The sequence below is a fragment of the Triturus cristatus genome, chromosome 3_1 (genome assembly GCF_964204655.1).
Source record: "Triturus cristatus chromosome 3_1, aTriCri1.1, whole genome shotgun sequence".
NCBI lineage: Eukaryota > Metazoa > Chordata > Amphibia > Caudata > Salamandridae > Triturus > Triturus cristatus.
The window spans coordinates 1,175,306,166-1,175,378,254 of record NC_140583.1 but is presented as its reverse complement, the minus strand read 5'-3'; positions in this window follow the sequence as shown (position 1 = coordinate 1,175,378,254).

Genomic DNA, 72,089 nt, shown 5'->3' with positions numbered 1-72,089 from the left:
CTCCGGACTCAATGATGATATCCCTTGGAGTGCTCTTTAATAAACTAGCCACTCGGGGTCATGGCCCTTGACCAGTGAAGATTTTCCTGTAAGCGAATTACTGAGAATGATGTTGACACTAACGATGGAACACTGACCACCCCGTATCCAAGGGTACCCACTCCATAACGTCCCGTTTGACGTGAGGCATGTAATCCTCTAGATAAAGATCTAATTACTATCTGGACGCCCACTTATGGGTTTGGAACAAGAAAAAAGAAAGAAAGACTTATGTATCATCCCAGATTGTCACCAAGCGCCCCCTCTACACCACTGTCGCTATGACAACCACGGGACAGTAACTATTAGACACTGTAGCAACACACTTCAGTATCGATATTGGGCTTCTGTTAACCAGTGAGACATTTATATAGGTTAATAAACCCCTTGAAACAACGACCTATATAATATCTGGACTCTCACCAATGGGGTCTAATTATACCTTCCTGATATGACACCCCGCCCTCCCCCTACTACTGTCGTTACTACAGACACGGGACATTAGTGAGCACTGACCCTACAACCAATAAGAATCGACTAGCAGACGCTGTGGCAACACGCATCAGCGTCGATACTGGGCTCCTAGCAACCAATGGAGTCACCACGCGACGTTCACCGTGATGACGTCATGTCCACGCCCACTTGTTGCCGGATATCTTTCCGATGGCGGCTTCAGTCCATTACCACCCCGGACTCTGGCGGCTTGGGTAGGTCTGTATGCGAAGCGCTCGTAAGCGCTGGTAAGTACAGCTCATGCTTTAATCAGTTACTAAAATACTGTTTTTATGTGGTCGCGCTACTTTTGGTGTGCGAAAAGAGTTGATTGGCTACGGACTCGTTCAGAATTGATCTGGCCAGCCATTAGACTAGACTACTCCGGTCAACTGACAACTATGATATATTTTGACCCCCCCTTTTTTATCATTTTAACGGTACTATCATTACTACTACATAGAGGTGACGACCACGTTTTCCTTGACCTGGTTACCTTGATTGTCAGTAGTTGTCCTTTCTTTCCCTTCCCCCCTCCTCCTTTACCACAGGACCCTATTGGTGTCCTTCAAAGCCGCCAGATCCGTTGCGAGCGCATTTAGTTAAAAAATTAGGTGAGTGACCCCTTGACTATTATTTTTACTTGTCACAGTTTTAGCGTGTGAATAAATCGAGCACAACAAACACCCTTCTCACTCACAGTGCACTGTTCTTCCTTATAGTGCACCTTGAAGCAGATTGCTATCACCACGTTCTACACGGTGCGTTGTGCACACCAGTGCTGACATTATGTGTTCAAGATAGAGATGCAATTGTTTATACCATTGATGTTGTCACTTCATATTTACAGGTCGCAGCATCGGACATGGTGTGTAGAGTACACATCACCATTTTTAAATGTAGACAGCTATTTATCCTGAAGAATTGCCTTAGATCCTCCTGACTAACATGGCGAGAAACATGTCGATCAATTTAGAGTAGAGCTTCACGCCTAGACACCTTATTTCTAGCATCTAGCCTCTCTACACATTTTAATAGGGTAGTCTACCTTATGAATAAAGTACTATTAGGACTGACCAACCCTTTTTATTACACACCTCTGCTACATTTTCCTTATTAGGCCCCTCACACCCATGCAAACATCGGCAGGAACAAAAGATCCCCGACAAAGAGCCCCGGTTTCGGGTGCCCGTCAAGGATTGCAGCGCCGCCTTGACGAGGGGCAATGCTCATATGATGAAGCATGACACCTAGCTTGCTGGGTGTGTGAGAGCATTAGTTCCACCTTAAGGAATTGCCCTGATTCTCTACCTTCTATCAACTATTTTGGTAAATGAGCTTGCCATTTACTGTTCGCATCTCTTTCTTCTAACAATTGAGGAACTCTGTACGCTTTTTGGATATAGTCTGTTGGGGCTCGTACATTGGACCTCCCTAAATATAGCCCCCCTGTCCCCCCTTTTGAATTACTACTTTATGATCCGCATGTCATATATTAGTTTTCAGGCCAACTGGTCTAGACTCACTCTGGCCTAATGGTTAAGGTTTTAGACTCTTTCTATGAAGATTAGGTGTTCAATCCCTGCTCTTTCAATGTCATAGTTTTCTCAGTCTAAAGTGTAGGCAATGGTATTTCATTCAGTATGGTTGGGAAGTATTTTTTCTTTTCATCTTGTTTGAATATATCTCTTTTGAAGAACTTTTTACCCCAGAGGAAAAAAACGAATCTCTATCGTTCCCTCTCTTAGTCCTTCTATTCCACACTATAAAGAATAGTAATGTTGGTGGACACTAACATAGTTCTTTACCTAGCCATGGGTTTCTGATCCGCGTGTCATATATTAGTTTTCAGGCCACCTGGTTAAGATTCACTCTGGCCTAATGGTTAAGGTCTTAGACGCTTGCTCTGAAGACTAGGTGTTTAATACCTGGTCTTTCAATGTCACAGTTTGTTCAGTCTAAAGTGTAGGCAATGGTATTTCCTTCAGTAAGGTTACGATGTATTTTTTCTTTTTATCTTGTTTGAATTTATCTTTTTTGAAGAACTTCTTACCCCAGAGAAAAAAAAAGAGTCTCTATCGTTCCCTCTCTCAGTCCTTCCATTCCACACTATAAAGACTAGTACTGTTGGTGGACACTAACATAGTTCTCTATGTATCCATGGGTTTCTGATCAGCATGTCATATATTAGTTTTCAGGGCAACTGGCAAAGAGTGACTCTTGTCTAATTGTTAAGGTCTTAGCCTCCTACTTGGAAGGTTAGGTGTTCAATCACTGGTCTTACAATCTCACTGTTTGCTCAGTCTATAGTGTGGGCAAAGGTATTTCCTTCAGTAAGGTTGAGATGTATTTTTTCTTTTCATCTTGTTTGAATATATCTCTTTTGAAGAACTTCTTACCCCAGAGAAAAAAAACGACTCTCCGTCATTCCCTCTCTGTTCTTCCATTCCACACTATAAATAAGAGTACTGTTGGTGGACACTAACATACTTCTCTACCTAGCCATAGGTTTCTGATCCGCATGTCATATATTAGTTTTCAGGCTACTGTGTAAAGAGTCACTCTGGCCTAATGGTTAAAGTCTTAGACTCTTACTCTGAAGATTAGGTGTTCAATCCATTGTCTTTCAATGTCACTGTTTGCTCAGTCTAAAGTGTAGGCAACGGTATTTCCTTCAGTAAGGTTGGGAAGTTTTTTTTCTTTTCATCTTGTTTGAATATATCTCTTTTGAAGAACTTCTTACCCCAGAGAAAAAAAATGACTCTCTATCGTTCCCTCTCTAAGTCCTTCCATTCCACACAATAAAGAATAGTTCTGTTGGTGGACACAAACATACTTCTCAACCTAGCCATGGGTTTCTGATCCTCATGTCATATATTAGTTTTCAGGCCAGCAGGTAAATAGTCCCTCTGGCCTAACGGTTAAGATCTTAGACTCTTACTCTGAAGATTAGGTGTTCAATCACTACAATTTCAATGTCACTGTTTGCTCAGTCTAAAGTGTAGGCAATGGTGTTTCCTTCAATAAAGTTGGGAAGTATTTTTTCTTTTCATCTTGTTTGAATATATCTCTTTTGAAGAACTTCTTACCCCAGATAAAAAAAACGACTCTCCATCATTCCCTCTCTGTCCTTCCATTCCACACTATAAAGAAGAGTACTGTTGGTGGACGCTAACATTCGTCGCTACCTAGCCATGGGTTTCTGATCCGCATGTCATATATTAGTTTTCAGGCTAATTGTTAAAGAGCCACTCTGGCCTAAAGGTTAAGGTCTTAGACTCTTACCCTGGAGATTAGGTGTTCACTCCCTGGTCTTTCAATATCAATGTTTGCTCAGCCTAAAGTGCAGGCAAAGTTATATCCTATAGTAAGGTTGGGAAGTATTTTTTCTTTTCATCTTGTTTGAATATATCTCTTTTGAAGAACTTCTTACCCCAGATAAAAAACAACAACTCTCCATCATTCCCTCTCTCAGTCCTTCCATTCCACACTATAAAGAATAGTATTGTTGGTGGACACTAACTTACTTCTCTACCTAGCCATGGGTTTATGATCCGCATGTCATATGTTAGTTTTCAGGCCTTCTGGTAAAGAGTCACTCTGGCCTAATGGGTAAGGTCTTAGACACTTCCTCTGAATGTTAGGTGTTCAATCCCTGGTCTTTCAATGTCTCAGTTTGCTCTGCCTAAAGTGTAGGCAATGGTGTTTCCTTCAGTAAGGTTGGAAAGTATTTTTTCTTTTCATCTTGTTTCAATACATCTCTTTTGAAGAACTTCTTACCCCACAGAAAAAAAAAGATTCTCTATCGTTCCCTCTCTCAGTCCTTCCATTTCACACTGTAAATAGTACTGTTGGTGGACACTAACATACTTCTCTACCTAGCCATTGGTTTCTGATCCGCATGTCATATATTAGTTTTCAGGCCAACTGTGAAAGAGTCATTCTGGCCTAATGGCTAATGTCTTAGACTCTTACTTATAAGCTTGGACGTTCAATTCCTAGTCTTCCAATGTCACTGTTTGCTTAGTCTCAAATGTAGGCAATAGTATTTCATATAGTAAGGTTGGGAAGTATTTTTTCTTTTCATCTTGTTTGAATATATCTCTTTTGAAGAACTTCTTACCCCAGATAAAAAAAACGACTCTCTATCGTTCCCTCTCTCAGTCCTTTTATTCCACACTATAAAGAATAGTACTGTTGGTGGACACTAACATACTTCTCTTCCTAGCCATGGGTTTCTGATCCGCATGTCATATATTACTTTTATGTTTAAAGTATTTTATTCATTCAGCGTGTCGCATCCAAACTCATATACAGCAATACAAGATCGGCAAATGAAGAGGAGCAAAAGTTCGGCATGACACTAAATTTCAATACAAACGTCCCCCGCCCCCCCAACTTCCCAATGCCCCACCCAACTCCCCCCCCCGCCCACCCCACCCACCGTCCAGCGCGCTACTAAGCATGCAGCCCCTCTCCCAAAGCTATAGGTAATTGGGGGAGAAGGGTCCCGCCCACTCACCGATCTGGCGCTAGCGGGCTTGAAAGCCGCAGGAGGCGAAGGTACTTCGGGCATGTGAGCTCCCTAAACTCTGTGAGCAGCAGAGCGTGGAAAGGTTGCCACAGTTCATTAAATTGCGTGACATCCCCTGCCACCACTAAAGACAATTTCTCCATCCCCAGCACGTGCCAAAGTCTGTGGAGCCAGCCCGTTATCGTGGGCACTGTGTCTGTACGCCAGTATCTCAAGATATTCTGAACTGCAGAGCCGAGTGCAATGGCGATCTGTCTGCCTCGTCTGGACTTGAGGGGATACATTAGCTCATTTGGGGGTCCTAGCAGGGTATATGCCGGGAAACGTGGGAGCTCTATGCCGAAATGCAAATCAATTTCATCCAGCACTTCCTTCCAGTAGGCAGTTAAGAGAGGACAGTCCCAGAGAATGTGCGTGAGTGTACCCCGTTGTCCGCACCCCCGCCAGCATGTGTCTGTCTTACTATGATCGAACTCATGGATCCGCTCGGGCATGTAATACCAGTAAGTGGACACTTTGGTAAAAGTGTCAGTGAGGCCCATATGGTATGCTGAGTGGCGCGCCCTATAGGCTATTTGGTCCCAGTCCTTGGGGCTCAGTGTCCTCCCAAGCTCCCGCTCCCATCGATCCCTCCCTGGATTATGGAAGTGTGTTGAAGGTAATTGCAAGAACTTGTACAGGTCCGAGATCAGTTTCGAGTCCGATGTACGAGACAGCAGCCATCTCTCACACGGCAAGAGCCTCCTATCCGCCACATCCCTCACCTGTGGCTGAAGGGCCCAATGCCGAACCTGCATATAACGGTGTCTCTCCATTTCGGGGAGTGAGAAGTCCAGCCGAAATTGTGTAAACGGGATGACACCCTCGGGGCCATACAGGTGACATAATGCTCTGCAGCCTGCCTGCCGCCAATGCGTGAAGGCTCCCTTCTCCATCCCAGGGGTGAAGGCAAGATTATCCACCAGCGGCGAAAGCGGCGATGGAAATGTGGTGAGGCCATATCTAAGGTAGGTCGCATCCCAGACCCGCAGAGGTACCCTGGTAATAAAGGAGGCGTAGAGGTTCTTAGGCCGGTGGGACCGGTGCAGGACCGGTATCTCCTGCAGAGGCCGCCCCGCCACTGCTTGGTCCTGGAAAAGCCAATGCTTATCCGACTCCCACCTGCACCATTCGACCAAGTACCGCAATTGCGTCGCCTGAAAGTATTTACGGAAGTCGGGAATACCTAGGCCTCCAGCGTCAGGAGACAAAAGGGAGAGGGTCCTACGAAGCCTAGGCTTTTTCCCCTGCCAAATGAACCGGGCCACGTCCGACTGCACCTGCTGTATCCACCCTGTAGGCGGCGGCAGCGGCAGGGCCCGGAATAAGTAAAGTACTTGCGGCATAATCGTCATCTTGACGGCAGCAATCCTACCCAACCAGGCAAGAATGCCGCTATTCCAGCGGCCTAGCTCGCTCCTGATCTTGGCACCCAAGGCCGAGTAGTTGGCTGTAACCATAGCTGGCAACGTAGGGGCTATCTGGATCCCTAAATATGGTACCGCCTCCGAGGACCAAAGTAACGGAAACCTGTTCTGCAAATATGCCTTGGTGTCAGACGCCAGGGAGATATCCAAAGCCACCGACTTCCCCATATTTACTTTAAAGCCCGAGACCGCGCCGAACGCCGCCAGTTCTTCCATACAGGCTGGAAACGATACCCGGGGTGTAGCCAATATGAAGATGACATCATCAGCGTAGAGACTGATTGCATGGGTGAAGCCTCCCATCCGTATCCCCTCCACCGCCGGCCGCGTCCGCACCCTTTGAGCGAACGGCTCCATGTAGAGAGCAAAGGGCAAGGGCGAAAGCGGACAGCCCTGCCTGGTGCCTCTCTCGATGGGGAAGGCTGCAGAGGTGTGGCCGTTAACCCGGACCACTGCCGAGGGCTCCTTATAGCAGTTCAGGATCATGGTGCGAAACCGTTCTCCTATACCCGCCTTCACCAGCACTTGTTCCAAGAAGGGCCATGCACACGATCAAACACCTTTTCTGCGTCAACCGCTAGCATCATCCTCTCCCCCGGAATCCGGGAAGCCTTTTCCAGCAGGTGGACCACCCGCTTCATATTATCCACTGTCTGCCGCCCCGGAACGAAACCCGCCTGATCCGGGTCGACAAGGCCGGGCAGATGAAGCGCCAGGCGGCTTGCCAAAATTCCAGTATAGAGTTTCAGGTCGACATTCAGGAGCGATATCGGCCGATAAGATCCACAGTGTTTAGGATCTTTCCCCGGTTTGGGGATGACCGTGATGGAGGCCCTCAAGAGGTCAGGCGAGATGGCTCCAGGTTCCGTGAAGGAGTTGAAGAGGCGGGTGAGGATGGGGGCTAACGACCCGCAGAATGTCTTATAGAAGAGGGCCGAGTAGCCATTTGGGCCTGGTGCTTTGCCGTGCTTGAGTCTGGCAATGGCCGTCACTACTTCCTCTATGCTAATGGCCCTGTCCAGGTGGTCCACCTGTACGGGGTCCAGGGAGGGCAGAGTGACCGATTCCAGATAGGAGGTCATAGCCGGTACATCCGTCGGGTCACTCGCGTAGAGGTTCCCGTAGAACCCTTGAAACGCGGCCGAGATGCCGGTATCGTCTGTGACTGCCCCACCCGTGGGGTCAGAGAGTTCCTTCACCAGCTGGCTCTGCCGGGTGGCCCTGAGTCTGTTGGCCAGAAGTTTGCCACAGCGATCCCCCCCCCGTATAAAAAGCGTGTCGCAATCGGAGGGCCGCATATTCCGCCCGGTCCATATCCAAGGCGGCAAGAAGTTTCCTCGCCTCTTTGAGCTGCCGCCAAATCCTCGGCGCCCCAGTTCTGCGGTGGATCAACTCCAGCTCCCGGACTCTGCCAGTAAGCTCATCCCTCTTTAGCTTGCGCTCCCTCTTCTCGGCCGCGGAGATTGACAAGAACTCCCCCCGGAGGACCGCCTTCAAAGCAGCCCACTGGGTGACTCTGGTGGTATCTGTGTTATCATTGTGTGCCAAATATTCCCTAAGTACCCGCTCAATACGATCCGTTACCGTTTTCCTGTGTAGTAGAGTATCCCGGAGGCGCCAGACCCTCGCCGGGGCGGCAGAAGGCGGCAAACAAAAGGAGGCCTCGACAGGGGCATGATCCGACAAGGAAATAACCCCCATGTCCACGGCGGACGCCAGGGCCTGCGCCGGTGAGGTGACCAGGAAATGATCAAGCCTCGCATAGGTCTTGTGCGCGTGGGATTAGTAGGAGTAATCCCTGGCCACGGGGTGCTTCTGGCGCCAGAGGTCCCAGAGGTCTACCTCCGCAAGTCTAGCCTTACAACCAGCTGAAAATTCCCCAACTTGCGGGGAACGCTGCACCGATCGGTCGACCGCCGAATCAAAGACCATGTTAAGGTCGCCCCCGAGGATAACATGCCTATCCGGCGAGGCCGAGATCTCTTCCACCGCCGACTGCAAGAACCGCTCCTGTTTATCATTGGGGCTATACAGGGAGCCTATCGTGAATGTAATGCCCCCCACCCGAAACCTATGTGCCAGCAGCCTCCCTTTTAGTTCTGCGAATTTGTGGATGTGTTCCCCCCTGAAATGTCGAGCCACTAGAATCGCCACCCCGGCCGTTTTGGCAGTACCGGAAGAAAAGAACTGCGTCGGGAATTTACAAGAGCGTAGCCTATGTGTATCCTGTGGTAACAGGTGGGTTTCCTGAAGGAAGCATATGTCCGCCCGGGTATTTTCTAACAAGGAAAGTACTGCTCGCCGCTTAACCGGATTGTTCAGACCCCTGACATTCAAGGTCACGATCTTAAAGGTATGAGGAGGCATAGTAAGAAATGTGTAGAAAGGCGCAAGCGTCCTGCGTGGAGATCATAGTGGGCCGGCATACCCCCCCAGCTCAAACCGCAAATCAGTCTCCCAAAGACAGTATGCAAAGCCGCTCCCCCCTGCGCCGCGCGGCCTAGTACCACTCGCCAGCCCCAATGTGATCAGGTCTCCCCCAACACACCCGCCCTCCCCACAATTGGCAGTGGCAAGCATGACAGCTGGGCCCCCACAAGGACCCCCGGGCCTGAGTGTACGCGCCGCTACTGCAGTCGTGTTTCCGGGCACGCGCTGGACTCCCCCCCCCGCAAACCCCCCTTCCCCCTCCCCTCTCTCGTAGCCCCCCTCCCCCTCCCCCCCCATTTCCTGCAACCAACACCCCAACCACCCCACCACTCATCCTGCGGCAACGTGCCAACATTTCCCTAACCCCCTCGGACAGTGCCCCCCTCCCCCTCCCCTCAACCTGAGTCAGCATTGTCCAAGTCCAGTCTTTGGTAAAGTACTCTAGTGGACGTCCAGCCACCGAACCCCCTTCCCCCGCCCCCACCCCCAACTGGCCCCCAAACCTGCTGAGTGTCCAAGGCTGTGATGAGCTCCCCCCGGAGTGGACCTACGCCGTCGGCGCCGTATCACTTAAGCCAGTATTCTCCGCCACCTCGGACACCGCCTCCGCCATGCCAGCTCTGATGGTGGGTGAGTCTGGTCTCGCCTGCCGTGCCGGGTTGTCCCGCCTCGACACCCGCTGCCAGCCATCGCTGCCGGCGCGCCCCCGCCTCCGCGGAGCCGCGTCCTCCTCCGGTGCCGGTATGCCCAAAACCCCACATGTCTCCTGCAATGACCGTAAATGATGCATAGTGCCATTCCATCGGAATATGAGTCTGAACGGGTGTCCCCATGTATATGGTGTATCGTGCGACCTCAGGAAGTCGGTGGCAGTCTTGAACGCTTTCCGTTTCTGAAGCGTGATGGCGGACAGATCCTGATACAGGGCGACCGGGCGACCCCGGAAGGTGAGGTGCTGCTTCCTCCGCGCCTCCGCAAGGATGCGCTCTTTGAGCGGGTAGTCCGGGAGAAAGGCTAAGATGTCCGGGGGCGGCAACGATGCCCGGCACCGCGGCCCAACTCGATGCGCCCTGTCGATCCGTATGTTGAACCCGTCCGGCTCTCCCAGGACCTCCCGGAACAGATCTTGCAGGTAGCCCGCCATGTCCGTCCCTTCTTCTGTGAGCGGAATGCCTCGGACTCTGATGTTGTTGCATCACGATCTGTTTTCCAGATCCTCGGCGTGCGCCTGAAGGTCGATCTGCTGATCCCGGAGACGAAGCACCTCCTGTTGCAGCCGTTCTAGTTCCTCATCTCTGTTCCGTCCGGCATCCTCTATCGTGGCCACACGTTCTCCCAGGCTGTCCACCTCCCGCCGGACCTCCCGCACCTCGCCGGCTACCTCCTTCTTCAGGGCTTGGAAATCCTCCCGTAAGGAGCCGAAAAGAGATTCCATGAAGGATCTGGTTATCGGAGGCTCCCCGCCGTCGCTGCCCAACGTGCCTCCGGAGGGGCTGGGCGACTGCTGCCCCCGGTCAGCTCTCTGCTGGTTCCTGCCCAATAGTTCGGGGAGGGTGCGTTCCCCCTTGCGTCCTCCCTTGCTGCCCGCCATGGGCTCCGGGACTCAATGCTGGTCGCCCCGTCAATGTCACAGACTCCCCACGTGGGCCCCTGTCCCGCTTCTGCGTCTCCGGGCGTCTCCCACCGCGCCCCTCTCTGTGGCGCTCCTGCGGCTGCTCACACGCACCGGTGCTCTTCCGGTATGCCCCTCCGGGTCTCCTCCGCTCCTGTCTGTGGTCAAGGCGCCTTCGTCGCCGCCTCCGGTACCTCTGGGGTGGGGGGCCTGCACCTCACTCTCGGGCCACCGTCCACACAGCGCTACTACCAACACCACCGCTGTAGGCACTCCACCGGGCCAGCAACTGTTCCACCGCGCTCTGCTGGGGCCGCAGGGTGCCCCGGGTCCCGCACTCCAGGCGCCGTTTCCACTTTTCTAACCGCCGGGGGCGGGGTCACACCCCCCCGGCCCGATCACCTCCTGCGCCACGCTGTGCCGCCGCTTGCCTCGATCCGGGCCGCTGCTGGGCCCCTGTTCGTCACGTGGGCCGTCTCTGCGTGCTGCGGCCGGCTGCTCCTGCAAAGCCGGGCGTCCTCGTAGTTAGGCGTCCGAGCCTGCAGCCACTCGCGTCGGCCCAATGCTCCGCCCCCTCCCGGTCGCGGTCACTGGAGCGCTCCGACGGGTGCTGCGGGCGGTCCTGAAGCACTCCGGGCAGCCAGGTCACTTCTACTGGCCCACCAGAGTATCCGCTGCTCAGTCCCCGTTCCTCCGGGGGGAGATGCGGCAGTAGGCCCGGTCTAGGGGCTCAGGGAAGCGGGAGCCAGAGGAAAGTCCGTCCGCTCACCCTGCCATCTTGGCCACGCCCCTGTCATATATTACTTTTCAGGCAAACTGGTAACGAGTCACTCTGGCCTAATGGTTAAGGTCTTAGACTTTTACTCTGAAGATTAGGTGTTCAATCCATTGTCTTTCAATGTCACTGTTTGCTCAGTCTAAAGTGTAGGCAATGGTATTTCCTTCAGTAAGGTTCGGAAGTTTTTTTTCTTTTCATCTTGTTTGAATATATCTCTTTTGAAGAACTTCTTAACCCAGAGAAAAAAAATGACTCTCTATCGTTCCCTCTCTAAGTCCTTCCATTCCACACAATAAAGAATAGTACTGTTGGTGGACACAAACATACTTCTCAACCTAGCCATGGGTTTCTGATCCTCATGTCATATATTAGTTTTCAGACCAGCAGGTAAAAAGTATCTCTGGCCTAATGGTTAAGATCTTAGACTCTTACTCTGAAGATTAGGTGTTCAACCACTACAATTTAAATGTCACTGTTTGCTCAGTCTAAAGTGTAGGCAATGGTGTTTCCTTCAATAAAGTTGGTAAGTATTTTTCTTTTCATCTTGTTTGAATATATCTCTTTTGAAGAACTTCTTACTCCAGAGAAAAAAAACGACTCTCTATCGTTCCATCTCTCAGTCCTTCCATTCCACACTATAAAGAATAGTATCGTTGGTGGACACTGACATACTTCTCTACCTAGCCATAGGTTTCTGATCCGCATGTCATATATTAGTTTTCAGGCCACCGTGTACAGAGTCACTCTGGCCTAATGGTTAAGGTGTTAGACTCTTACTCTGAAGATTAGGTGTTCAATCCATTGTCTTTCAATGTCACTGTTTGCTCAGTCTAAAGAATAGGCAATGGTATTTCCTTCAGTAAGGTTGGGAAGTTTTTTTTCTTTTCATCTTGTTTGAATATATCTCTTTTGAAGAATTTCTTACCCCAGAGAAAAAAATTACTCTCTATCGTTCCCTCTCTAAGTCCTTCCATTCCACACAATAAAGAATAGTACTGTTGGTGAACACAAACATACTTCTCAACCTAGCCATGGGTTTCTGATCCTCATGTTATATATTAGTTTTCAGGCCAGCAGGTAAATAGTCCCTCTGGCCTAATGGTTAAGATCTTAGACTTTTACTTTGACGATTAGGTGTTCAATCACTACAATTTCAATGTCACTGTTTGCTCAGTCTAAAGTGTAGGCAATGGTGTTTCCTTCAATAAAGTTGGTAAGTATTTTTTCTTTTCATCTTGTTTAAATATATCTCTTTTGAAGAACTTCTTACCCCAGAGAAAAAAACGACTCTATCGTTCCATCTCTCAGTCCTTCCATTCCACACTATAAAGAATAGTACCGTTGGTGGACACTAACATACTTCTCTACCTAGCCATAGGTTTCTGATCCGCATGTCATATATTAGTTTTCAGGCCAACTGGTAAAGAGTCACTCTGGCCTAATGGTTAAGGTCTTAGACTCTTACTCTGAAGATTAGGTGTTAAATCCATTGTCTTTCAATGTCACAGTTTGCTCAGTCTAAAGTGAAGGCAACGGAATTTCCTTCAGTAAGGTTGGGAATTTTTTTTTCTTTTCATCTTGTTTGAATATATCTCTTTTGAAGAACTTCTTAGCTCAGAGAAAAAAAAATGACTCTCTATCGTTCCCTCTCTCAGTCCTTCCATTCCACACAATAAAGAATAGTACTGTTGGTGGACACAAACATACTTCTCAACCTAGCCATGGGTTTCTGATCCTCATGTCATATATTAGTTTTCAGGCCACGCAGGTAAATAGTCCCTCTGGCCTAATGATTAAGATCTTAGACTCTTACTCTGAAGATGAGGTGTTTAATCACTACAATTTTGATGTCACTGTTTGCTCAGTCTAAAGTGTAGGCAATTGTGTTTCCTTCAATAAAGTTGGTAAGTATTTTTTCTTTTCATCTTGTTTAAATATATCTTGTGAGAAGTTGGCCTGGCATATACTGTTCCTAGTTATAGGGACACCTTGCACCAGTCCAATTCGACTCTTATTGATGATAGGTTTAAGACAACCTTTAAAGAAAGCTATCCTAGTGGTAGCTGTGGAGAGCAGCCTTCAGGCTAAGTCTTGAAGGAGTGTTAAGCTTATTGTTTATCGATTACAAATTGGGCGAAGTGTATAACTGGGCAGAAGTGTACGCACGGAGACGTCAATTTAAACCACCATTTAAAGCATCCGACACTGACACTTCACCAGTTAGCAGTGATTCTGACACTACTTGCAACAAACCTAGAAACTTCCCCCGCAGGGAACAACCTCAAACAGAAATCACAAGAGACACTGAGATTCCATCCACTTCAGCTTCCACCTCCTTACCTTCTGCGGTTCCTTTTTTAGGGACAAGCCGTTCAGATCACGGAGATCCAGGAGGGGCAAGAAAAGACACAGCTGCGGCTCCACCGTTGGACAAGAGAATGACAAGGAGTCAACGTTAAGAGATCAAGACAACCTCGTCATTAACATCTCTTCAACTTCTCTTGACCAATTTTAGTTGCAATTACTACAAAAAGGGTCATCTTTTGTTCCTACCTACGCTTCAAATCTCATGGAAGCAGAAGTAAGCTTTCACAAATTTATGCGTAAGCTAAGACTCAGACATTTTTTTTGAGAATGTTCTCACAGAACCATCGATCCAACCATCCAGCACCTTAAAAGGACTAACGTCGAAAAGTACTTTCTCAGCTCCTGTGAGCCACAAAATTCTGGATACTTTTGAGACTTTAGTTAAACAAGATCTACAATCAGTATTTAAACACAACAAACCTAGACAGCCCAATTTAACATCCAAAGATAAATCTTTGCTAAAACAACTAGCCAACAATTCCAATATCATCTTTCTCAACGCTGACAAAGGGGGTGCACTTGTTGTGATGGACACAGCGCATTCTGAACACAAATTAGACGAACATGTTTTGGACATCAACACCTACTCTATGCTAGATCACAATCCAACAATGGACATTCTCACAGCTTTGCAGACCATCATTGACAAAGCGGTCCTACTAGGTACCATCGGAGAAACAGAACGCAAATTTCTAATTTCCAAATTTCCAAGGAGTCCAACATTACGAATGTTACCCAAAATACACAAAAATTTTACTGATCCACCAATGAGACCGATTGTTTCAACCAGGGGCTCTCTTCATGAACCTGTCGGCAAGTATTTGGACAAACATCTTCAACCACTGGTTCAATCTATGTCCACATACGTAAGAGACACCACTGATTTTTTGAACATTTTGCTCAACTTCACTACCCCATGGGAAACTGACATGTACTTCTGCACCATAGATGTTACTTCCTTGTATACATCGATTCCTCACAACCTGGGGATAGAAGCCACGGAACATTTTTTGTTACAGTCACAGACACCACAGGACTTACAAGTTTTTTTAATTGAATTGTTACACTTCACATTATATCACAGTTATTTTTGTCACAACAACCAATTTTTTCTTCAACTCAATGGTACATCAATGGGGAATTGTGCAGCTCCTTGTTATGCAAATGTATTCATGCACAAATTTGAGTTAGATCACATTCTTCACACTGAACCTTGGGAAACACATTTACTTTTGTTTGTATGCTACATTGACGATATTTTTTTGATCTGGCGGGGTTCAAAAATCACTTTAACAGAAGCCATAGTCAATCTTAACACCATCAACGACAGGTTGAAGTTCACTTTTCATATCGGCGAGTCTCATATAAATTTCCTTGATGTCTTCATCTACATCAAGAATCAACATATTCAAACTACTCTATACAGGAAGGACACCGACAGAAATAATCTGTTACATTTTCTCAGTTTCCATCAGCCTTCACTTAAACGCCACCTTCCATATTCTCAAATCCTCAGGATCAAACGCATCATTTCTGAACCTGAACAATTCACGCAACAAATGTCCACCATGGAACGTCGCTTCTCTGACAGAGGTTATCCTCCACAGATCCTCATCAAAGCGATCGACAAATCTTCTAAAACACAGAGAAAAGACTTACTGGATAAACAACGGATAGTCACTAAGTCTTCCTCAAGAGCTGTCATTGTTACCAAATACTCCACTGAAAGTCATAACATCAAAAGAGCTGTTCTCAAACATTGGCCTTTGTTACGACTTGAGCCTGACTTCAATCAGATTTTTTCAGACAAACCACTATTTGCTTATGAAAGGAGCAAAAATCTTATGGAGTTATTGAAACCTATTCATTCACCACAGTCTATCTTGATACCCAAGGGCACAATACCTTGTCATAACTGTGGAAACAGTAATAGTATCATCAAGGGTAACGTCGATCAACATCCTACAAAGGGCCACAATATTAAATTGTTCGTTTCAGCTACTTGTGATTCAAAGAACCTAGTTTACATGTTGAAATGTCCGTGCGGCCTACCATACATTGGCAAAACTGAAAGAAAAAGAAAAACACGCTTGAATGAACACAAGAGCAACATTCGGAACAACAATTTAAAATCTACTGTTGCAACACACTTCATTAAACATAAACACAATGTCAGTCAGCTACGGTTCCTGGTGTGTGAAATTGTTCCACTCAAAGAAGGCCGCGACAACCGCAAGTTTTTTATCCAACGCGAGACAGCATGGATTTACAGAATGAACTCCCTGGTACCTCATGGACTCAATGATCGCATTGAACTCAGTTGCTTTATTTAAAATTGCTATGTACGTTGTTGCCTGTTCCTCTGTATAAGCGTTCTTTTATACGTTTTGTATATGTGTTATATACTTTTGCACACTTAATATTCATTACATGTGTCACATTTTTCTATATCTTCCTTATTCATTTTTGTTCCTGTCTCTTTACCTTTTCATATCTGTTTTCTCCTATATTCTTTTAGACACGTCTCTCTTAACTGTTTATTTTGTCAAGTCCTGGCATTTTCATCTCATCTCATTTTTTCTTACACGTTGACAACAAAAGTATATTGTTTTGATTATCTTCCGTTTAGGCAACGTTTTTCTTAACTTTTTTAACTTTATTTAGCGCGTACTACATTTACATCACCCTTGTTTTTGATCATTTTCCTTATTTTCATAACACATAGCACGTTATTTTTTACAGCGGTGTTATTATCATCAACATTTCCCATTATTTTCTCATTATTATCTTCGTTTTTGACGTCTTTCCGTCTCTTTCACCTGTTACTATTTGAATAGCCTTTACCGCATTTCACAGCGGCTTTATACATGGCCAATCCCGTATTTACCCTCTTCAAGATGGCCGCCATTCAGGTGTCCGCTCTCACTGTTTATAACCCACTAACGCGGCAGTAGCTTTCTACCGCGTCTACGCGAGCACTCGTTTGATGTTCGTTCACGTTTCAACCAAGGTAACTTTCCTACTATGTTTTCACAGTCAATTTCTGTCGATGCACCCTCGGGGCTGGGACTTTGTTCATTTATTATTTTTTGACCGTTCGTTTGTTCGTACTCCACACGTTTAATTTGTACATTTTTCACCATTATTTTTCGGTTTTTGTTCACTATACAACTTCGGTAACTTCAGTTTTTCCATTATTCTCTCTCGTTGCATGCATTAAATTACTTTATATCTCTCACCATTGGTTGCGCTTGGTGGTTGTAAATCGGAGCATTTTCCTTCTTTTTTCGTCACTCGTTCATTTTTTTATCACTATGTCACACACGCAAGTCTTTCACACATTTAGATATTACTTATACAGAGTCAGTTTATTAGGGGGCTGTGATATTTACTCCTACCCTTTATTGTTTAGGATTCCTCCTGACGAAGGGTCATACCCGAAATGCATTGGGGACTTTCCTTTGGTTTCTTCTAAGAACAATTTGGGATTTGTTCAACATTTGAGTTATAAACGAAGAATGGATATTCTTGCTTAACCCCTTCCATGCTGCGCGAATTCCGCCGCTGTGCTGACGGTTTCTTGCGCGGGCGTGGTCATGACGGAACGGTTCCGTCATGAGCACAGCTCAACCGACGCTCATGACGGAACCGTTCCGTCATGAGCACCGAAGGGGTTAAATAAAACATTTTTTGAACCTTTTGGTGAAACATTTTTTGGATCCTTGCTGACTTTGTCACCCACTCACCGCTGTGCTAAAAGAGGGACACTGCCCAGCCTTGGGCAGTGCAACTATATAATTATTTCTCCACTTTGGTTTAGAGGTCGCTCCTCTTCAGCACGCCATTATCTTCCTTGAAATTGAGTACATCCTGGTACAACAGGTGTGCGTGGTACTTCAACTCAAGCTTATTGTTTTACCATAATAACCTCTTGAATAAACAAATGAAAGAGTAGCCCACACAGGTATATATATAAAATATATGTATTTATTCTAGACAGAATCCCACAGTCGCTTTATGTGACTAGTGGCAAAGTTACACTTCAAACAAGCATTTATAAACACAATAAATAGCACAGAAATCAATGGGCCCCAGGGGGGGACCAAACCATATATCAAAAAAGTGGTATAAGAACCACGACAATTCTACAGGCAATGCCTAGGGCATTCAGGATCGCTTGCCCCTTCAGAATCCTACCACAGTTATGAGGAAGGGGACCCACGGGAGACGCGTGCAGTGCAAAGAGCTGCTATCGGGATCTCAATGTTAGCCTATGGAGAATGTCGCGGTTTAAATTACACAGATTAAAGTCACTTCTAGCAGGAGTACAAAGTTAAAACTTTAGACTTAAGCTTTTGAGGAGCCCACTACCACGAGAGTACCGAGGTACCACTGTTACCTGCCCCAGGGAAGCCGGGTGCATAGGTCGATTCTGGTGTCGGGTCGCGGGCTGATTTTCTGAAGGAAAATGTTCAAAAGTGCTGCTAGCCAAAAGCGTCGATGATGCCGTGAAGATCAAAGATGTGAAGATTGTCGAGAAGAACCTGAAAGCAGAGGGGACAGAGTCTGGGTCACGGCACAGTGACCAGGAGGCTCAAAGCAAGGAGCCCTTCGATGTCGGGTGCTTCAGGTGAGAGGTGCTGTTATTTGGATCTGCAGCCACGGGCTCCGGGAGGCTTCAAGGAAGGCCAGCTTCTGGAGGGCAACTGTCCCACATCAGATGAGGGTCGCTGCGGTGTTAGTGTCCGGATTGGATCCACTAAGCCTTGGCAACCGCAACCCACGAAGAATAAACAAATCAGCTACAGTGCAGACCCACGAGGTCTGGGAGAGGTCTCCTTTGGAGAGACTGTAGAGCAGGCCTGGAGCAACCAGGGGAACTCTTGTTTGTAGAAATAGACTTCCGCTAGGGCTCACAAGTCGAGAGACAAGGGACCACGGGAGGCAGCAATTTGGCGTGCGTAAAAGGGCACCCACGGGCCACCGGAGGGGGCTAGGGTGCTGGTCTTTGGCACAATTGCTGTAGATTAGATGGCTCGAAAACGGGCAAAAGCACAACTTCCCCACTGGTCAGGGTCGTGTGCTATGCAAGAGGTGGCTGGTGTCCTGGGGTATTGGGGATCTCTGCACCCACGCAGTCCACGGTGCCCAAACTCGTTGAGCACACCCACTGGCCTCTGAAATGCGCTGGAAACCCACCTCAAGGGTGCTGGAAGTCGTCGAAGTCCATCGGAGCAGCGAAGTTCCAACCGGGTCACTTGCAGTGTTTCAGGTGCCTGCCAAGCAGGGGGATAACTCCTTTATCCCAAGGGAGATTTCTTCCGTCAGCTGGGCAGCAGCAAGTCGAAGGTCAAGACTATAAAGTTCAAGATTAATCTGACGCTCTGGGGCCACGTTATTCACCTTTATCCCCAAGATTAGGGGAGTGTCCAGAGTAGTACAAATCCAATTGGCCGCACTCTGCTCGTCTTACCAGCAAGTTGCCCCAAGGAACTATGGTCCATGTAGTGGCGACGGCGAGTACGCCTGTGCCACAGTGTTAGAAGAAACTAAGTGTCACATTAGCCATCCCTGGACACGTGTTTCGAGGTAGTTGCCTCTCGTCAGCAGGGAGTAGGTGAGTGTATGGGGGTGCCGCGTAGACTGCCAAAAACGTATTAACAGGTAACGTACCACTCATGGCGCGCAGGTGCTGGTCCAGGGCTCGTCAGCCCAATGGCTCAAGGGAGCCTTAATACAACAAATCCAATTGGCCGCACTCTGCTCGTCTTACCAGCAAGTTGCCCCAAGGAACTATGGTCCATGTAGTGGCGACGGCGAGTACGCCTGTGCCACAGTGTTAGAAGAAAGTAAGTGTCACATTAGCCATCCCTGGACACGTGTTTCGAGGTAGTTGCCTCTCGTCAGCAGGGAGTAGGTGAGTGTATGGGGGTGCCGCGTAGACTGCCAAAAACGTATTAACAGGTAACGTACCACTCATGGCGCGCAGGTGCTGGTCCAGGGCTCGTCAGCCCAATGGCTCAAGGGAGCCTTAATACAACAAATCCAATTGGCCGCACTCTGCTCGTCTTACCAGCAAGTTGCCCCAAGGAACTATGGTCCATGTAGTCCTTCCATTCCACACTATAAAGAATAGTACTGTTGGTGGACAGTAACATTGTTCTCTACCGAGCTATGGGTTTCTGATCCGGGTGTCATATATTAGTTTTCAAGACAACTGGTTAAGAATCACTCTGGCTTAATGGTTAAGGTCTTAGACGCTTACCCTGAAGACTAGGTGTTCAATACCTGGACTTTCAATATCAATTTTTACTCAGTCTAAAGTTTAGGCAATAGTATTTCCTTTAGTACGTTTGAGAAGTATATTTTATGTTCATCTTGTTTGAATATATCTCTTTTGAAGAATGTCTTACCCCAGAGAAAAAAAACAACTCTCTATTGTTCCCTCTCTCAGTCCTTCCATTTCACACTATCAAGAATGGTACTGTTGGTGGACACTAACATACTTTGCTACCTAGCCATGGGTTTCTGATCCGCATGTCATTTATTAGTTTTCAGGACCACTGGTTAAGAGTCACTCTGGCCTAATGGTTGGTCTAGACTCTTACTCTGAAGGATAGGTTTTCCAACCCTGGTCTTTCAATGTCTCTGCTTGCTCAGTCTAAAGTGTAGGTAATGGTATTTCCTTCAGTAAGGTTGGGAAGTATTTTTCTTTTCATCGTTTTTGTATATATCTCTTTTGAAGAACTTCTTACCCTAGAGAAAAAAAATGACTCTCTATCGTTCCTTCTCTCAGTCCTTCCATTCCACACTATAAAGAATAGTACTGTAGGTGGATACTAACATACTTCTCTTCCTAGCCATGGGTTTCTCATCCGCATGTCATATATTAGTTTTCAGCCCAACAGGTCAATAGTCACTCTGGCCTAATGGTTAAGATCTTAGACTCTAACTCTGAAGATTAGGTGTTCAATCACTACAATTTCAATGTCACTGTTTCTCAGTCTAAAGTGTAGGCAATGGTATTTCCTTCAATAAGTTTGGTAAGTATTTTTTTTCATCTTTTTTGTATAAATCTCTTTTGAAGAACTTCTTACCCTAGAGAAAAAAAATGACTCTCTATCGTTCCTTCTCTCAGTCCTTCCATTCCACACTATAAAGAATAGTACTGTAGGTGGATACTAACATACTTCTCTTCCTAGCCATGGGTTTCTCATCCGCATGTCATATATTAGTTTTCAGCCCAATGGGTCAATAGTCACTCTGGCCTAATGGTTAAGATCTTAGACTCTAACTCTGAAGATTAGTCTAAAGTGTAGGCAATGGTATTTCCTTCAATAAGTTTGGTAAGTATTTTTTTTTCATCTTGTTTGAATATATCTCTTTTGAAGAACTTCTTACCCCAGAGAAAATAAAATGACTCTGCATCAGTCCCTCTCTCAGTCCTCCCATTCCACACTATAAAGAATAGTACTGTTGGTGGACACTAACATACTTCTCTACCTAGCCATGGCTTTCTGATCCGCATGTCATATATTAGTTTTCAGGCCGGCTGGTAAAGAGTCTCTCTGGCCTAATGGTTAAGGTCTTAGACTCTTACCCTGGAGATTAGGTGTTCAATCCCTGATCTTTCAATATCTCTGTTTGCGCAGTCTAGAGTGTAGGCAAGGTTGTTTCCTATAGTAAGGTTGGGAAGTATTTTTTCTTTTCATCATGTTTGAATATATCTCTTTTGAAGAACTTCTTACCCCAGAGAAAAAAAATTGACTCTGCATCATTCCCTCTCTCAGTCCTTCCATTCCACACTATAAAGAATAGTACTGTTGGTGGACACTAGCATACTTCTCTACCTAGCCATTGGTTTCTGATCAGCCTGTCATATATACCTTTTCAGGTCAATTGGTAAAGAGTTGCTCTGGCCTAATGGTTAAGGTCTTAGACTCATACTCTGAAGGTTAAGTGTTCAATCCCTAGTCTTTCAATGTAACTGTTTGCTTACTCTAAATTGTAGGCAATGGTATTTCCTTCAGTAAGATTGGGAAGTACTTTTTTTTTCATCTTGTTTGAATATATCACTTTTGAAGAACTTCTTACCCCAGAGAAGGAAAACGACTATCGTTCCCTCTCTCAGTCCTTCCATTTCACACTGTAAAGAATAGTACTGTTGGTGGACACTAACATACTTCTCTAACTAGCCAAGGTTTTCTGATCTGCATGTCATATATTAGTTTTCAGGTCAATTGTTAAAGAGTTGCTCTGGCCTAATGGTTAAGGTCTTAGACTCATACTCTGAAGGTTAAGTGTTCAATCCCTAGTCTTTCAATGTAACTGTTTGCGCAGTCTCAAGTGTAGGCAATGTTAATTCCTATAGTAAGGTTGCAAAGTATTTTTTCTTTTCATCTTGTTTGAATATATCTCTTTTGAAGAACTTCTTACCCCAGAGAGAAAAACGACTCTCTATCGTTCCCTCTCTTAGTCCTTCCATTCCACACTATAAAGAATAGTACCATTGGTGGACACTAACATACTTCTCTACCTAGCCATGGGTTTCTGATCCGCATGTCATATATTAGTTTTCAGACCAACAAGTAAAGAGTCAATCTGGCGTAATGGTTAAGGTCTTAGACTCTTACTCTGAAGAGTAGTTGTTCAATCCCTGGTATTTTAATATCATTGTTTGCTCTATCTAAAGTGTAGGCAATGGTTTTATCTTCAGTAAGGTTGGGAAGTATTTATTCTTTTCATCTTTTTTGTGTATATCTCTTTTGAAGAACTTCTTACGCGAGAGAAAAAAACCGACTCTCTATCATTCCCTCTCTCAGTCCTTCCATTCCACACTATAAAGAATAGTACTGTTGGTGGACACTAACATACTTCTCTACCTAGCCAAGGGTTTCTGATCCGCATCTCATATATTAGTTTTCAGGCTGCTTGGTAAAGAGTCACTCTGGCCTGATGGTTAAGGTCTTAGACTCTTACTCTGGAGATTAGGTGTTCAATCCATGGTCTTTCAATGTCACTGTTTGCTCAGTCTCAAGTGTAGGCAATGTTATTTCCTATAGTAATGTTGGGAAGTATATTTTCTTTTCATCTTGTTTGAATACATCTCTTTTGGAGAACTTCTTACCCCAGAGAAAAAAACCGACTCTCTATCGTTCCCTCTCTCAGTTCTTCCATTCCACACTATAAAGAATAGTACTGTCGGTGGACACTAACATAGTTCGCTACCTAGCCATGGGTTTCTGTTCCGCGAGTTAGATATTAGTTTTCAGGTCAACTGGTTGAGTCACTCTGGCCTAATGGTTAAGGTTTAGACAATTACTCTGAAGACTAGGTGTTCAATACCTGGTCTTTCAATGTCACAGTTTGCTCAGCCTAAAATTTTGGCAATGGTATTTCCTTTAGCAAGGTTGGGAAGTATATTTTCTTTTCATCTTGTTTGAATATATCTCTTTTGAAGAACTTCTTACCCCACAGAAAAAAAACGACTCTCTATCGTTCCCTCTCTCAGTCCTTCCATTCCACACTATAAAGAATAGTACTGTTGGTGGACACTAACATACTTCTCTACCTAGCCACGGGTTTCTGATCCGCATGTCATATATTAGTTTTCAGGCCAATTGGTAAAGAGTCACTCTGACCTAATGGTTAAGGTCTTAGTGTCTTACTCTGAAGATTAGGTGTTCAATAACTGGTCTTTCAATGTCACTGTATGCTCAGTCTCAAGTGTAGGCAATGATTTTTCCTATAGTAAGGTTGGGAAGTATTTTTTCTTTTCATCTTGTTTAAATATATCTATTTTGAAGAACTTCTTACCCCAGAGAAAAAAACGACTCTCTCTCGTTCCATCTCTCAGTCCTTCCATTCCACAATATAAAGAATAGTACTGTTGGTGGACACTAACATACTTCTCTACCTAGCCAAGGGTTTCTGATCCGCATCTCATATATTAGTTTTCAGGCCAGCTGGTAAAGAGTCTCTCTGGCCTAATGGTTAAGGTCTTAGACTCTTACCCTGGAGATTAGGTGTTCAATCCCTGGTCTTTCAATATCTCTGTTTGCGCAGTCTAGAGTGTAGGCAAGGTTGTTTCCTATAGTAAGGTTGGGAAGTATTTTTTCTTTTCATCATGTTTGAATATATCTCTTTTGAAGAACTTCTTACCCCAGAGAAAAAAAATTGACTCTGCATCATTCCCTCTCTCAGTCATTCCATTCCACACTATAAAGAATAGTACTGTTGGTGGACACTAGCATACTTCTCTACCTAGCCATTGGTTTCTGATCAGCCTGTCATATATACCTTTTCAGGTCAATTGGTAAAGAGTTGCTCTGGCCTAATGGTTAAGGTCTTAGACTCATACTCTGAAGGTTAAGTGTTCAATCCCTAGTCTTTCAATGTAACTGTTTGCTTACTCTAAATTGTAGGCAATGGTATTTCCTTCAGTAAGATTGGGAAGTACTTTTTTTTTCATCTTGTTTGAATATATCACTTTTGAAGAACTTCTTACCCCAGAGAAGGAAAACGACTATCGTTCCCTCTCTCAGTCCTTCCATTTCACACTGTAAAGAATAGTACTGTTGGTGGACACTAACATACTTCTCTAACTAGCCAAGGTTTTCTGATCTGCATGTCATATATTAGTTTTCAGGTCAATTGTTAAAGAGTTGCTCTGGCCTAATGGTTAAGGTCTTAGACTCATACTCTGAAGGTTAAGTGTTCAATCCCTAGTCTTTCAATGTAACTGTTTGCGCAGTCTCAAGTGTAGGCAATGTTAATTCCTATAGTAAGGTTGCAAAGTATTTTTTCTTTTCATCTTGTTTGAATATATCTCTTTTGAAGAACTTCTTACCCCAGAGAGAAAAACGACTCTCTATCGTTCCCTCTCTTAGTCCTTCCATTCCACACTATAAAGAATAGTACCATTGGTGGACACTAACATACTTCTCTACCTAGCCATGGGTTTCTGATCCGCATGTCATATATTAGTTTTCAGACCAGCAAGTAAAGAGTCAATCTGGCGTAATGGTTAAGGTCTTAGACTCTTACTCTGAAGAGTAGTTGTTCAATCCCTGGTATTTTAATGTCATTGTTTGCTCTATCTAAAGTGTAGGCAATGGTTGTATCTTCAGTAAGGTTGGGAAGTATTTATTCTTTTCATCTTTTTTGTGTATATCTCTTTTGAAGAACTTCTTACGCGAGAGAAAAAAACCGACTCTCTATCATTCCCTCTCTCAGTCCTTCCATTCCACACTATAAAGAATAGTACTGTTGGTGGACACTAACATACTTCTCTACCTAGCCAAGGGTTTCTGATCCGCATCTCATATATTAGTTTTCAGGCTGCTTGGTAAAGAGTCACTCTGGCCTGATGGTTAAGGTCTTAGACTCTTACTCTGGAGATTAGGTGTTCAATCCATGGTCTTTCAATGTCACTGTTTGCTCAGTCTCAAGTGTAGGCAATGTTATTTCCTATAGTAATGTTGGGAAGTATATTTTCTTTTCATCTTGTTTGAATACATCTCTTTTGGAGAACTTCTTACCCCAGAGAAAAAAACCGACTCTCTATCGTTCCCTCTCTCAGTTCTTCCATTCCACACTATAAAGAATAGTACTGTCGGTGGACACTAACATAGTTCGCTACCTAGCCATGGGTTTCTGTTCCGCGTGTCAGATATTAGTTTTCAGGTCAACTGGTTGAGTCACTCTGGCCTAATGGTTAAGGTTTAGACAATTACTCTGAAGACTAGGTGTTCAATACCTGGTCTTTCAATGTCACAGTTTGCTCAGCCTAAAGTTTTGGCAATGGTATTTCCTTTAGCAAGGTTGGGAAGTATATTTTCTTTTCATCTTGTTTGAATATATCTCTTTTGAAGAACTTCTTACCCCACAGAAAAAAAACGACTCTCTATCGTTCCCTCTCTCAGTCCTTCCATTCCACACTATAAAGAATAGTACCGTTGGTGGACACTAACATACTTCTCTACCTAGCCATGGGTTTCTGATCCGGTTGTCATATATTAGTTTTCAGACCACTTGGTAAAGAGTCAATCTGGCATAATGGTTAAGGTCTTTGACCCTTATTCTGAAGGTTAGGTGTTCAATCCCTGGATTTTCAATGTCACTGTTTGCTCAGTCTAAAGTGTAGGCAATGGTATTATCTTCAATATGGTTGGGAAGTATTTATTCTTTTCATCTTTTTGTATATATCTCTTTTGAAGAACTTCTTACCCTAAAGAAAAAAATGACTCTCTATCGTTCCTTCTCTCAGTCCTTCCATTCCACACTATAAAGAATAGTACTGTAGGTGGATACTAACATACTTCTCTTCCTAGCCATGGGTTTCTCATCCGCATGTCATATATTAGTTTTCAGGCCATCTGGAAAAGAGTCACTATGGCCTAATGTTTAAGGTCTTAGACTCTTACTCTGAAGATTAGGTGTTCAATCCCTGGTCTTTCAATGTCACTGTTTGCTCAGTCTAAAGTGTAGGTAATGGTATTTCCTTCAGTAAGGTTGGGAAGTTTTTTTTCTTTTCATCCTGTTTGAATATATCTCTTTTGAAGAACGTCGTACCCCAGAAAAAAAAACGACTCTCTATCGTCCCCTCTCTCAGTCCTTCCATTCCACACTATAAAGAATAGTACCATTGATGGACACTAACATAGTTCTCTACCTAGCCATGGGTTTCTGATCCGCATGTCATATATTAGTTTTCAGAACAGCAAGTAAAGAGTCAATCTGGCATAACGGTTAAGGTCTTAGACTCTTACTCTGTAGATTAGGTGTTCAATCCCTGGTCTTTCAATGTCACTGATTGCTCTATCTAAAGTGTAGGCAATGGTATTATCTTCAGTAAGGTTGGGAAGTATTTATTCTTTTCATCTTTTTTGTGTATATCTCTTTTGAAGAACTTCTTACGCGAGAGAAAAAAAACGACTCTCTATTGTTCCCTCTCTCAGTCCTTCCAATCCACACTATAAAGAATAGTACTGTTGGTGGACACTGACATACTTCTCTACCTAGCCAAGGGTTTCTGATCCGCATCTCATATATTAGTTTTCAGGCCACTTGGTAAAGTGTCACTCTGGCCTAATGGTTAAGGTCTTAGACTCTTACGCTGAAAATTAGGTGTTCAATCCATGGTCTTTCAATGTCACTGTTTGCTCAGTCTCAAGTGTAGGCAATGTTATTTCCTATAGTAATGTTGGGAAGTATATTTTCTTTTCATCTTGTTTGAATATATCTCTTTTGAAGAACATCTTATCCCAGAGAAAAAAAGCGACTCTCCATCATTCCCTCTCTCAGTCCTTCCATTCCACACTATAACGAATAGTACTGTTGGTGGACGCTAACATACTTTGCTACCTAACCATGGGTTTCTGATTCGCATGTCATATACTAGTTTTCAGGCCAACTGGTAAAGAGTCGCTCTGGCCTAATGGTTAAGGTCTTACACTCTTACTCTGAAGATTAGGTGTTCTATCCCTGGACTTTCAATGTCACTGGTTGCTCAGTCTAAAGTGAAGTCAATTGTATTTCCTTCAATAAGGTTGGGAAGCATTTTTCTTTTCATCTTGTTTGAATATATCTCTTTTGAAGAACTTCTTACCCCAGAGAAAAAAAACGACTCTCTATCGTTGCCTCTCTCAGTCCTTCCATTCCACACTATTAAGAATAGTACAGTTGGTGGACACTAACATAGTTCTCTACCTAGCCATGGGTTTCTGATCTGCGTGTCATATATTAGTTTTCAGGTCAACTGGTTGAGTCACTCTGGCCTAATGGTTAAGGTTTAGACGTTTACTCTGAAGACTAGGTGTTCAATACCTGGTCTTACAATGTCACAGTTTGCTCAGCCTAAAGTTTAGGCAATGGTATTTCCTTTAGTAAGGTTGGGAAGTATATTTTCTTTTCATCTTGTTTGAATATATCTCTTTTGAAGAACTTCTTACCCCAGAGAAAAAAAACGACTCTCTATCGTTCCCTCTCTCAGTCCTTCCATTCCACACTATAAAGAATAGTACTGTTGGTGGACACTAACATACTACTCTACCTAGCTACGGGTTTCTGATCCGCATGTCATATATTAGTTTTCAGGCCAATTGGTAAAGAGTCACTCTGACCTAATGGTTAAGGTCTTAATGTCTTACTCTGACGATTAGGTGTTCAATACCTGGTCTTTCAATGTCACTGTATGCTCAGTCTCAAGTGTAGACAATGATATTTCCTATAGTAAGGTTGGGAAGTATATTTCTTTTCATCTTGTTTAAATATATCTATTTTGAAGAACTTCTTACCCCAGAGAAAAAAACGACTCTCTCTCGTTCCCTCTGTCAGTCCTTCCATTCCACACTAAAAAGAATAGTACTGTTGGTGGACACTAACATAATTCTCTACCTAGCCGGGGGTTTCTGATCCGCATGTCATATATTAGTTTTTAGGACAACTGGTAAAGAGTCACTCTGGCCTAATGGTTAATGTCTTCTACTCTTACTCTGAAGGTTAGGTGTTCAAACCCTGGTCTTTCAATGTCACTGTTTGCTCAGTCTCAAGTGTAGGCAATGATATTTCCTTCAGTAAGGTTGGGAAGTATATCTTGTTTGAATATATCTCTTTTGAAGAACATCTTAACCCAGAGGAAAAAAACTACTCTCTATCGTTCCCTCTTTAAGTCCTTCCATTCCACACTATAAAGAATAGTACTGCTGGTGGACGCTAACATACTTCGCTACCTAGCCATGGGTTTCTGATCCGCATGTCATCTTCTAGTTTTCAGGCCAACTGGTAAAGAGTCACTCTGGCCTTATAGTTAAGGTCTTAGACTCTTACTCTGAAGATTAGGTGTTCAATCCCTGGACTTTCAATGTCACTGGTTGCTCAGTCAAAAGAAAAGGCAATGGTATTGCTTTCAGTAAGTTTGGGAAGTATTTTTTCTATTCATCTTGTTTGAATATATCTCTTTTGAAGAACTTCTTACCCCAGATAAAAAAACAACTCTCCATCATTCCCTCTCTCAGTCCTTCCATTTCACACTGTACAGAATAGTACTGTTGGTGGACACTAGCATACTTCTCTAACTAGCCAAGGTTTTCTGATCCGCATGTCATATATTAGTTTTCAGGAAAACTGGTAGAGTCACTCTGGCCTAATGGTTAAGGTCTTAGACTCATTCTCTGAAGATTGAGTGTTCAATCCCTGGTCTTTCAATGTCACTGTTTGTTCAGTCTCAAGTGTAGGCAATGTTATTTCCTATAGTAAGGTTGCAAAGTATTTCTTCTTTTCATCTTGTTTGGATATATCTCTTTTGAAGAACTTCTTACCCCAGAGAAAAAAGACGACTCTCTATCGTTCCCTTTCTCAGTCCTTCCATTCCACACTATAAAGAATAGTACTGTTGGTGGACACTAACATACTTCTCTACCCAGCCATGGGTTTCTGATCCGCATGTCATATATTAGTTTTCAGGCCAATAGGTAAATAGTTGCTCTGGCCCAATGGTTACGATCTTAGACTCTAACTCTGAAGATTAGGTGTTCAATCACTACAATTTCAATGTCACTGTTTGCTCAGTCTTAAGTGTAGGCAATGGTATTTCCTTCAATAAGTTTGGTAAGTATTTTTTTCTTTTCATCTTGTTAGAATATATCTCTTTTGAAGAACTTCTTACCCCAGAGAGAAAAACGACTCTCTATCTTTCCCTCTCTCAGCCCTTCCATTCAACACTATAAAGAATAGTACCATTGGTGGACACTAACATACTTCTCTACCTAGCCATGGGTTTCTGATCCGCATGTCATATATTAGTTTTCAGACCAGCAAGTAAAGAGTCAATCTGGTCTAATGGTTAAGGTTTAAGACACTTACTCTGAAGATTAGGTGTTCATTCCTGGTCTTTCAATATCACTGTTTGCTCAGTCTAAAGTGTAGGCAATGATATTTCCTTCAGTAAGGTTGGGAAGTATTTTTTCTTTTCATCTTGTTTGAATATATCTCTTTTGAAGAATGTCTTACCCCAGAGAAAAAAAATTACTCTCTATCGTTTCCTCTCTCAGTCCTTCCATTTCACACTATAAAGAATGGTACTGTTGGTGGAAACTAACATACTTTTCTACCTAGCCATGGGTTTCTGATCCGCATGTCATTTATTAGTTTTCAGGACAACTGGTAAAGAGTCACTCTGGCCTAATGGTTGGTCTTAGACTCTTACTCTGAAGGTTAGGTGTTCATTCCTGGTCTTTCAATATCACTGTTTGCTCATACCCAACTATGCCACAAAGAAAACAATCTTAGTCTGGGGGGGACTCAGAGCATATCCCGGGGGGAGGAGGAAGGAGGAAGGGGAAGAGCCGGCCAGCGCAGAGGCCAATCCCCCCCCCCCAGCCCCCAGTAGGGGAAGGAAAGAGGCCGGTCCATGCAGCCTGAAAGGGGGGAACCAAATGGGCAGGCAAGATCCCCCTCCATTTTGTGGGGGGGGCGTGGGGGGCCAGCCCCCACGGCAATCACCCCCATCAGAAAACAGACACATCCACACGAAACATCACACATCCCATAACCAGGAGCCAGATCCACACCCTCGGCCATAACGACCCACCTCCATCTACCGGCACTACTGCTTATGCAGGGGAACTCCGGGGGGCAGCCACCACAGCCTCCACGGCCTCCCCTACTCCCTCCTCCTCCTCCATCTCGCCCTTGAATAATTCGGTCAGATGCGCCCATTCCAGGGAGATCGGTCGTTTGCGTAGCCCCAGACTCTCCTCCCGGTACAGCGCCTCGCGTTCCGCCACCGCCCACCTCAACACCTCTTCTTTCCAAGCCTCCACACTCGGCGGCGTGCGGGACTTCCACCGCTGTGTTATCAGGCGCTTCGCCAGCATTAATGCCAGGTTGGCGAAACGGCGCAACAGCTTTGCTTTCAAGGGGATCGGTAAAAGGCCCAATAAACAAGCCTCTGCAGTGTCCCAGGAGGGGCGTTCAGTAATTGTGGTTAAGACATGCGTTATCCCACCCCAGTATCCCCGCAGCGTCGGGCAAAGCCACAGCATGTGTACGAGGTCGGCGTCTGGTGCCAGGCAGTGGGGGCAGGTTGCAGCCACCGTATTGTACATCCTACTCAGTATATGGGGAGTAAGATACGCCCTGTGGAGGACAAATAATTGAATAGTTTTCAATCTGCAATTGCGGGACACTTTTTTAGGGTACGCCAAGATATAAGCTCATTCTCTGTCACTAAGTGCTCGGGACAGGTCTGTCCCCCATCGTGTCCGGAGAGCGACCACTGAAACCTGAGTATGTTCCCGGAGGCCCCGGTAAAGCCAACGAACCAGAAATCGTCCATGGCCCATTATGTGGAGAGAGTGCAAAAGGTGGAATGTGGGGGGTTCTGCCGGTGTCACCTGCCAGTGTGTCCGAATATAACGGGAAAGCGCAGCGTGGAGCAGGAACTGGGTGTCAGGTACCCTGTTAACTCTCACAAAGTCTTCGTGGGACATCAGGTTACCCTCTTGGAAAAAGGCCCCTATAGTTTCCACCCCCTGTTGTGCCCATGGCCGTACCTGCCCGACGCGCAACACTCCCCGTCGCGTAGGGAGGCCGCACAGCAGCATGTTCGGTGAGTATGGATTCCGGATTTTGGCGTATTTACATGCTCGTGTCCAGTAATGAAGCGCTATCTTCAGCAGGGCTGGAGGGTCCAATGGCCGAGGGGCACCGGGGCACAGCAGCGATTGCAGGGCACCGCGCGCCAAGTGGGTCGGGGTATAGCCAATTTCAAACAGGTTTTTACCCGCTAGCCAGTAGGCCAACCACTGCCCTAAAATCGGGTGCACCCATCCCGCCAGCTCCATTCGGTAACCGCAGCTTTGCCAACGCAAGCCTATGTCTCTCCGCACCCCAGATCAGCGAGATCAGCAGAGTATCCAGCTCTCGAAAGATCCAAGCGGGGTACACTACCGGGACGTTGACGAAGTAGTAAAGCAGGCGAGGCAACATCACCATCTTGGAAATCGTAACCCGTCCTGCGACGGTGAGGGGCAATGTATTCCAAAATGCAATTTGAGAGCGAATGGAAGAGATGGTGCACACCAGATTGAAAGAATAGGCTATGGACTTGGAAGCATTGAGGTGTAACACGGAGATCTCTCCGAAGCGGAGAAAAATATCCGCCACCTCCTCCATGTCGGCCTGGAGATCACAAAAGTATAACAGCATATCGTCCGCATATAGCGAGACCGAATGTAAGACACCCTCCATCAGGAAGCCATTTGGGAGCCATGACCCGCCGGAGGGTTTGGGCTAACGGTTCAAGCGCCAAGACAAACAATATAGGCGATAGTGGGCACCCCTGGCGTGTACCCCGGAAGATAGGGTAGGCTGAGGAGATGATCGAGCCTGTTTTCGCCCTGGCCGTTGTGGCCGTGTAGAGCAACTGGATCCAGGCACACAGTTCCGGGGGAGAACCCATTTTCTTCAATACCTCCAACATGTAAGACCAGCTGAGCGTATCAAAGGCCTGTGAAATATCAAGGGATAAACACCCCGCGCCCGCCGGCCGGGGGCCGGATGCGTGCAAAATGGCATGAAAGCGCCTGAGATTCAGCGAAGTACTCCGTCGTGGGACAAAACCACATTGGTCCGTGTGGATCAGTCGCGAAAGGAGTGGAAGTCGGCGGTTAGCAAGGAGTTTACTAAGAATTTTGTATTCTGTGTTGAGGAGTGACAAGGGCCTATACGATGACATATCTAAGGGGTCTCTGTCCGGCTGGAGGAGGGAAGTGACAATCGCCTCCCGAGTGGTAGTGGGCAGCCTCCCCTCTGCGAGTGAAGACATATAGAGTTGGTGTAGTTTAGGTATCAATAGGGAATTGAATAAAAATGTGTTAAAAAAAAAAAAAAAAGTATCAATAGGGAAGAGAAGGTGGAGTAAAATTCGACGGGCAACCCATCAGAGCCAGGGGTCTTACCCAGGGCTAGCGACTTAAGCGCCACTCTGATCTCGGCCGGCGTAATTGGTGCCTTTAAGTCGTGGATCTCTGTCGCAGAGAACACCGGTAAGTCTGCCCGCGCCAGAAACTCAGTTACAATCTCCGTGTCCGGCAGCGGGCGCGCCCCATAGAGTGTCTCGTAAGGGGTCCGGAACGCCGAGTTTATCCCCAGTTGGGTTTGGACCTGTCCATAACGTCCGGTATTAATGGCCAGGATAGGGGTCGGACAGGTCGGGGGGGGCAATTACTCTCACCAATAACGGGCCCGCCCTATCTGCCTCCGAATGTGTGCGCTGGGTGTATGCACTGTAATCTAATAAGCGAAGTTGCTCTAGAGCTTCCGCATATTTCACTCTGGCTTCCTGTAAGGATGCCTCAGCCTGCGTTACACGCTGGGCCTCTACTTCCTGTTCCTGTAACGCAGCATCCAATTGGGACAGGTCCCGAACCACCTCCCTGCGGGCTCCCACCAGGGATCCGAGGGACACCCCCCGTATAGACACCTTAAAGGCTTCCCATTCTAGGGAGCGCGGTGAAGCGGTACCCTCGTTGACAGTAAAATATGTGGTGATCGCCCTCTGCAAAGTGTACCGGAAGACCTGGTCCTCCAACTGGAGGGGCTGCATCCTCCAAGTCGGTATCGGCGCTGGGGAACGGCCCCACCCAAGACACAGTTCAATGGGGTTGTGATCAGATAGGGTTTTGCACAGATAAGTGCAATGGGAAATTGCCAAGGACAATACCGGTGAGCCCAAAAAGTAGTCCAGGCGTGTATGCAACCGATGAGGAAAAGAGTAGAAGGAATACTCCCTAGCCCCCGGGTGTTGCAGTCTCCAAAGATCCAGCAGGTCCCACCCCCGCGTCCACTGACCCAGGGCCACAGTTCGGGCTCGCACAGCAGTACCAGCCAAAGGAGGGTGAGATGGATCCAACTCAACACCAAGGACCGCATTCAAATCGCCCCCAAGCAGCCATGGGCAATCACTCCAGTCAGATAAGGCCACGGAGACGCGGGAAAGGAACTCCGCATGATCCACATTAGGGGCGTACAAGGAGCCCAACATCACTAGCGAGCCATCCAGTAGCCCCCGCAACAACACATATCTACCCTGATCATCAACCCGGCTTTCTACTAAGGAAAAGTGGACCCCTGCGCGGATCCACACCGCGGCACCTCTAGAGAAGGCGGAGTAGGAAGTGGTGTAGAACTGGCCCCTCCAGCGTTTTTGCAGTTTCAGGGATTCGGTATGTAACAGGTGAGTTTCTTGTTGGCACACTATCTGGGCCTTGCGACGGTGCAACTGGGCCGCTATTCTGTGGCGTTTTTGAATGGAGCCCATACCCCGCACATTCCAGGATATCAAAACATAGGACTTAGGGATCGACATCATGACGGGAGACAACCCCTCCCCATCTCAGCCCCCCTCCGCCCCCACCCCCATCCCCACCCCCCCGCCCCATCCCCGCATCTCCCAGACCATGTGGCAAACCTATAAACAAAAAACATTGTTATCCAATACTGGGTCCGACGCCCCAACCACGTCCGACCAAACTGTAAACAGAACATGACTATAAAGTCTAAACCAGCGCTATCGCCTAATGGGGAGTTGATTAAGTACACACTGAGAAATCAGTAACGTGTTCAAATCGTGGAAGCGCCCAAGACAGGGCAGGCCGGGGAGCTATCTATACTTGACCGGATTACACAATATAATCCAATGCGCCACTAAGGTGGGCGGTGTACGTAGAAGCTGGCATCAATGAACAGTAACGGAGTGTATATTTACAAGCGCACCTCCGGAGAGCAAGGCACACAAACAGAGTCGACATCCATAGTATCAACCCGGTAGGCTCTCCAGGGGGTCTTTGCTAAGGTGAGTGGAGTCCGAGGGGAACAGCGCCACACTTCCCTCCGAGTCAGAGTCCGTGGAGTTTCCTGGGGGAAGGGCTAGTACTGATCGCGGGTCGGGTGGAGTGAAAGGAGGAGGCCGAGCACAGCGCCGCACGTTGTCCCTCTCGAATCTGCTGCTGCGGTGGAGCGCCAGACGGCGTACTCTGTGTCAGCATAGTCTGTTTCCGTCGTCGTGGGGGTCTCTGCGACCGCGGCGCAGTCGAATCCAACCTCCTACCTGGGAGAACCTCCGGGAAGTTTCTGTCCAGCCAGTCCCACGCGCTGTCCGGCGTGTCGAAAAAGAGGGAACGCTGTTGATGGACCACCTTCAGTTTGGCCGGGAAAAGCAGCGCAAAGGGGAGGCCCGCTGCACGCACTCGCGCCTTCACGTCCATGAAGGAGAAGCACCTCCGCTGCACCGCCTGCGTGTAGTCTGGGAAGATGAGGACGGTGGTATTATCGACATGCAGCGGTCCACTGTCCCGGGCAGCGCGCAGGAGATGGTCACGATCTCTGTAATTCAGGATACAGGCTAGTAGAGGGCGGGGGTTGGCCCCCGGCGGGGGACGCCCCGCAGGGACCCGATGCGCCCTTTCCACAGTGAAGTGAGGGGAGAGACCAGTAAGGGCCACCACCGTTTTTAGCCAGTTTTCAATATGGACCGTGGGGTTCGGGCCCTCCACGCCCTCCGGGTATCCCACTATCCAGAGGTTGTTGTGGCGCGCGCGCCCTTCCGCGTCATCCGCACGCGCCTGTAGTGCGTCGATCTCCTGGCGCATGCGGGTGAGTTGTTCGGTGTGGGTTGCCACCTGTGACACCATAGGCTCCACTGTCTGGTTCGTATGCCGCACCTTGTCTGCCAACTTCCGCTGGTCATCTTTCAGGAGATTCAGGTCTACGGATATCACTCCCAGCTGGCCCTCCAGTGACGAGCGAGTGTCTCTGATTTCTTTAAGTATCATATCTAGTTTATCTGGAGGGGCCGCTGGCAGTTCCCCACTGGACACTCGGGCTGGACGAACATCAGATCCGGTCGGGGGATGGGGCGTGGTGTCCCCACCAGACGGGCATCCAGGTGTCTTGAGCCTGACCCTACCCATAACGGTACTCAGGCGGAGGGTAGGCAGCAAGTCAGGATATCAGAGCGCGCCCGCTCTAATGCACGTTCCAGGAGCCACCAGCCAAGCCCCCAAACGCAACTCCACAGTCGCCCCCGGTGTAGCCGCCAGCCTCCACCAGGCAGTCCAGGCAGCGGGCAGGTGCAGTCAGCCAGTATGAAGGGCAACGCAAGGAACGAGCCACCCCACAGGATATGAGGCTATCCGTATCGTCACCCGGCTTCTTGGGCGTGGGGAGTCTCCGTCATTCCGTTCTCTTCCAAAAAGGATTTCGGGCCCCAAGCTCCACCAGCCACCACCACCGGCAATCCTCAAAGGGTGTTATGAGGCTCAGGGCACGTCGGTGCCGGCACCGGACCCCACCTCCCGCAGCCACACCTCATCCACCGTCAGGTCAGGTAAATTGTCTGGGTGGGTGGGTACTCACGGGCCCCGGGAGCGCGTCGGTCGTCGACGTCGATGCTGGGCAGCACACAGCAGGTAGTGTCTCTCGCACCCTTACAGCCGCCACAGGGTGACACTCGCAGTCCCGCTCAGCTGTTAGGAATCCGCGGCGTCCACAGGGAGCCCCCCGCCATCGTCCCAGTCCAGCAGTCACCCCGGGATGTATCTCCGGCGCCCTCGGGCCTCCGGGCCCTCACACAGAAGTCCCAGCGTGAAGGTGTCACTGGCCGGGCCTCCCCAGGTCGTAGGATGACCGTGCCACGCTGCCCCAGGCCGCCGGGTGTACAGCGCGTACCCGGGCGCCACCGCCCAAGGGGGTCCGCCAGGTCGAGCACCACTCCTCAACGTTCGGGGGCCCCCAGCGCGGGAGCAGGCAGGCCGAACCTCGGCCGCCCCGCAGCTGAGTCCCCACACGCAGCGATCAAGTTCCGGCAGGCGGGGCACCTCGCAGGCCGCACAGCATCGAGCCGACATCAGGCCGCAGACCAGGGGACACAGTGCCGGTCAGCGCCGCACGCCGAGTCACGTCTCTCTGCTCAGATTTCACCCCAGCTGCGCTGCTTCAGCCCGCCTTTGCCACCACAGGCCAGGATCAGCGCGCCGCCGGTAACAATGTCACAGCCGGCGGCGGCGAGTCGCGGGGTGGCCATGTGATCACCGGGCAGTTCCCTTCACGATCTCAGCATAGTCCGGGAGCCGGATTTTGACTCGGCTCCTCAGGATGTGTGTATTTACAGGATTTGGAAGCTCCCCGGCCCGGAGCCCTTCGTTTAGACGTCCGCCATCTCCGGCTGCTAGCCACGCCCCCCTTCCATTCCACACTATAAAGAATAGTACCGTTGGTGGACACTAACATACTTCTCTACCTAGCCATGAGTTTCTGATCCGCATGTCATATATTAGTTTTCATACCAACTGGTAAAGAGGCACTCTGGCATAATGGTTAAGTTCTTACACTCTTCCTCTGAAGATTATGTGTTCAATCCCTGGTCTTTCAATGTCACTGTTTGCTCAGTCTAAAGTGTAGCCAATGGTATTTCCTTTAGTTAGGTTGGGAAGTATTTTTTCTTTTCATCTTGTTTGAATATATCTCTTTTGAAGAACTTCTTACCCTAGAGAAAAAATACGACTCTCTATCGTTCCCTCTCTCAGTCCTTCCATTCCACACTTTAAGGAATAGTACTGTTGGTGGATACTAACATACTTCTCTACCTACCCATACGTTTCTGATCCGCATGTCATATATGAGTTTTCAGGTCAATTGGTAAAGAGTCACTCTGGCCTAATGGTTAAGGTCTTAGACTCTTACTCTGAAGATTAGGTGTTCAATTGCTGGACTTTCAATGTCACTGTTTGCTCAGTCTACAGTGTAGGCAATGGTATTTCCTTCGGTAAGGTTAGGAAGTATTTTTTCTGTTCATCTTGTTTGAATATATCTCTTTTGAAGAACTTCTTACCCCAGAGAAAAAACAACTCTGTATCGTTCCCTCTCTCAGTCCTTCCATTCCACACTATAAAGAATAGTACCGTTGGTGGGCACTAACATACTTCTATACATAGCCATGGGTTTCTGATCCGCATTTCATATATTAGTTTATCAGACCAAGTGATAAAGAGTCAATCTGGCATAATGGTTAAGGTCTTAGGCTCTGACTCTGAAGGTTAGGTGTTCAATTCCTGCTTTTTCAATGTCACTGTTTGCTCCATCTAAAGTTTAGGCAATGGAATTATCTTCAGTAACGTTGGGAAGTATTTACTCTTTTCATCTTTTTTGTATATATCTCTTTTGTAGAACTTCTTACGCCAGAGAAAAAAAACGACTCTCTATCGCTCCCTCTCTCAGTCCTTCCATTCCACACTATAAAGAATGGTACTGTTGGTGGACACTAACTTACTTCTCTACCTAGCCATAGGTTTATGATCCGCATTTCATATATTAGTTTTCAGACCAACAGGTAAGCGTCTAAGACCTTATCCACTCTGGCCTAATGGATAAGGTCTTAGACGCTTACTCTGAAGACTAGGTGTTCAATGCCTGGTCTTTCAATGTCCCTATTTGCTCAGTCTAAAGTTTAGGCAATGGTATTTCCTTTAGTAAGGTTGGGAAGTATATTTTCTTTTCATCTTGTTTGAATATATCTCTTTTGAAGAACCTCTTACCCCAGAGAAGGAACACGACTATTTTTCCCTCTCTCAGTCCTTTCCTTTCACACTGTAAAGAATAGTACTATTGGTGGACACTAACATACTTCTCTAACTAGACATGGAGTCTGATCCGAATTTCATATATTAGTTTTCAGACCAACAGGTAAACAGTCACTCTGGCCTAATGGTTAAGGTCTTAGACATTTACTCTGAGGACTAGGTGTTCAATGCCTGGTCTTTCAATGTCCCTATTTGCTCAGTCTAAAGTTTAGGCAATGGTATTTCCTTTAGTAAGGTTGGGAAGTATATTTTCTTTTCATCTTTTTTGTATATATCTCTTTTGAAGAACTTCTTACGCCAGAGAAAAAAAACGACTCTCTATCGTTCCCTCTCTCAGTCCTTCCATTCCACACTATAAAGAATAGTTCTATTGGTGGACACTAATATACTTCTCTACCTAACCATGGGTTTCTGATCCGCATGTCATATATTAGTTTTCAGGCCAACTGGTAAAGAGTCACTCTGGCCTAATTGTTAAGGTCTTAGACTTTTACACTGAAGATTAGGTGTTTAATCCCTGGTTTTTTAATGTCACAGTTTGCTCAGTCTAAAGTGTAGGCAATGGTATTTCCTTCACTAAGGTTGGGAAGTATGTTTTCTTTTCATCTAGTTTAAATCTATCTCTTTTGAAGAACTTCTTACCCCAGAGAAGGAAAACGACTACCGTTCCCTCTCTCAGTACTTTCCTTTCACACTGTAAAGAATAGTACTGTTGGTGGACACTAACATACTTCTCTAACTAGCCATGGATAATGATCCACATTTCATATATTAGTTTTCAGACCAACAGGTAAACAGTCACTTTGACTTAATGCGTAAGGTCTTAGACGCTTACACTGAAGCCTAGGTGTTCAATACCTGGTCTGTCAATGTTTGCTCAGTCTAAAGTTTAGGCAATGGTATTTCCTTTAGTAAGGTTGGGAAGTATATTTTGTTTTCATCTTGTTTGAATATATCTCTTTTGAAGAACTTCTTACCCCAGATAAAAAAAACGACTCTCCATCATTGCCTCTCTGTCCTTCCATTCCACACTATAAAGAATAGTACTGTTGGTGGACGCTAACATACTTCACTACCTAGACATGGGTTTCTGATCCGCATGTCATATATTAGTTTTCAGGCCAATTGGTGAAGAGTCACTATGGCTTAATGGCTAAGGTCTTAGACTCTTACTCTAAAGATTAGGTGTTCAATCCCTGGACTTTCAATGTCACTGTTTGCTCAGTCTAAAGTGTAGGCAATGGTATTTCCTTTAGTAAGGTTGGGAAGTACATTTTCTTTTCATCTTGTTTGAATATATCTCTTTTGAAGAACTTCTTGCCCCAGAGAAAAAAAATTACTCTCTATCGTTCCCTCTCTTAGTCCTTCCATTCCACACTATAAAGAATAGTACTGTTGGTGGACACTAACATACTTCTCTACCTAGCCAAGGGTTTCTGTTCCGCATGTCATATATTTGTTTTCAGGCCAATTGGTAAAGAGTCACTCTGGCCTAATGGTTAAGGTCTTAGATTTGTATTTTGAAGATTAGGAGTTCAATCCCTGGTCTTTCAATGTCACTGTTTGCTCAGTCTCAAGTGTAGGAAATGTTATTTCCTATAGTAAGGTTGGGAAGTATTTTTTGTTTTCATCTTGTTTGAATATATTTATTTTGAAGAACATCTTAACCCAGAGAAAAAAAATGACTCTCTATCGTTCCCTCTCTCAGTCCTTCCATTCCACATTATAAAGAATAGTACTGTTGGTGGACACTAACATACTTTTCTACCTAGCCATGGGTTTCTGATCCCCATGTCATATATTAGTTTTCAGACCAACAGGTAAACAGTCACTCTGGCCTAATGGTTAAGGTCTTAGACGCTTACTCTGAAGATTAAGTGTTCAATACCTGGTCTTTCAATGTCCCTATTTGCTCTGTCTAAAGTTTAGGCAATGGTATTTCCTTTAGTAAGGTTGGGAAGTACATTTTATTTTCATCTTGTTTGAATATATCTCTTTTGAAGAACTTCTTACCCCGGAGAAGGAAAACGACTATTTTTCCCTCTCTCAGTCCTTTCCTTTCACACTGTAAAGAATAGTACTGTTGGTGGACACTAACATACTTCTCTACCTAGCCAAGGTTTTCTGATCCACATATTACTTATCACATGACATATCACATATTAGTTTTCAGGCCAATTGGTAAAGAGTCACACTGGCCTAATGGTTAAGGTAATAGATTTGTATTCTGGAGATTAGGTGTTCAATCCCTGGTCTTTCAATGTCACTGTTTGCTCATTCTCAAGTATAGGAAATGTTATTTGCTATAGTAAGGTTGGGAAGTATTTTTTCTTTTCATCTTGTTTGAATATATCTGTCAAACCATTTGTAGACAGGGCAGACATGGGCTTGCTCATGGCTACTGATGAGGGACAGGAGGAAGAGAGTGACCCATTCCCTGAACTCCTCTCGAGAATCCTGATGATGGCTCAGTTGATGGTGTAGCCTTGGCTGGCTGCCTCACTGAGCAGCAACAGACTGATTGCAGGAAGTTCCTCAATCAGTACAGACATATGTTTTCCCTGACTCCTAGTCAGACCACTTGGTGCACCCATGAAGTGGACACAGGTGAATGTCTGCCTGTTAAAAAATAAGGTTTACAGGCACCCAGACCATGCCAGGGACTGCATCATGACTGAGGTGCAAAAGATGCTGGAACTGGGTGTGATTGAACCCTCAAATAGCCCTTGGGCAAGTCCAGTGGTCCTGGTACCCAAACCTCACACCAAGGGTGCGAAGAGAGAAATTTGGTTTTGTGTGGACTACAGGGGGCTCAATGCAGTCACTAGGACTGATGCTCACCCTATTCCTAGGGCAGATGAACTTATTGATACTTTGGTCTCAGCCAAGTTCTTGAGTACATTTGACCTCACTGCTGACTATTGGCAAATCAGACTAGCTGAGGATGCCAAACCCAAGACAGCATTCTCAACCCCTAGTGGGCATTATCAATTTATTGTGATGCCCTTTGGCTTGAAGAATGCATCTGCCACATTTCAAAGGTTGGTGAATAAAGTTCTCACAGGCCTGGAAGACTATAGTGCAGCTTATCTAGATGATAATTAGGGCTCCCGGTTTTCCGTATTTACGGATTTATACATATAAATACAGACGGAAATCGATATTTCCTTTGTCTGTATTTATATTTATAAACGGTAAAATACGAGTAAATGTTGCCGCGCTAGTCTCCCGCCTCCCGATTCCTGCAAGCAAAAACCAGATGCCTCTGGGTTTCAGCTGACAGGGCAGTATTGTGTAACGTGCTAATTCTTCCAGCAATAGTCGGAGTGGCGATGCAGGGGCTCTAGAAGGGGTGAACAACCAACAACCAACAAAGCCCCATTAACAAGCGAATGGTCTTTTAAAGACCTGTGAAGTGCTCGGGGCGGCTGTGTGTAAGCTGTTTCAGCCCGGGCTGTCACAAACGTGGGGGGGGGAGGTACGCACTGCCAGCAACCTGCCAGGCCAGTGCACAACTCTTGCATCACCCTCTCTCTGCCATTGCGCGCCATGCTTCTGAAAGGTAAGAAAACAAAGTGCATTTGCGTTTCAAATGTCCAGTCCTGCCCCTCCCGCCCCCTTTGCATAGGCTCTTCTCCTTTCCTTCTGGGCATGGGCGTAGGAAGTGTGGGGGACGAGACCCAGAAAAAGAGCAAGGAAGAACAGGAGCTGTAACCGAGCCTGTAGAAGAGCACACAGTGAGACCGTGCAAGAGAGCGCAGGGATTGAGCAGAGTCCAGACAGAACCTGTAACAGTCCCAGTGAAAGAGCGTGAGAGAGCATGTGAAAAACACAGACAGGCAATGCCTTTAAACACCTGTAAGAGCCTGTAAAGTCTCTGTGAAAGAGTGTGAGAGGGCATGTAAACACAACCAGGCAATGCTTTTAAAAACAGGTAAGAGCATGTAACAGGCCCTGTGAACGAGGGTTAGAGAGCATGTGAAGAACACAGATAGGCAATGCCTTTAAAAACCTGTAAGAGCCTGTAAGAGACTATGTGAAAGAGCATGAGAGAGCATGTGAAGAACACAGACAGGCAATGCCTTTAAAAACGTGTAAGAGCCTCTAAATTGTCGGTGAACGAGCGTGAGAGGGCATGTGAACACAGCCAGGCAATGCTTTTAAAAACCTGTAAGAGTCTGTATCAGGCCCTGTGAAAGAGCGTGAGAGGGCATGCGACCACAGCCAGGCAATGCCTTTAAAAACCTGTCAGAGCCATGGGCGTAGGAAGTGTGGGGGACGCGGGGGATATATCCCCCCCAGATTTTGGAGTGGGGGGGACACGGGGGACAAGGGTGGGGGGGACGAGGGGACAAAGGAATTTCCCCTCTCCCTTCTGTTATCGCAGGGCCATTAGCACGCGAAAGCGCTACCTAATGTCCCTGCACTTGACCTGCCTGGAGTCAGAGGCCCCCGCCCTCTGCCTTTTGTTATGCTGCAGGAAGGCTCAGCCGTTCTGGGAAGGGCAGAGAACGGATTAAAAATAAACGCTGTCTCTTTTCCTTCATGGCAAGGACCGTGTCCACTCCTCCTGATCTGCCTCTGGCGGCTGCCCTCCTCTCTTTATTCCTCCATCTCATTCTGTCTCTGTCTCGCTCCTGCTTACGTGCTGATTTCAAGAGGCAGTTCTTAAGGTACTCTCTTGCCTCTCCTTTTCTTTATTTGTTCCCCTGTGAAATTGATCCAGGGTGGGTAAGTGCGCCATTCCTAAAGGGACTGCAACACCTGGTTGATGGGTAGAGTGGAAACGTTTAATATGATCGTTTTCAACTTTTTAATTATTTTAGCTTATAAAATGCGGCTCTGTGTTTGGGGATGTGGTCTTTTTTAAACCAAACTGCATACATTTTGAAAGGATATAAGCAATGGACATTGAAAGGGGTCCCTTCCTGGTCCTGTAGCCATGTCTTGAACTTTTCAGGCAAAATCACTTACTGATTTCTGAATAATGAGTTTAAAACCGTTAAGGTAACCATGTTTTTTTCTGATTACAGTTCACATGCTTTGCTTATTCTTGCATTCCCTATGAGTGTTTGCTTTTTCCAGGGTGTTATTCATTTTTTTTCAGACAGCATTTTACTGTTGTCTAGTGCATACTTTGAATTTAGTCGCAGCACAATTGAGTTGTGCTGAAGGCAGTGCGAGTTTCTCTCAGTGGGGCAGTATGGTGTAAATAAATGTGGAAAAATACTAGCTGTAGCGTCGCCTTTTGCTTGTGGCAAAAATAAATATGGATAAATACAGAAAAAAAGCCCAAAAAATAAATATGGATAAATACAGACGGAAATGGCAAAAAAATAAATACCATAAAACCGGGAGCCCTAATGATAATGCTGTCTTTAGTTCCACCTGGGAGGATTACCTGGTCCACCTGAGAAATCTTCTGGAGGCCCTGCAAAAAGCATGCCTCACTATCAAGGCCACCAAGTGCCAGACAGGGCAGAGTAAGGTTGCATACCTGGGCCACCTTGTGGGTGGAGGCCAGGTTCAACCCTTGAAGAGCAAAATCAAGACCATCATGGACTGGGTTGCTCCAACTACCTTCTTTCTTTTTTTTTTTTTTTTTTTAATTTCAAAAACCTTTATGAACATCAAGGGACAATACAAATAGCATCACCCTCCCGGCACACTTCAACGCGAAGGCACAGCTCCTCGCGCGGGCAGTTGCGTTCGCTCATACACAGCCATTTAGCCGACATCCCGAGGGACCGGCGGCGTTACGACAATCATGGACTGAGGAAAACCCCGAGCATGGTCGCGACGTCGGCCAGAGCTGCGTCCGCCCCCATACCCCATGGTAGTGTGCAATCGCTAAGCAGGAATACCCACGTGCCCTCCACAGCTCGCCAATCTAACATAACCCCTGAATGTTCCAGCCTTATCACTAACCTAACCCCACCCACCCCGCCCATCGCACACGCACTGTCTCCTCCCGTCTCTCTGCTGCATATGCCCGCGTCTATCATCGCGCCGTCCAGACGTACCCAGTAGGAGCGTCCTCCCTCAGTCGATCTATATACACCCTGGCAATACACACACACTCAATGTGAGCCATTCGCCCAACCGGCCCAGTCAAACCTGGAACATACCAGTCCTTTCTCTCCGCATGCAGGCACCCACTCCGACTCAGTCTCACGGGGAACCTCATAGGCACGTGCCCACGGTGTCCTGATCGCATCCAGTGTCCCCCTCAGCTGATGCGTGCACACTGGGTTCCACATTCTGTGCCCCCCCCCTGACTATCCAACTCAGGGTCCCCGGATGCCAAAGTCGTTCTGTACAGCCCCCAGAAATTCTTGGGACGGCTTTTCGGCGGTAACAATTCACTGTATATCTCCGCCTGTGTGCTGCAGTACAGCATGTCACTGGCCCATCGCTTTTTAGTGGGCAGTGGGCCTCTCATCCAGTAAATCGCCACAACTCTCCTGGCTATCAACAGTGCCATATCCGCCAGGCGGCGCAGCGCCTGCGGGAGGGGTCTGGAGTACCCCAGCAGCGCCAAAGACGGAGTAGGGAGAATCTCCACCTCCAAAATCTGACTTAGCTCTCGGAAAACCTCCGCCCAGAACCTGGCGACCCCCGGGCAGTGCCAGGCCATGTGTATGAAATCTGCAACAGGGAAGTGGCAGCGCTCACACTCCGCAGTCTGGCGCAGCCCATACCTATGCAATCTCTCCGGGGTGTAATATACGCGCTGCAAGAATTTAAAATGCACCAATCTGTGTCGGCCATTTAATGACACCTTCTTGGTGCTAGCGCAGCAGTATTTCCACATCTCATCTGTGATCTCCATGTTAAGATCCGTCTGCCAGGCAAGTCTCGCCGCAGTACACCGGCTCGCCGCACGCTGATCCCCCAGTCTTTTGAGTGTTGTGACCAGTTTGGCCGACGCCGTGGTTTTTATAACATAAGTGAGTTCCGGGACCTCCGGGGGTTCCGCCATACCCGGCCCCAACAGGACCGAGAGTGCACTGCGCACTCTATGGAACTGAAAACGCTGTAAGAGCGTGGGAGCCGGCTGCACCGATCCAATCTGTTCCCACGTCTTGGCCACTCCGTCAACGAATAAATCCTCCATCCTAAGAATGCCCAACTTGCTCAGCGCCCGTAGCACTCCCTTCTCTCTCAGCGGGGGGAGCCACACCGCTCACTCCACCGGCAGCGACGGAGAGTACAATATTGCGCAGCCCCGGGCTTTCGCCAACGCCTGCCAAGCGTGGGTCGTGGCCTTAAGGGAGTCTAAGCTTCCCACCCTGCGATCTACCGGCTGAAAGACGGTTGCCGGCAAGGGAAGCGGGTCCGCGAACAAGCGCTCGAGGATCACATGGGGAACCCCTGGGTCAGCGTGTATCCACGTGTGCAGGTGCGCCGCCTGCGCGACTCTGTAATACCTTTCCAGGTCCGGGGCTCCCAGCCCCCCTAGTTCGTACGGTAGTGTCAACACCTCCCATCGGACCCTGGGCTGCTTACCGCCCCAGGCCAGGCTAATTAGTGTGTGGGTCAGCTGCTTGAAAAAGGCCTTGGATAGCACGACAGGAATTTTACTGAACAGGAACAAAAACCTCGGCAAAACCACCATTTTCATGATGGCTATTCTGCCCAGTAACGTCAGGGGAAGCCTAACTTGGTGTATGCCACTCCGTAGTTTTCCCGGAGGAGCACCTCCGGATCCCTGTGAAGCTGAATCCCCAAGTACCGGACCGAATCCGTCGTCCACTGCAGTGGGTATTCCATCTGGAACGGCAGCGTGACCGGCGTCAGCGGAAACGCCAACGATTTGCTCCAGTTCACCTTAAGGCCAGACAGGGCCCCAAACCTAACCACCTCCCTCAGAATGGAGGTGAGATTCTCCTCCGGGTCCCTCACATACAGCAGGGTGTCGTCTGCATAGGTCGAGATGCCAATCTTATAGGTGGGAAAGCTGATGCCCTCGTATCTATGGTATTCCCTAATTGCGCAAGCCAAGGGTTCCGCCACCAGGGCATATAAGAGGGGGGAAAGGGGGCAGCCCTGCCTGGTGCCCCTGCCTATATCAAAGGCGCCCATGACCCGGTCTCCAATTCTCAACCTGGCAGTGGGACGGAAGTACAATGCTCCAATCATCTGCAGAAAGGGCTCACCCAGCCCGAGCTTACGAAGTACAAGCACCATGAATGGCCACTCTACTGAGTCAAATGCCTTTTCCATATCCAGGAAAAGTGCCAAGGCCTTGCACTCCGGTCGTACATGCTGCATGGTTCCCAACACCGTTCAGATGTTGTATGTGAGGTTTCTGGCTGGGATAAAACCCGCCTGCTCCGGAGCCACAAGCTCTGGTACCAGCAGCGCCAGGCGCGTGGCCAAGACCTTAGCATACAACTTGGCGTCCACATTAATCAGTGAGAGCGGCCGGTAGGACCCGCATAAGTTAGGGGGTCTCCCAGGTTTCAGGACAGTGACCAATAGAGCTTCTCTCATGGTATCCGGCATACAACCCTCCTGGCATATATCATCAAATAGCGTGATCAGGTGCGGGAGGAGCACGTCCTTGAAGGCCTTGTAGAAGGCCACTGTCAACCCATCTGCACCCGGGGCACTGCCTGACCTCATACCCTCCAGTGCCTCCAGGATCTCATCCTGTTGTATTGGCAGCATCAAGAATTCCCTCTGTGAGTTGGACAAGAAGGGCATTTTAATGTAGCTGAGGTAGTCGTCTATTTCCTCCTCCATATGCACAGATTTAGATGAATAGAGTCCGGCATAGTACTCTCTGAATTCAGCCACAATCTCCTCTTCGTCAGTGATCACTGTGCCTGCGGAGGTGACAAGTTCATCTATTACCAGGGGCTGTCTGCTATTACGCAGTATCTTTGCCAGCAAGGAGCCCGGGCGCTCACCCTCCCCATATGAACGGGCAGTTGCATACTTGCCCAGGTGTTGCACCTCCCTGTCTGCTTCGCTATTGTATTCCGCAACCAACTCGCAAATCCTAGCTTCTACCCCGTCATCCGGGGACCGCTGTAGCTGCTTTTCTAGCTGCGCTAACTGCGTCTCTATGGTCTGCAGACGCTGGCGGATGGACTTAAGGACACTAGAGTGTTTGGCCATAGCCATGCCACGTATGTAAGCTTTGAATGAGTCCTATACCATGTGGAAACTCTGTACTGAGCCCAGATTCTTATCAAAGAAAGATTCTATGTCTTCCGCCAACTCACCCCTGAAGACCTCATCCAGCAGCGAGTAGGGCGGCAGTCGCCAGGTGAATGGCGGGATCCGTTTGGTCGGGGCATCCAGTATCAGCAGAAGAGGGGAGTGGTCCGAGAGTGTACGCGGGAGGACCACGCACCCTTTAACCACCGCTAGTAGGGGACGCGATACCAGCCAGTAGTCAATTCTAGTGTGCACGTCATGGTACGCGGAGTAGTGCGTATAACCCCCTTTCCCCGGATGTCCGTGCCGCCAGGTGTCAACCAGATCGAGTCTAGTCAGTTCCGCCTGCATGCGTAAGGCAGCTGCCGCCGGGCGCCGCAACGCCCCCGAAGAGCGGTCCACCGACGGGTTGAATGTGAAGTTGAAGTCGCCCCCCACACTATTCTCGCGTGTTCGTATTGTCTACAAAGTGCAGCCAGCGTGGCGTAAAACTCTGGGTTGTCAAAATTAGGACCATACACGTTAACCACTACCAGCTCATGCCCCTTCCCTGCACATCTAGTGATTAAGTAGCGCCCATTCGGATCAGCCTCCAGCACCGTCAGCTTCAAATTGGATCTCGGGTTTACCCAGGTGACTACCCCCCCGGGAGTGCGTCGTAAAGCCAGCCGCCGCACTAGTGCCCGCCAGGCCCCGTGCAGAAAGCATTTTACTCCCTAGGGGGAGGTGTGTTTCCTGTATTAGTGCTAGGTCAATGTGGTGTCTGTGGAAATAATTTAGCACTTTCCTAAGCTTACGGAAGTTGTTCAGCCCCCGGACATTCCACGTCAGTGCTCTCAGAGTACTAGTATTGCTTTCACCATTCGCCACGCTAGGGACTGCCATCAGTATACCCACATTCCATTAGCGCCACCAGGAGAGTTTCTACGCAGAGTGCCATCAACTGGGCGGCACCAGGCATCCACGTCCAAAACGGCAAAGATACAACCAAACACAGACCACTCAGTGCGTCGCGCTCCCAACCATCCCTTATCTCAGAAACTCCCCCCAACATCACTCCCTCCCCACCCACAGCCGACCTCCCCCAACCTGGCCAGACAGGACCCCAAGCCCACCCCCCACCCCTCAAAACCACACACATACCCCGTAGACATTTCCCAAACCAGTAACAACAGGGACCTCGTAAAGCAGCAGCGTGGGGGCAGAGGCTACCAGGCACTAAAACACTCTCCACCAGGTTGCACCTCAGGGTAACGGTATACCCCCCCACCCCGCCCTCGTGCACCACCCTGCGCGAGCCACCCTGCTTCCGCCTCCGTGAGGCCAAAGGGGAAACCCCATCCACACCCATAAGTGTCCGGGCCGTATGCCCTGCAAAAATAGTCCGAAGCCCCCAGGGGACCCGTGGCACCCGCCCGCACCCACCCAGGCAAACTCAGTTCCAATCCGGTTAAGCAAATGTCATTAACCAACCCCGGAGGGGGAGGGGCCCCCCCAGACCCCAGGAAAATAGGCCCAGTAGGCCAGCATCCAGGCAAGCTCAATGTACTTTCCCCAGATAATGCTATTCCGCAGGTCCCCCAGAATGCATACATGCCTAATGTATCAGAAAGGTCTCACCAGGAGGCAGCAGCGCAGTCCTCATGTGTGGCCACGCCCGTCGCAGCCGGACATGGAGCTCCAAGTGCCCCATCCATTGCCAGGGCATCGAACACCCCCTGCCCATCCAGCAAAACAAACCAGATCCGTCGCACACTAAGTCCGACCACCCACAGATGGCTAGTCCTGCTCTTCCAGACGTGAGGCCTCCTCCGTAGTGTCATGTTGGCTCCGCGGGCTGGTCCGTTGGTCCCTGGACCAGTCCTTCAGGGATCTCTGCAGTTCCTTCGGGTCAGAAAAGAAGTGAGAGCGGCCCTGCCTGTTAATCCGCAGTCTCGCAGGGTATAGCATCGCATAGTCCAGGCCAAGGTCGCGGAGTTGTTTTTTATATGGAGCAAATTGCCTTCGTTCTTCCTGCACCTTCCATACCTGTCCATACCTTCAAATTGGAGCTTGCCCTTTTCCCTGGCCACCCGCAGGGCCGCATCCCGGTCCCTGTAATTCAGCAGCTTTGCGATTATGGGTCTCGCCGGCGCTCCCGGCTTAGGGTGAGGCCCCAGCGAGCGGTAGGCCCTTTCGACCACGAACATGGGAGAGAACACGCTCTCCCCCAGCAGGGTTCGCAAGAGCTTCTCCACGAAGAGTTCCATCCTCCCGGTTTGCGTCGTCTCCGCAACACCCGTGATGCGGATGTTCGATCTCCTCAAGCGGGCCTCCAAGTCTTCTGCCTTGTCCTGGATGACTTGGAGCAGTCTGCTGATTTGCTTCCGATCCGCATCCCACTCCGTTTGCGCGTCCTCAACCTGCGACACCCTCTTTTCCGCCATGTCCAGCCGTTCCGAGTTCTTGTCTACCCGCTCCGACATGCGGTCCATGCGGTAAGTGAGCACGTCGAGCTTGGCGTCAATCGCCGTCAGACTGCCCTGTAGGCCCTTCTCCATCGCCACCAGCATGTCTCTGAGGTCCGCTCCCGTGGCGCCCCCCGAGGCTGAGCCACCGGCGGCCGCCTCCGTCCCATCCGCGCCGGGTCCCTTCACCTTGCGGGGGCCAAATGATAGTTTGGGTTGTGTCTTATCGCCTTTTCCCATGGCGGCGGTCGGTGTCCGGAGCACCCCCAGGCCGGGCCAATGATCGATCTGGATGGCCTCCGGGGCGCCGCCTCAGCAAAACAGCAAGGGGGTCCCACCCCTGCGCCCCCACCAGCGCCATCAGGAGTGTCGCCTGCAGCTGGCCGGACCGCTCTGCAGCAGGGCCCGCAACACCGGAGAGTGCACCAGTTCCCGGCACGACGTTCCGCTCCCGGTCCAGCCCCCTCCGCAATGCCAAGGCGGGACCCCGCAGGCCGCCAGCTGCAACCCCAGCACCGAGCCGGGCAGGGGGCTACCTCCAAGTGCCCAGCCGGGCAGTCTGTGTCCTCCAGGGCGTATCCCCGACCAGCCAACAGGTATCCCTCAGCGGGCCGCACCCGAAACTGCCTCCGCTGGACCCACAGTACACTCCACGAGGATCCAAGCGCGTGGGCGCACCCACCGCCACTCATGAAGGTGCCCGGGGCTGCACCCCCACCTCAAGGGCCGAGGGGCTCTCCAGTCACCTCTGTCAGGGCACAACATTCTTCAAGCCAGGGGCGATGGCGCGGCACAGCCTCTCGCCCCAGGAGGTCATGTCCCCGGCAGGTTCTCCCGGATGCCCAAGTCGGCACCACTACGCCGTTTAATTCAGGCCGCCAGACGCGGTACGCGCACAGTCCAGGCTCTCCCGCTGCCAGGGTCGCTGGGGTCAGCGCCGTCCTCCGGAGCCGACCGCTCCGCGATGTCTCTGTCCGGCGAGGTGTCCGCAGCCAAGACCGGCAGTGCGGGACTGCTTTCACTTTCGTAGCCGCACGTCGCGGCACGCACGCCGGGGAGCTCCCCAGGGCAGGTCGGGGATGTCGGCCCTGCCTGCCAGCCGCGGTTCCAGTCTTCGCGTCGGGCCGCACGACCCCTCCGCCACCCAAAAGGGCCTCGCAGGCAGCACCGCTCGGTGGAGGGAGGATTCCCCCGTCTCCCCAGCTTGGCGGCTCCGCAGGTTAGGATGTTTGAGCGGATCTTGTGAGGGCTAAGGCGAGGAGCTCCGCTCTCACGCGTCCGCCCCCATCAACTACCTTCTTTCTTGGGCCTGACTGGGTATTACAGGAGGTTTGTCAAGGGATATGGATCTATAGTGACCCCCTTGAATGATCTGACCTCTAAAAGAATGCCTAAGTAGGTTCAGTGGACAGTTAGCTGTCAAAAGGCATTTGATGACCTGAAGCAGGCCATGTGCACTGCTCCCATTCTGCAAAGTCCTGACTATTCCAAACAATTAATTGCTCAAACTGATGCATCTGAGTTGGGGGTAGGGGCTGTGTTATCACAACTGAATGAAGAGGGTCGGGATCAGACAGTAGCTTTTATAAGCAAAAGGCTGACCCCCAGAGAGAAACGTTGGTCAGCTATAGAGAGGGAAGCCTTTGCTGTGGTTTGGGCTCTGAAGACGTTGAGGCCATACTTGTGTGGCACCCACTTCATTGTTCAGACAGACCATAAGCCCTTATTATGGATAAAACAGATGAAGGGTGAAAACCCCAAACTTTTGAGGTGGTCCATTTCCCTACAGGGGATGGGCTATACAGTGGAACATAGACCTGAGAGTAACCATGCCAATGCAGATGGGCTCTCCAGATATTTCCACTTAGAAAATGAAGACTCAACTGGTAAAGGTTAGTCTCATGTCCTTTGGTTGGGGGGGTTGTTTAGGAGAGTAAGATCTGCTTCTTATGGTTACCCCTACGTTTTGCATGATGTTGCACTGTTTTTGACTAGTCTGACTGGGATCCTGCTAATCAGGACCCCTGTCTATCTGCCTTCTCCCTTAAATTGTCATGCATGTACTTGGGTACAATCCAGATTGGATACTGAGGTACCCTTATCGGTCCCTAGTATATGGTACCCATGTACCCAGGGCATAGGTACCCCAGAGGCCTCCCAAGGGCTGAAGCATGTATTATGCCACCCATGAGAGGCCATGCAAAATGAAACTACAGATCTGCTACTGCAACCTGTGTAAGATGGTGCTTGCATCACTTACGTTAGATATAGGTTCACTATATCTATAGGTCACTACACTTTAAAAATTATAAGTCACCCCCATTGCAGGCCTTATCAATCCTGAAGGCAGGGTGCTGGGTTTTTAGTGAGAGGGTGCCCCTGAATGAGCAGAGCCCCTCTGCAGCCTTCGAAGACCATTCTCCCGGGTTGTCTGTGACTCAGCCAGACATATAGGTAGAGGTGCATTATAACCTTGCGGTAAATGCTATCTCGAAACAGCTGCATAGAAACATATCGTGTTTGGTATCAAGCACCTTGGCATCATACCTCCACACCGGTAACCGGTGCGGGAGATATAATTCCACTCTTCAGAAGCGAGCTCCGTGGGGTCACTGGTTTAACCGGTGCCAGCCTTCTCGACTTGGGCAGCACAAAATGGATGCTGCCGACCAGACACACATTTCTGCCCTCCTGCTGCTGAGCCAAGCTTGAGCAGAGGAAGGCAGCACAATAGGCATCCTGTCACAGGGCGGTTTGACAACCTCCCAGACAGGATTTAGTGTATTGGGGCTGGGTGGGTGCACACTGAGAGTGCCTGAAAGCCTGCACTGAGGGCACATTTGGTGTCCCTGTGCATAGTGAAGCTCAAACCAGTTCTGGGAGCCATTGGCTCCTGCTCTGGCGCAAAACTGGACAAAGGACATAGGTATAACCACCCATCTGTCCTGACCCTCCCGTAGGAGGCTCCCCCAAATCTGTCCAACCCTCTCCCGTGTGTACAAAAGGGCTTTTCCTGGCTGTAAGACTTTAGATTTTATGTGGACAAGATTCTACAAGAAGAAACCACTGACCTTCGACCGTCTGGACACTCTGGACTTTGCTAGACTTCGACTGGGCCCGACCGGCTCCCTCTCTGTCCAAAGCTTTGTCTGTGCCCGTGCTCCATACAGGCTCCGTGCAGGACCTGTGGTGCACTAAGCACAACTGAAGACTCTCCCTTGGAGTGAAGGAGTCACTCCCCTGCAACTACAGGCACCTTAATGCAACTGACCGGTCTGCTGCTCCTGAGCTCCTGTGGACTCTGAAGAGTTCAGCAACACAGGAAGTGGGTTTTTGAAGGTCCCGGAGGTCGATCTGCCCTCTCAGTAAGTTTGAAGCATATCCCTCGTGGGGAATGCATAACACGAACCCCTGTGCACCATGTCCATTTCCAGTTGCTTATGCTTGTTGGCGATTCCCTAGTTTGTGCATTGAACTCCATGTAGTCTTGACCCTGAGCAATATTTGCACCAAACAACTCCTTGGCATCCTTGCACCGAGTGCTCCGTGGGTTGGTTCTTTGCAATCTTGCTCAAGGTCACCTTGCGACTCCTGGTCATTCGGCATGTGGGTCCTCCTGTGGGTCAACTTGATTTCTGTAGGGCTTTCCTGGTTGCTCCAGATGTGCCCAGACTCCCCATTGCTTGGTGAGTCCCCTGGACCTTGCTGGTCCACACCGTAACCTGCTTGACCTTCCTGCGTGGGTTGCTTTTGCCAAGGCTTGTTGATGCTCCAGCAGGACACCGACCCCTCAGAACTCGACATCCTTCATGGGACAGCTCACCTCCAGCTCCTGGTCATCCTCGATGTCTCCTGGTCCTCGTGACTGCAGAGTCAAGCATCCCTTCTTCGCACCTGAAGCATCCAACATTGGTGGGCCATGTCACCTTGGTCAGTTCCATCAGGCCAGCATATTGAAGATATTGCCCCTGCCCCAAGCCAAACCCTTCACACGCCTGCTCAAAAGTGAGTTAAGTGTCATTTACATATTGTCTGCCAATACCATGCAGCCACCCTCTCTCCATGCCTGGAAAGACATGTTTCCACCATCCTTCGCACAAGGACTAACTGCCAGATTAACGATTCCGGGTGAAAGGGAGCCCGCCCCAGCACAATTTCCACAACTTTCTGCCACAAGTAGGCCTAACCACATATGGCAGTTCCGCACTCAGCCCGGCACCCTCCATCAAAGTCATAGGTAGGTCCCCTGGCTGCACTCACCGTCAAGTAAACGCTTTTCCCAGTTATCACCCTCATCCAACCACTGCATAGCATGCTGAAGGGGCGCCGCGTAATAATAAAGATCAAACCTAGGCACCCCTATCCGCCCCTCCTCATACCACTTCAGGAGCACCTGCAGTGCAACCCTACAGCGCTTTCCCACCCAAAACAGGGTCACCAGGAGGGAGGTCAACTATCGGAACACTTTCGCAGGGACCGGGCACAACACATTCTGCAGGGCATATAAGCATCTCAGCAGCCTCACCATCTTTGCCACAGCTATTCTGCCCATTAGGGACAGTGGCAGCGTGTTCCAGAATTTAACTGAATTCCTCAGCGACTCAGCCACCCTGGACATATTCAGCTGGAGCAGCTTAGCATTCGCGTGTGCCACCTACACCCCTAGGTATCTAAAGTGGTCCGTCTCCCATCTCAGTCCCAGGCTAGGCAGCTCCCCAGCCCCACTCTCTCTCAGTCCTGCTAGTGGGAACGCAAGGGATTTATGCCTGTTTAAGTCGCAACCTGGTCCATCAACCGCAACAGTTTCGGTATCGCCTCACGCAGAGACGTAACGTAGAACAGTGCACCATCCACATACAGTGAGATAAGGTGTGTACTGTGCCCAATTTGTATGCTCCAGTGGCCTAGTTCCTGCCTTGCCCATATTGCCTAAGGTTTGACCCATCAGCACACATACCGTAGGGTTCGTATATAATATTTTAACCCATCTACAAAAGCGTGGTCCAATCCCCAACTTTCCAAGGATTTTCAACAAGTACCCCCAATCCACCGTATCAAACGCCTTTTCAAGATCGATAGACACCAACGCCATGTGTTCAGGGGTCTCCTGCGTCTCAAGCAATATATGTGCCAACCGTCGTATGTTCATAGACGTACTACGGGCCAGTATAAAGCCGCACTGGTCCTCATGAACTAAATGGCCCATGCGTGGTCTCAGCCATTTAGCCAGCACTTTGCATAACATTTTTATGTCTGAGTTAATCATTGTCAAAAGTCGGTATACCACCGGGTCCTGAACATTGCCACGCAGCTTTGGGATCAGACAAATTTCACCCTCACCAGGGGGCAATATTCCACTATCAAAGGACTCATTAAAGGTTTGCAACAATGGCTGGACCAGCACTGCAGAGTATGTCTGATAATACTCAATGGGCAACCAGTCACCCCCCGGTGTCTTGTACCTAGGTATTTTCGCTATCGCCTCCATCAGCTCCTCCTTAGTAATCTGCGCTTCCAGTTCTGTCCTAACTTCTTCAGACACCTGCCTCAGCTGTAGGCCCTCCAAAAAAGGGATATAAAGGTCCACACTTACTAGGCTGTCGGCCCTGTACACTGTCTGCAGGTGTTGCCGGAACACCTCCAGCATAGCTACCCGAGCATAGACCAGCTCGCCCGACTGGGCTCGAAGACTAGTAACCAAAGGGGGGGCATGTTTCTTCCTCAATATCTTGCCCCTGCAGCACTGACTGGAGTACAGGCCAACAATTTTTCCCTATCCTGTAGCTTAGACTGTAGTTGCCTCCGGGCACCATATGTCAGCCCCATTACCGCCCCCACTGATCACTGCCTTCATCGCATCCCACTCATGGGCTCTGTTACTTGCAGAGCCCCATTTCAGAGAAATATACTCTGTCAACGTGTTCAGGATTGCCGCCTTCCCGAACGGGTCCTCCAGGATATCGCCAGGGAGCTGCACTCTGCAAGGGCCCTGCTCCCCCTTCGCCCACCGCACCCAGCAGCACACTAGCGCATGATAGGACAAAAAACGTGCAAATGAATAATCTCTGCTGCCATGAACGCTGGGTGCTCTGTCGCTAGCACCCTGTCTAAGCGACTATGCGTTTTATGAGTGGGTGTGAAACAGGTAAATATTTTTTGAGTCGGGTGGTGCTCCCTCCAAACATCCCGGAGGCCAAGGTCACTCATTTGCTTCTGAAACTGCTTAGTCATACGCAGCTTGGTGCCCCTTCTGGGCGGGCATCTATCCAGCTCAGGACCCAGCACACAATTAAAGTCTCCCAGCCATAGCAGGGGGGTGTACAAGTCTGCAGTGATCAAGTCCTACAGGGCCACAAAGACATTTGCCTCATCAATATTAGGGGCATAGGTATTTAGTATACTACTTGGCGACCTTCTACGTCCACTTCGGTATACTGTAGCGTAAACAGGGCCCCAGGTGCCACCCAAATCAACGCCCCCCCCTAGCATTGGTAGAATACGACCAGTGGAACACCTGGCCCCTCCACTTTTTCTCCAAACGCCCAGCCCCAGCATCATCTAGATGTGTCTCTTGCAAGCACGCAAACATTATGTTATGTTGTCTAAGGAATGATGGGACCCTAGGTCGTTTGGCGCAGGTGCCTAATCCCCTAGCGTTCCAACTAAGAAACTTTACCACCCCTGTCCTAGTCATTCATTCACACACTCTGTCTGGCAATGTGCCAGGACTCAGCACTCTTCTGCAATGACACGCCCTTTTGCATAACATAACATACGTTCAAACTAATTAAACAAAAAAAAACCCACCCATGGACAATACTCGACTAACATCACAGATAGTTCTGCCCAACCATCGCTCATGCACTAAGTCCAACAGGGACAACATAAGGTTCATCACCAATCCGCCCACCCTCTACTGATCTGAAACCCAATATCATTCAGGAATGCGTAATATACACATACACATATGCCGGGGATAAGTCCCCCCCAAGTCCCATCCAGCATGCAAATGTCCCGGCTGACCTCCCCGCACACAGACCATCCTCAAAACGCCAACAGCAACAAACACCACCATTCAGCGTTACCACAATTCCGTGAGGTAGTCCTGGGGGCAACAAGACAAAGCAGGGCCCTGCATTGAACGTTTAATCACTTTCTCTCCCAGGAAGATCTTCCAACAAGGACTCAGGCACAGTATCCATTGACAGTTGAGGTGCCTGATCCTGCGCATCAGGGTCAGCAGAGGCAGTTCCCAGCAAGTCCATATTGATAGTATCCCCCACAAGGGGATCAGGCTGCAATGTTCCATCCTCACCCATCGTTATCCTTTGTTGCAATATCTCCGGAGCACTCTGCAACTTTGCTCAATTTTTCTGCTGCCGAAGTGCCCCCTCCAGGCATGTCCCCCATCGTCGCTTGTGACCCCTCGCTTCTCCAGGTAGCAGACCATCTCCACGGATCTCCAGTCATTCTCAGACATTCTCCAGGGAATCAAAGAATTGCACCTTGCCCCCTGAGATCACCTTCAGCTTGGCAGCATACAGGAGCATGTATTGCATATTCAACTCCTGCAGCTTGCACTTCATTCCGAGGAAGGACTTACGGAGGTCTTGAACTTGTTTAGTATAGTTCGGGTATATAGCCACTTTATTGCTGTCATCCTGGAGGTTCTGATGTTCTCTTGCCGCCCTCAAGATGCAGTCTCGGTCTCAATAGTTGAGAATTTTAACCTTAAGAGTTCGAGGTGGCGCCCCCGGGGGGGAAGGGGGACGAGGGCCCTGTGCACTCTCTCCATAACAAATACGTCCGACAGTCCCTCGAGGCACAATTGGGAGTGAATCCAGCGCTCCAGAAACTGCTCAGCTGTACCCTGTTCCACCCTCTCCGGTATACCCAATACCCGCATAGTGTTTCGTCTCGCCCTCCCCTCCGCCTCCTCGGCACGACTCTCCAATTCCTTCGGAACCACGGTCATCTGTGCCACCTGCTGCTTTAGGGTGACCACGTCTCCTTTCAGGTCTGCTATATTCCTCTCAGCACCTGTGACTTTATCCGCCACCTTATGGAGTTCCGCACGTAGTCGGTTCACATCCACAGAGCCTTCCTAGACCCCTGTATGGTTGCCATAAATTCAGCCCTGGGGGGCTCTGGGCTCTCCCCCCGAGGAGTCCTTCCCCACCACTTCAGTCTGCCTAGTGAGCCACTGGGGGGGGGGGGGATGCTTAGGGGTAGTATACTGTGTGATGGTGTTGGATCGAGACAGCTTCTGAGCTTTCTCTTTGCCCATTGCGACCTCCATCACGTGTTCACCGCACATAGACCTGTATAATCTGCGTGGCAGGAAGACCTCCTCAACAAGCGAATACTATTAAAGCCTGCCCGCAGTTGTGTCCCTGCATAGGTGCTTACTCGATACTCAATTGTCCTCGATATGTCAGGGCAACAGCTACTGTTCCTTTGACCCAATATGACAAGCAGATGCTGGGGCAACCTACTCCAGGGGGGGTCTCAGGTGCAGCAATCCCAGGTCAACCGGTGCCCAATCGGGACAACCTGCATGCCAAGGCCATACATTTAAGAAGCAGTTCAGCCCCCAGGGAGTCTTCTCATTTATGACTATATTCTTGGGCCCTTTGGGGACCTCAATCAAGTCCCCAAGGGCCCCCACACTCTTACCAGGAGCGCCACAGCTTAATTGGTCACATGCATACAGGCCTTTGTGCCTTCAGTTCAGTCGGGCCAGTCCCACAGTCTCAGAAGCAGGGAGGGGGCAGGGACCAGCAAATGACGCTCTGCTCACACCCATCCCCCAAAGCTGTAAGTACCACTCATGAGCAGCTGCCCGGGGGAGCCGACAACCGCAGGCGAGGCCCAGCAAGGCTCTGTTCAGGCCCGCAGAAGACTGCTCTGCCCTACACAGCCTCAGCCGGGGGAGCAGCAACCGCCTCAGGGCCACTCACCAGAGATCTTCGTGGGTATTTGCCTCCAAGGCGCGCCCCACTGTGCTTCACTCCTGGGCGCCAATTCCCAGCAGTGCGTACCAGGATCACAGCTCATCGATGTCCAGGGGTCTGCAATAGGCCACCACCCAACGGCCCTTTGCAACACGCGATCCCCACAGAAGGGATCGGCAACCATGCCCCGGCAGTCACCCGCGGCCAGGCGCAGCCGGCTGCCCAGGACAGCCCGGGACCAACCAGGCTGCATAGTGGAATAATCCACTTGGCCCTCAGGTTTTGATAATGGGGACAAAAAAAGAGCAAGTGGACTATAGATTCTGTACTTAATTTGCAAGACGAGCAGAGGTTACCCGAAGAAACATTACGGCTCCATTTACTGCAGAACAGTTTGGTTGGTTGGCAGAGTCCTATAGAGAAATTGTACGAATAGTTTGCGAGCCAGAGGAGGCACGATTTCATAAATTGTTTCTTCATAACTTGTGGTTGACTTAAAATCTAAAAAAAAAAACCTGGTCAAGGAACCCATTAGGCTAGATGTTTCCCATCTCCATGATTTTTTCCCTATAGATCGATTTGACCCTTGCCTTTGGTATTAAAGATATACTTTCCGGGTTAAGCCAATAAGACTCCAGCCCTAATTGCCGGAGTAGGCCTCTTAATGAACTAAACCAGGGATCAGAGTTACCTAGAGATAGTGCAAAAGGCCAGTCAATGCTGCTCTGTATGAAACTAACTCTTCAACAAACCACAGGCGATGCCAGAACATGAGTAATTTATAATCAAGCTTGCAAGCCAGTTTTCTCTGAGCAAAGTCCAGGTATAAATGAGTCAAGGGTGCTAAGGGGTAATTTTTAAAGAGATCTTAAAAAGCAATTTTCAACAGCGATAAGACAGTTTGTATTCCCACTACCTCATAGTTCTGTTCCATACAGAACTCCCCCAGAGTTTATTATAAATCTCTAGTGCAGCAGCCACTTTTCTAGACACCGTTTTTTTCTGTATCTTGGAAATATGGGCAGTCTGCTGGATTAACATTAGATTTACTTTGTCGATATGGGGTGCCAAGTTTAACAAATACCCAGGTAGTCAAAAGCTAATACTTGCTCCAAAGGGGTGCTTCCTACAGACAGACGTTTTTTTATTAGGTTTTACCTTTCGTTTGGTAAAAACCATATATTTGGGGTTTTTTAACAACAGTTTTCATCATGTCCCTTGTCAAATATTATGCAGAGCATGGTAACCCAGAGACATACTGGCACTTGATACACAAGAAATATTGCGTTGACTTTTTGGCATATTAGTATTATACAAAGACAAACTCCCAAAGAACAAAAGAAGACCCCCTCCCCCCGCACTGTCTTTGCACCATACAATTAAAAACATAAATACGCCCGCATATAAAGAGTATTGTCAGCAGAACCCTATAGGTCCAGATCCACCACTCCTGCCCAACTTAACTCTCAACTGCCACATCCCGCACCACAGGGGGCTCTAGGTCCAGACCCCTATAGGTCGCCCACCTCTTCCAGATCTTAAAGTGCTTCAACGGGCACCCACGAACCTTGAAAATAGGAACCTCCAAACCCATATTGATGTCCAATCCGTTTTTCCACGCCGAGAGCGATGGTGGTGCCCCAGCCTTCCACTTACGGGCAATGTCCCTTTTAGCCAGAGTAAAGCCCAGCAGCATAAGATGACGCTTATAAATATTCCCCCCCCACCCCCGCAATTACATGCAACAGCACCAATTTTGGGGAATAAGGGAGCTCCCACCCCAATACTTCAGCCAAACAGGCCAGGACCCCCCGCCAGAACCTTTCGAGCACCACACACTGCCAAATCGTTTGAAACAGGGTACCATTCGTGGAACCGCATCGTAGGCACACCGGAGTCGCTATCAAGACCGCCTTCCACAGTCGAACGCAGGTATAATACATTCGGTGAAGATAATTGAATTGGATCAATCTTAGGCGACTGGCTATTGCCGCTTCTCTAGGAGACGCAAGGGCTTCCGTCCAGTCTTCCCCCATCCAGCGGACCAAGATCTTCCTCCCATCTCTCCCTGAGTTTATCCAGTGTATTAGGACCATTTGTTACCAGGGTTTGATATATTTTAGAGATTTTATGATCCTGTAGGTCACCAATACACAGTTTAGCTTCAACAGGACTGAATTTGGGAAGAAACTCCAACTCTACAACGCTAGGAAGGATGGCATGCCTAAACTGCAAGTATTTAAAAAATTGCGTTTTCGGCATCTGGTATTCCTGTTGAAGATCCAGGAAAGATTTCAAAACTGTACAGCGCATTTCGTCCCCTAAAGTTGAGATCCTGATGTTGTCCCAGTCTCGGAAACCCTCCAAGCCCGCAAGTTGCGGTAATCTGCCGTTGGACCAAAGGGGGGTATCCCTCGTCAACGAGCCCCACCACCCCATCCTGCACAGAGCCTGCCTCCACACCTGGAAGACTACCCTCGTGGCGGATGGCAGCGTCTTACGGAGAAATGCAGAGTATAAGACCGTGTGTAAGGAATAGGAACCCATGTGGCACCGTTCCACTGCGTAAGTGGGGTCAGATCGGTCTTCATACCACCATTCGTTCAATATCATGAGTTGCGAGGCCACATAATAGGACTGGACATCCAAGGTGGCAAGCCCCCCACAATATGTGGACTGAAAACACGTCCATAGCGCTACTCTAGGTGCCTTTCCCGTCCAGAAAAACTGTCCCAGAGCCGAATTAACCTGACGAAACCAAGAAGACTTGACAGGGAAGGGATAAATCTGTAGTTGATAAAGCAAGCCCGGCAACAAGACCATTTCAAAGACGGCTGACTGCCCAGGGAGGGAAAGGGGCATATGAGACCAGGTCCTCAATTCGTCGCGCACACGCGCCCAAACTGAAGCCACATTACGGTCCCAGGACACCCCCGATGAATCAGACAGAAAAAAACCCAAATACTTCACACCGACCGCAGTGATCTGTACCGCAGAGGCCCAGGTGCCCAATTCCACCTGATGCCCCTGCGTCCACAGTAAGGACTTACTCGCGTTCATAAATAGACCGGATGCTTCCCCGAAAATCTCCATGATACGCAGCAATCTGGGGCCTGTCTTGTTGACGTCGGTCAGGAAAAAGAGGACATTGTCCGCGTACAGCGCGATACGGTCCGATAATCCCTGAGCCCATTCAAAGCCCGGCACATGTGCATCAATCTGCACTCAAGCCGCTAAGGGTTCCATCGCGAGGGCGAAAAGAAATGGCGACAACGGGCATCCCTGATGGGTGCCCTGCCCAATAGGAAAGGTGAAGGAGACAGCTCCTGCAACCCGCACCGATGCCGTGATGTGTGTATAAAGAAGTTTTTAATAAGCCAAGAATAGTGGGCCCAAATTCAAGTTATCCAAGAGCGCAAAGAGATAAGTCCAGCTGAGGAAATCGAAAGTCCCAAACCAGCCCTCCCATTTGTCTAGGAGTAGGAAAAGGGAGTTGGGGGTATTGTTGGTGAGTGAGCGGTAGATCCGAGAGATCCAACCCTTCCCCAAGTCGCCGGTCATGACTTGCGCCTCAGGCGGGCTATATTCAGGCACGGAAGTGCCATCAGGAATATGAGAGTATAGGGCGTGGCGCAACTGCAGGTATCGGAAAAATTGAGAGGGATGGAGGGAGTGTCTAGCCTGTAAATCCTGAAAGGATCGTATATAAGTACCACTCCAGACATCGCCCAACAAAGTTACCCCGATGAGATCCCATTGTCGGAACCCTGGCAAGGAGGCGACTTCACGGAGCCTGGTGCCACACCACAAGGGAGTGTATTGAGTCAGTCTCCCTGCCCAGTGAGAATGACGGAGGGATGCACGGCAAGCCAGAAATACTCAACGCGTGACCTCAGGGAGGGCCAGAGGAACAACGGCCCCTTAAAGCATCCCCTGGATAGAGGAGAAGACCATAGTGTGAAGCGCCAAACGATACGCCGGGTCAGACCAGCCACCATTAAACCAGTCGTGGATCGTAAGGAGACGAGTTGCTAAATAATAGAGGTAGAGGTTCGTCATTCCGAGACCTCCGTCAAAAGGTGGGATTTGACAGTGGGTCAGGGCCAGTCTGGGTCTGCGGCCCCCCCAGAGGAACTTAGTGGCCAAACCGTCCATGTCCCGGAACTAAGACCTAGCAAAGGAGAGATGTGTGTTCTGGAGCATGTACAAAAACTGGGGTAGGATCATCATTGTGTATAGGGCTATTCTGCCCAGAGGGTTCAGGGGTAACTTGCGCCATTTAAGGAGGTCAGCGCAGACCCGCTTAACCAGCGGGGTGACATTGAGCTCCCATGCGAGGCCAGGGAGAAGGGAGACCCAAATCCCCAAGTACTTGAAGGACAGCCGCCGAAGGGGGATCGTCGATTGCCATCGAAGCATTCGCGCGATGGGTGCAAGGGGACAAGGACGGATTTAGCCGAGATGAGCTGAAGGCCGGAAACACGCTCGAAGATAGCCAGGAGGGGTCCCGATTGGGCCAGGTCAGCCAGAAACAGCAGCACATCATCCACGTATAGCGCGATTTTATCCTCCACTAGGCAGGGCCACCTCCAGCCAGTCAGGGAGCGGTCACAGCGTATAAGGCAAGCCAGTGGTTCCATCGCCAGAGCAAAAAGTATCGGGGAGCGGGGCAACCCTGCCGCGTACCCCGTCTAATGGGGAAGGGGCGAGAAAGAGCTCCGTTGACGAGGATCTGTGCCCGGGGACAGTGATAAAGTGTTCTTACCAAGTTGCGGAAAGGAGTGCGCATCGCATCTAAGTAGCTCCTGTCAACGGAATCAAAAGCCTTCTCAAAGTCAATAAGGAGAAGGGACAAGTATGGGGTCAGCTGGTGTCGGTTCGCAAGGGCAAGATGAAGGCGCCGAAGACAGTGTCTAGTCCCTCGGAGAGGGATGAAGCCGCATTGGTCCTGATGGACAAGCTGGGCTAGATAGGGACGCATGCGATTGTCCAATATGGAAGCGAAGATCTTGAGCTCTGTATTGATGAGCGAAATGGGACAGCAGTCCGAACAGCATTGCGAGGGGGCTAGGACTTAGGGATCACTACAATGGTGGTGAGGTCCGTCTCCGGCCGGAAAGAGCCTAACTCCACCGCTTCATTGAACATCGCTATGAGAGGTGGAATCAAGGTATCGCGGTAGGACGAATAAAAATCCTGGGGGAGCCCGTGCGGCCCAGGAGTCCTACCCGCCGCCAGGCGTGAAATGGCATCAGACACCTCGGTAGGGGTAAGTGGACAGTCCAATGCAGCCGCATCGGATCCGCTGAGGCGCGGAAGGGGGAACTCTTCCCATCGGAGGGGCTTAGAGAGAGAAAGACCAGACGACCGTGCCGAATAGAGGGTAGCATAGTAGGTGGCGAAGCAGTGGGCCACTGCTAACGGAGGGCAGTGAAGCTTGCGTCAGCCATTTCCGGAATGATACGGTTGGCCATGGGGTAGGTGGCGAGACGGAGGAGGAGCCTCCCATTCTTGTCTCCCCAACCATACACTTAGGCCACAGATGAACGCCAGGGAAGCTTGGCGGCTTCCAGAGCGGTCTGTCTGAGCTCGTCCCGTAGGAACGCCAGTCTCCTTTCCTGGACATCAGATCTTTCCTTGGGGCTCATCACCTCAAGCAGGGTGGCTTGTGTTTCCAGAAGCGTGACCCGAGAGTCACGTGCCGAACGGGTGAGTTTCAGTTGGCCCTTGGCGAACCCCCGAATGGTGGCCTTACCAGCCTCCCAGAGGGTGCGGGAGGATGATACCGAGCCTTGGTTGGTGGTGAAATAGGTGCGGAGTTCGGCACATATGCAGTCCTTAAACTCCTCGTCTTGGAGGAACCAGGCGTTGAGTCGCCAAAGTGGTCGGGAGGATGGGGGACGGGCCCCCACATGGAGTAACACTGGGGAGTGGTCCGACAGGCCCCTCGGGAGGATAGAGATTGCCTGGAGCGCTCGGCAAACCTCGACCGGCAGGAAAGCGTAATCTAGACGTGCGTGGGTGTGATGAGAGGCAGAGATATGGGTGTATTGCCTTGCGGTCGGGTACCACAATCTCCAAGCGTACCCGAGACCCAGCTGGCAGCCCATGAGGAGAGAAGACCGGATTGGGAAGTCCTGGAGGTGGAGGGAGGAGACGCAGTATCTAGGTCAGGATCCATAGTGGCATTGAAGTCACCCCCCACCACGGTCAGTCCCAGGGGCAAAGCCGCGATCAGTGGGGCGAGTCCGCTAAGCGTGGGGCCCAACAAAGCAGGAGGGGAGTAGACAGACAGCAGGCAGCCGGCATCTTGAAAAGGCCGCGAGGCGGCTGGGAGAGAGAAGGGCGTCCGCCGTCCAAGGATCGCAAGGGAGCACAGTAATCGGGCCCTCCGGACTTCCAGGTGAGCCGGACGAGGATTTTAGGGGTCACTAGGGTCCTGATGGCAGGCGATTTCAGAGCGGATGACGGAGGGGTCCGGAGCACTTCTAAGGTGCGACCGCCATCTTGACGCTCTTGGCCATGCCCCGAAATGCACATCCTTAACGAGTTTCGCAATATGGCGGATAGGATTCGCGTGATGATGGAGCTTGGTACACTACCGGTACGGGAGTCTAGTTTTCTAAAAAAAAATATATATATATACATACTTTTTTTTGAAGATATAAAAAGTTACATAATTTTTCAGATAAAAAAAAAAAAGGATAATAGAGTTTCAATTTCAAAAGACTTTATTCGGTTTTAAAATAAAACTATAAAAGTTGCACACTCCATATAAAAATATAAAATCATACATTTCATGACAAAAAAGGCAGTTTTAACCAATCCAATAAAAACAGAGAAATATATATACATCATGATCAATAATAAACAAAAGAAAGAGATGGGGGAAAAGTGGACAACCAATAACCGGGCACACGACTTCATAAGTAGTAATTGGTGGGATGCCAGCTGATATTAGGGGTTTGTTAGTTAGTTTCTTGATCTCAATGAGGATCTCAAAAAACCTACTACAAATGGAATACATTCTGGTTTCAACAATTGTAGATAAAACAGATCTGGGCGGACCTGGATAAAATTCAGCCTTTTTCAAAGGGGTATTAAAAATAATCTGCGAGGTACTTCATAGAAGTTACAAAAAAACAAAGTGCAGCAAATCCTGAGGAGACACTCCGTCGCAGCCACAGGATGCTAACACCTGGCCTCTTCAGGTCCCTTTTGGTACAGAAAGTAAAAAGTGAAAATAATCCAAACGGAACCTGATCAATAAAAACCGCTCGTGTGTCGACAGGGGCCACAAAAGATATGGCTCATTAGATGGAGTAGTTTTAAGCATCACAAATTTGCGGACGCTTGGTTTACACAATTCTACCCCTACTCTGCCAAGCTTTTTCAGGGAAATAAAAGTCTTCTTTACAAATTCCACATCCACTGCAGCAATAAGTTCAGGCTTTAAAAAAAGATCCGGTCGCCCCAGCTCCTCAAAACTACCCTTTATATATTTTAACCAAGGAATGCGTAATATGTGGTCAAGGCTCAAAACTTCTTTCAGAATCTGGTGATTAAGAACTAAGTCTTTGTTTAACCAGCAGTTGAGCTAAAACAGCAAAGGGCGCATGGCCAAAATATCACAAATAAATGGCAACCCTGTTTCTTCGTGTACCACCAGTTTTGGTGTTCCTCCAGGCACCCCAAGAAGTTGTTTTAAGAAGGTGTTCTCCACCACCTGTAAAACATCTCTTGCTGCGTAGCCCCATAATTCACTCCCATAGCTGGCGATAGCGACACTTTTGGCCTGGTATATTTTCAACATTGCCGCAATAGGGCGCTTACCCATCTTTGCGGCAAAGTTGAAAATAGCTGGGTTTGCCCTTATAACCACCCCCTTCTTTCTCTGGATAAGGGCCCCCCCAGTCCAGGTGATCATCTAATAAAACACCCAGGTATGAGAATGTCGTGGTCAAAGGCACTTTCTCACCACCCACTTTGAAGGGGTACTGCTTCATTGGTCGTGTCCCGACCTGCATAATATAAGATTTAGAGTTGTTAATAGCTAGGTCACGATCGGCCATGAAGCTCCGAAAGGCATCGAGCAGGGTCTGGAGGCCCCTTGCAGTCCTGGCAATGAGGACCGCGTCGTCCGCATATAGCAGGACGGGCAATCCTCGTCACCCCACATAAGTTAAATCAGCCCCTGTTTCTACCAAGGTCTTATCCAGGTCGTTAATATATACATTGAATTGAAATGGGGCCAGAATACATCCCTGTCGTACTCCCCTTTCAATTTTAAAGTCCCTAGAAACCCGAAGATCCTGGGCAAATCTGATGTTAGCCTAAGTATCCCTATGCAGGTCCCTCAGGAAGTCAACCAAGCCGTCCTCCACCCCCATGGCCCTCATGGATTGCCACAGTCTCCCCCGGTTGACACAGTCAAAGTAGGAGGAAAGATCCATGAAGGCCATGTAGATCGTACCTTGGCGGGCATCCGTATACTTCCCTAGTCGGAACCCATATTGTATATCAGAGACAATCTTATTCTCTTCCGCCCAAGAGGCTAATCTGTTCAATAAAACCCCGCCCACAACCTTGACCACGGAATCAATAAGGAAGATTGGTCTATAACACAAAGTGCTATTACGATCGCTGTAGGAGAGTGGAATCTGACTAATGGTTGCCCCCAACTTTTTGCCTGGTATTTGAGTGGTTTTTGACTAGTCCGGCTGGGATCCTGCTATCCAGGACCCCAGCCTGTCTGCTTCCTCTGTTAAACGATGCGAGTACCCTAGGTACCAACCAATTGGATGCTGAGGGTGCCCTGACAGTCCCTTGTAGATGGTACCCTAGGTACCCAGGGCATGCGTCCCTCAGTAGGCCTACCAGGGCTGCAGCACTTATTGTGCCACCCTGGGACAGCCATACAAACTGACACCACCAGACCACTACTGTAGTCTGGGTAAGGTGGTGCTAGCACCCCTTACAGGGATATAGGTACCCTATATCCCACCCCATTACAACACATTTACTCTCATAGGTCACCCCTATAGCAGGCCTTGCTAATCCTACAGGGCAGGGTGCTGCGGTATGTGTGAGGGGGGACCCCTACATGAGTAGGGCCTCTCTGTAACCTTCGTAAAATCGTTACTGGGTTGTTTGTAGTGTAGCCATACCATATACTCTTAACCGCATTATAAGTCTATCGCGATACCGCGATAACTTGAGAATGGCTACACAGAACAATATTGTGTTTGGTGTCAAACATGTAGGAATCATACCCCCAGTCCAGCCATGGGCATGAGGGTACGATTCCCCCTTGCTAGAGGGGCGATATGGGAAAAGCGGTAGAATTTAGACACCAATTTAAAAGTGCACAAGTTTCACAGAATGGCTACTGCCCGCCACCTACACGACCCTGGCTGGCTGTTGCTGGGGAAAACCCCAGCCTCGCCAGCTGGACAATAGGGCTCCTGTGGCAGGGAGGTGCTAGCATCTCCCCAGACAGGATAATGTGGATTGGAACAGGGTGGGTGCACCAAATGTCCTTTCAGAGTTGCACGTAGGCAGCTGCAGAGACCTAATTCTGCATACACCGCTTGGAACCGGTTCAGGGGCATCCTGCCCCTCGCCAGGCGGACAACACACAAAGGGGAGAGGGTGTAGCCACCCTTTTCCGCCTCATCACTCATTGGTGGACACTACTCTGGACACTCCCCTAATCTTGGGGATAAAGGTGAATAACGTGGCCCCAGAGCCTCAGATTAATCTTGAACTTTACAGTCTTGACCTTCGACTTGCTGCTGCCCAGCTGACGGAAGAAATCTCCCTTGGGATAAAGGAGTTATCCCCCTGCTTGGCAGGCACCTGAAACACTGCAAGTGACCCGGTTGGAACTTCGCTGCTCCGACGGACTTCGACGACTTCCAGCACCCTTGAGGTGGGTTTCCAGCGCATCCCAGAGGCCAGTGAGTCTGCTCAACGAGTTTGGGCACCGTGGACCGCGTGGGTGCCGAGATCCCCAATACCCCAGGACACCGGTCACCTCTTTTATAGCACACGACCCTGACCAGTGGGGAAGTTGTGCTTTTGCCCGTTTTCGAGCCAACCACTCTACAGCAATTGTGCCAAAGACCAGCACCCTAGCCCCCTCCGTTGGCCCGTGGGTGCCCTTTTACGCACGCCAAATTGCCACCTCCCGCGGTCCCTTGTGGGCCCTAGCGGAGGTCTATTTCAACGATCAAGAGTTGCCCTGGTTGCTCCAGGCCTGCTCTACAGTCTCTCCAAAGGAGACATCTCCCAGACCTCGTGGGTCTGCACTGTAGCTGATTTGTTTATTCTTCGTGGGTTGCAGTTGCCAAGGCTTAGTGGAGCCAATCCGGACACTAACACCGCAGCGACCCTCATCCGACGTGGGACAGTCGCCCTCCGGAAGCTGGCCTTCCTTGAAGCCTCCTGGAGCCCGTGGCTGCAGATCCAAGCGACAGCACCTCTCACCTGAAGCACCCGACATCGAAGGGCTCCTTGCTTTGAGCCTCCTGGTCACTGTGCTGTGACCCAGACTCTGTCCCCTCTGCTTTCAGGTTCTTCTCGACAATCTTCACATCTTTGATCTTCACAGCATCATCGACGCTTTTGGCTAGCAGCACTTTTGAATATTTTCCTATAGAAAATCAGCCCGCGACCCGACACCAGAATCGACCTATGCACCCGGCTTCCCTGGGGCAGGTAACAGTGGTACCTCAGTACTCTCGTGGTAGTGGGCTTCTCAAAAGCTTAAGTCTAAAGTTTTAACTTTGTACTCCTGCTAGAAGTGACTTTAATCTGTGTAATTTAAACCGCGACATTCTCCATAGGCTAACATTGAGATCCCGATAGCAGCTCTTTGCACTGCACGTGTCTCCCGTGAGTCCCCTTCCTCATAACTGTGGGTGGATTCTGAAGGGGCAAGCGATCCTGAATGCCCTAAGCATTGCCTGTAGAATTGTCGTGGTTCTTATACCACTTTTTTGATATATGGTTTGGTCCCCCCCTGGGGCCCACTGATTTCTGTGCTATTTATTGTGTTTATAAATGCTTGTTTGAAGTGTAACTTTGCCACTAGTCACATAAAGCGACTGTGGGATTCTGTCTAGAATAAATACATATATTTTATATATATACCTGTGTGGGCTACTCTTTCATTTGGTTATTCAAGAGGTTATTATGGTAAAACAATAAGCTTAACACTCCTTCAAGACTTAGCCTGAAGGCTGCTCTCCACAGCTACCACTAGGATAGCTTTCTTTAAAGGTTGCCTTAAACCTATCATCAATAAGAGTCGAATTGGACTGGTGCAAGGTGTCCCTATAACTAGGAACAGCATATGCCAGGCCAACTTCTCACAATCACCCTTCTTGAAAACCGGTACAATTTTTGAGGTGCCCCAGGACTCCGGACATCCGGCCCTGGCCGCCGCGTTAAGCACGGCGACCAGTACCGGAGCCCAAAAAAGTGGGTTTGATTTAAAAAGAGCCAGAGGGATGCCATCCGGATCTGGAGCCTTGTTACATGACAGCCCTGAAATGCCTTTCTCCACCTCTTTCTGTGCAAATCTTACTGAGACATTAGTATGAACTCTGGTTTGGGCTTGTTGTTGATCTGTAGCACTTTTAAAAATGGATCTAAAATGAGAAACCCATTCATCTTCTGTTATAATAGTGTCTATTTATCCGGCCCCAGTCTTCTCAAATAAGGGTCGATTAATAATACAACAGAACCTAGAGCTGCTCCCTAATGTGCTTGGCTCCAGTAATTCTCGCCACGTTGCTTCCTTTAGTTCACCCTTACGGGTGGCCAGTGCCCGTTTATACTTGAGACGGAGGGCACGAATCAGAGCTCGGTCTCTCGGAGTAGCTTTTAAGGCTTCCTTTAAATCTCTAGCAGCTTTGGAAAATAAGGGATCAAACCATCTGGGGGCACAAGACATCGTCCTATGAGAGGGGGCACTTAACAATGCCCCTATCTTACAAGTAATACCCTTAAAAGCCTTGAGAACACCCCCAGGAAGGGAGCCAGGAGACACACAGGGTGCTATTTCAGCTGCGCATAACACTTGTACCTTGCCATAAAATAGGTCCAGGGCTACCTGGGACCATTTTAGGCGGTGTCTTCCATCCGTAGGTCTCAGCGTGCCTGGCACTGTAACCCTGGCATGAGTTGTCAGCAAACCTCCTCCCAGGAACACACAGATGGGGTTGTGATCACTAAATACACTATCCACAATTGTAAACCCCCGGAGGTTAGACTGAAGCCCAGCTGAGATAAAAATATAATCAATAAAAGAACCATCACTCCGTCCTTTAAAAGACGGGACGGGCTGTTTACTAAGGGGGGCAGAAAGAGACATTGATGGAATCAGGTCGAATTCATTAAGCATATTATTAAGTGCGTACCCCTGAGCCGAATGCTCAAAGTGAAACTCTCATGCAAGTGGTCTTGGGATCACCACAAGGGTGGACGTTAAAGTCCCCCGCCACCATAAGTCTGTGTGCAACAGAGCCACAGGACTGCCTAATTTGGCAGCTCAACTGGGTAATCTGTACATTCACTGTGTTATAAAAATTAATGATACCCATGCTATCATTTCCTCTCCTTAGGACGATAGCTTGAAGCTCTCTATAGGCAGTGGGGAGTTGCTGAATCCTACAGTTCACGGCCAACGCTATAAATATAACCAGACCACCCCTTGCACTGCCGTATACTTCCCCAGGATCATACATAGGTTAAGGCATTGGGCTAGAGTAGAATGCCCTAGTCTGAACCCATATTGTATATCAGAGACAATCTTATTCTCTTCCGCCCAAGAGGCTAATCTGTTCAATAAAACCCCGCCCACAACCTTGACCACGGAATCAATAAGGGAGATTGGTCTATAACACAAAGTGCTATTACGATCGCCCTTCTGGAAAACCGGTATAATCATTGAGGTGCCCCAGGACTCCGGACATCCAGCCCTGGCCGCCGCGTTAAGCACGGCGACCAGTACCGGAGCCCAAAAAAGTGGGTTTGATTTAAAAAGATCCAGAGGGATGCCATCCGGACCTGGAGCCTTGTTACATGACAGCCCTGAAATGCCTTTCTCCACCTCTTTCTGTGCAAATCTTACTGAGACATTAGTATGAACTCTGG